The 72,089-nt window shown below is 37.8% G+C and overlaps 2 pseudogenes; both read left to right on the top strand.

Moving 5' to 3' along the window:
- Positions 1–35,352: 35,352 nt before the first annotated feature.
- LOC126066882 (olfactory receptor 2AK2-like) lies at positions 35,353–36,316 on the top strand (annotated as a pseudogene).
- A 26,617-nt stretch (positions 36,317–62,933) lies between these two features.
- On the top strand, positions 62,934–63,863 carry LOC126066881 (olfactory receptor 2T33-like; annotated as a pseudogene).
- The last annotated feature ends 8,226 nt before the right edge of the window (positions 63,864–72,089 follow it).

Here is a 72,089-nt window from a genome sequence, read left to right as displayed (position 1 = left end):
AGGGGATATGTGAGTGTGGGAGTCACCATTTGTCACTGGCAGCAGTGTCACAAGTCACTAGACTTCCAGGTACCAGCTGACCTAGGCTGCCTTCTGCCCCAGGCAAGGTCCCGAATCCTTTAGCCCAGATGCTGACACCTGGGCACTGGCGGACATTCATTTTGATCAACACAGAGGTCTGAGTGAGGGTCAGCAGGCCAGCTAGGTGAAGTGAAGGCCGGGTGGGCGGGACCAAGGCTCCTTTGCCATCACCATGGAGACAGTCCCACCACCGGAAGAGTGGGCGGAGCTCATGATGGGCCTGATGACAAGACCCGCCAGGCAGATGACACAGGGCCCTCCATTATGACCTATGACACCTAGTGGCCACAGGATTTGAGCACACCCTGGGAAAGCCTACGCAGGCACAGGGGAGCCCCTGGTGCGGACTGCTTCAGGGCATTGGCAGAGCAGGCCAGGTACCTCTTTCCCACTTTCCTGAGGACATCAGTACGCAAGGCATCCCCACTCAGCATCTCTTGCCTCTCTCTGTCTCTCTCTGGACGTGTTCGTTCTCTGAAATCTCTTCCCTCTCCCCCTGAGTCACTTCGCACCTTGGAGTGCCTGACAGAGCGCCCAGAGACGAAAGAGCAAAGGGGGAAGCCCTCTGGCTCTACTGGTTGCCCACGGGCAGACAAGATCTGGTAGTCTATCTGGAAGGTCTAGAGAGTAGTGATTGATTGGGGAGCTACCTCACGGGCGGACCCTGGCCAGGTGAAGCTTGCTGACATGTGGCAGCCTCTCCGGAGACTACTAATTCCGCTGGTAACATTCTATGCAAATACCCGGCTGAGTGCGAAGGGCAGAAAACATTGACACATACCTGCCAGAGGCCTATTCTGGGTCTGAAGAGTCCACCCTGGTCTCCAGCGACTCATCATCTCAGCACACACTTTGCCTGCACACACGGAATCCGCCTCTCTCCACGAATGCCTTCTCCTGCTAGGAAACACAGGATGTCACTCAGCCAAAGGAGAGCACAGGCAAAGTCAACTGAAGCCCGCGTTTTCAAGATTTTGCCCTCTGCTGGTCCACAGCCTCCGGTGGCACACTGCATGTGCGTCACTTCTCCGAAGACAAGGCCGAAATCCGGGCATCCAGGGCCCTAGCAGTCCAGAGTCTGCGGATGGCGGCACGTGGATCACCTCTTTGCCACGTACAGGAGGGAGGCCTGGGCCCTAGACTGGCTCCGCTAGAGCTCCACGACCTCAGCTATTTTCCCTGACCTTTGGCCCGTGCCCTCGTGAGTGTGTGATCTCTAGTTACACTTCAGCTCCGACCACTCTGAGTCGGCCACCTGCGGATACCTGAGCGTGGACATCAACATCTATCACTGTCTGCAGTGTCACAGGTCACTAGGAGTCTAGGCTCAGGCTGACCTTGGCTGTCTTCTGCCCAGGCAAGGAGCCTAATCCTTCAGAGGAAATGAGGACACGTGGTCACTGGCCGACATCCTTTCTTTCATCTACACAGCGGTCTAGACGAGGGGAAAGAGGCCAGGTAGGCCAGGTGAAGGCTGAGTGCGGGGCCTAAGGCTTCTTTCTCAATCACCATGGAGACAGCCACCGGAAGGCTGGGCGGAACTTCTGACGAGGACGGGTCACAAACTCTGAGCCAATAGGAGAGGTCCAGCCTAACAGGCCAGTTCCGCACAGGCCTCCATTTTACCCATGGACACACAACGGCCCCTTCTGTCCTTGGCCACAAAATCGAGGGCACCCAGGGAATAACTTCACAGTAGGCAACCCCTGATGTGGACAGGTTCGACATACTGAGACAGCAGGCAGGTACCTCTTTTCCACTTACGCTAGGATATCAGTAGGCAAGGCGCCCTCCCTCAGCATCTATGGCCCCTCCTTGTACGTGTTCATTCAGAGAAATCCCTCCGGTCTACCCCTGAGACACCTCACAACTACGAGGGGCCTGAGAGAGAGCCTGGAGATGAAACAGGGGAGGCTTCCGACTCTACCGCGTCCCCGTGGGTAGAGAATAGCAGTTAGTCTCTCTGGAAGGTCTTAGCTTCTGTTGACTGACATGGGCAATACGGTAGGGGCGGACCCTGGCCAGGGGGAGCTTGTGGGCAGATGCAACGTCTGGGGGAAGAATAATTCAGCTGCTGCTTTGTATGCTGGAAACCTCCCCACGCCAGGTGGGATGGGCAGAGAACATTGACCCACACCTGCCAGGGGCCTTTCCTGGGACTGAAGATCCCAACCTGCTCTCAACCTTGTCACCTTCTCAGCACATACTTTGCTGCACACGTAATCCTGCCTTTCTCCGTCACTGCCTGATCCTACTAGGAAAAAAGCATGCCGCTCAAAGAGGCCGATGTCAGGGAAATCGAGGAGACACTGCCGTTCTCCAAACTTTTGCTGTCTACATATCCCCGCCTCCGGTGGAAGGCTGCGTATGTGGCCGGGCTGCGAAGGCAAGGCCGAAATCCTGGCATCCTGGGCCCCAGCAATCCAATGGTTTATGGACGTGGGGACCCGGATGACATGTTTCCCACATACAGGAGGAATCCTTGGGCCCTTCACTGGCTCGCCATTCAGCTCCACGACGTCCGCTACTGGCCCTGGCCTTTGGCCGGTGCCCCATTGCACGTGTGCTCCGGAGCGATGTTTCTGCACCCATCACCATCATTCTGCCACCAGGGGATATGTGAGTGTGGGAGTCACCATTTGTCACTGGCAGCAGTGTCACAAGTCACTAGACTTCCAGGTACCAGCTGACCTAGGCTGACTTCTGCCCCAGGCAAGGTCCCGAATCCTTTATCCCAGATGCTGACACCTGGGCACTGGCGGACATTCATTTTGATCAACACAGAGGTCTGAGTGAGGGTCAGCAGGCCAGCTAGGTGAAGTGAAGGCCGGGTGGGCGGGACCAAGGCTCCTTTGTCATCACCATGGAGACAGTCCCACCACCGGAAGAGTGGGCGGAGCTCATGATGGGCCTGATGAAAAGACCCACCAGGCAGATGACACAGGGCCCTCCATTATGACCTATGACACCTAGTGGCCACAGGATTTGAGCACACCCTGGGAAAGCCTACGCAGGCACAGGGGAGCCCCTGGTGCGGACTGCTTCAGGGCATTGGCAGAGGAGGCCAGGTACCTCTTTCCCACTTTCCTGAGGACATCAGTACGCAAGGCATCCCCACTCAGCATCTCTTGCCTCTCTCTGTCTCTCTCTGGACATGTTCGTTCTCTGAAATCTCTTCCCTCTCCCCCTGAGTCACTTCGCACCTTGGAGCGCCTGACAGAGTGCCCAGAGACGAAAGAGCAAAGGGGGAAGGCCTCTGGCTCTACTGGTTGCCCACGGGCAGACAAGATCTGGTAGTCTATCTGGAAGGTCTAGAGAGTAGTGATTGATTGGGGAGCTACCTCACGGGCGGACCCTGGCCAGGTGAAGCTTGCTGACATGTGGCAGCCTCTCCGGAGACTACTAATTCCCCTGGTAACATTCTATGCAAATACCCGGCTGAGTGCGAAGGGCAGAAAACATTGACACATACCTGCCAGAGGCCTATTCTGGGTCTGAAGAGTCCACCCTGGTCTCCAGCGACTCATCATCTCAGCACACACTTTGCCTGCACACACGGAATCCGCCTCTCTCCACGAATGCCTTCTCCTGCTAGGAAACACAGGATGTCACTCAGCCAAAGGAGAGCACAGGCAAAGTCAACTGAAGCCCGCGTCTTCAAGATTCTGCCCTCTGCTGGTCCACAGCCTCCGGTGGCACACTGCATGTGCGTCACTTCTCCGAAGACAAGGCCGAAATCCGGGCATCTGGGGCCCCAGCAGTCCAGAGTATGCGGATGGCGGCACGTGGATCACCTCTTTGCCACGTACAGGAGGGAGGCCTGGGCCCTAGACTGGCTCCGCTAGAGCTCCACGACCTCAGCTATTTTCCCTGACCTTTGGCCCGTGCCCTCGTGAGTGTGTGATCTCTAGTTACACTTCAGCTCCGACCACTCTGAGTCGGCCACCTGCGGATACCTGAGCGTGGACATCAACATCTATCACTGTCTGCAGTGTCACAGGTCACTAGGAGTCTAGGCTCAGGCTGACCTTGGCTGTCTTCTGCCCAGGCAAGGAGCCTAATCCTTCAGAGGAAATGAGGACACGTGGTCACTGGCCGACATCCTTTCTTTCATCTACACAGCGGTCTAGACGAGGGGAAAGAGGCCAGGTAGGCCAGGTGAAGGCTGAGTGCGGGGCCTAAGGCTTCTTTCTCAATCACCATGGAGACAGCCACCGGAAGGCTGGGCGGAACTTCTGACGAGGACGGGTCACGAACTCTGAGCCAATAGGAGAGGTCCAGCCTAACAGGCCAGTTCCGCACAGGCCTCCATTTTACCCATGGACACACAACGGCCCCTTCTGTCCTTGGCCACAAAATCGAGGGCACCCAGGGAATAACTTCACAGTAGGCAACCCCTGATGTGGACAGCTTCGACACACTGGGACAGCAGGCAGGTACCTCTTTTCCACTTACGCTAGGATATCAGTAGGCAAGGCGCCCTCCCTCAGCATCTACGGCCCCTCCTTGTACGTGTTCATTCAGAGAAATCCCTCCGGTCTACCCCTGAGACACCTCACAACTACGAGGGGCCTGAGAGAGAGCCTGGAGATGAAACAGGGGAGGCTTCCGACTCTACCGCGTCCCCGTGGGTAGAGAATAGCAGTTAGTCTCTCTGGAAGGTCTTAGCTTCTGTTGACTGACATGGGCAATACGGTAGGGGCGGACCCTGGCCATGGGGAGCTTGTGGGCAGATGCAACCTCTGGGGGAAGAATAATTCCGCTGCTGCTTTGTATGCTGGAAACCTCCCCACGCCAGGTGGGATGGGCAGAGAACATTGACCCACACCTGCCAGGGGCCTTTCCTGGGACTGAAGATCCCAACCTGCTCTCAACCTTGTCACCTCCTCAGCACATACTTTCCTGCACACGTAATCCTGCCTTTCTCCGTCACTGCCTGATCCTACTAGGAAAAAAGCATGCCGCTCAAAGAGGCCGATGTCAGGGAAATCGAGGAGACACTGCCGTTCTCCAAACTTTTGCTGTCTACATATCCCCGCCTCCGGTGGAAGGCTGCGTATGTGGCCGGGCTGCGAAGGCAAGGCAGCATCCTGGGCCCCAGCTATCCAATGGTTTATGGACGTGGGGACCCGGATGACATGTTTCCCACATACAGGAGGAATCCTTGGGCCCTTCACTGGCTCGCCATTCAGCTCCACGACGTCCGCTACTGGCCCTGGCCTTTGGCCGGTGCCCCATTGCACGTGTGCTCCGGAGCGATGTTTCTGCACCCATCACCATCATTCTGCCACCAGGGGATATGTGAGTGTGGGAGTCACCATTTGTCACTGGCAGCAGTGTCACAAGTCACTAGACTTCCAGGTACCAGCTGACCTAGGCTGCCTTCTGCCCCAGGCAAGGTCCCGAATCCTTTAGCCCAGATGCTGACACCTGGGCACTGGCGGACATTCATTTTGATCAACACAGAGGTCTGAGTGAGGGTCAGCAGGCCAGCTAGGTGAAGTGAAGGCCAGGTGGGCGGGACCAAGGCTCCTTTGCCATCACCATGGAGACAGTCCCACCACCGGAAGAGTGGGCGGAGCTCATGATGGGCCTGATGACAAGACCCGCCAGGCAGATGACACAGGGCCCTCCATTATGACCTATGACACCTAGTGGCCACAGGATTTGAGCACACCCTGGGAAAGCCTACGCAGGCACAGGGGAGCCCCTGGTGCGGACTGCTTCAGGGCATTGGCAGAGCAGGCCAGGTACCTCTTTTCCACTTTCCTGAGGATATCAGTACGCAAGGCATCCCCACTCAGCATCTCTTGCCTCTCTCTGTCTCTCTCTGGACGTGTTCGTTCTCTGAAATCTCTTCCCTCTCCCCCTGAGTCACTTCGCACCTTGGAGTGCCTGACAGAGCGCCCAGAGACGAAAGAGCAAAGGGGGAAGGCCTCTGGCTCTACTGGTTGCCCACGGGCAGACAAGATCTGGTAGTCTATCTGGAAGGTCTAGAGAGTAGTGATTGATTGGGGAGCTACCTCACGGGCGGACCCTGGCCAGGTGAAGCTTGCTGACATGTGGCAGCCTCTCCGGAGACTACTAATTCTGCTGGTAACATTCTATGCAAATACCCGGCTGAGTGCGAAGGGCAGAAAACATTGACACATACCTGCCAGAGGCCTATTCTGGGTCTGAAGAGTCCACCCTGGTCTCCAGCGACTCATCATCTCAGCACACACTTTGCCTGCACACATGGAATCCGCCTCTCTCCACGAATGCCTTCTCCTGCTAGGAAACACAGGATGTCACTCAGCCAAAGGAGAGCACAGGCAAAGTCAACTGAAGCCCGCGTCTTCAAGATTTTGCCCTCTGCTGGTCCACAGCCTCCGGTGGCACACTGCATGTGCGTCACTTCTCCGAAGACAAGGCCGAAATCCGGGCATCCGGGGCCCCAGCAGTCCAGAGTATGCGGATGGCGGCACGTGGATCACCTCTTTGCCACGTACAGGAGGGAGGCCTGGGCCCTAGACTGGCTCCGCTAGAGCTCCACGACCTCAGCTATTTTCCCTGACCTTTGGCCCGTGCCCTCGTGAGTGTGTGATCTCTAGTTACACTTCAGCTCCGACCACTCTGAGTCGGCCACCTGCGGATACCTGAGCGTGGACATCAACATCTATCACTGTCTGCAGTGTCACAGGTCACTAGGAGTCTAGGCTCAGGCTGACCTTGGCTGTCTTCTGCCCAGGCAAGGAGCCTAATCCTTCAGAGGAAATGAGGACACGTGGTCACTGGCCGACATCCTTTCTTTCATCTACACAGCGGTCTAGACGAGGGGAAAGAGGCCAGGTAGGCCAGGTGAAGGCTGAGTGCGGGGCCTAAGGCTTCTTTCTCAATCACCATGGAGACAGCCACCGGAAGGCTGGGCGGAACTTCTGACGAGGACGGGTCACGAACTCTGAGCCAATAGGAGAGGTCCAGCCTAACAGGCCAGTTCCGCACAGGCCTCCATTTTACCCATGGACACACAACGGCCCCTTCTGTCCTTGGCCACAAAATCGAGGGCACCCAGGGAATAACTTCACAGTAGGCAACCCCTGATGTGGACAGCTTCGACATACTGGGACAGCAGGCAGGTACCTCTTTTCCACTTACGCTAGGATATCAGTAGGCAAGGCGCCCTCCCTCAGCATCTATGGCCCCTCCTTGTACGTGTTCATTCAGAGAAATCCCTCCGGTCTACCCCTGAGACACCTCACAACTACGAGGGGCCTGAGAGAGAGCCTGGAGATGAAACAGGGGAGGCTTCCGACTCTACCGCGTCCCCGTGGGTAGAGAATAGCAGTTAGTCTCTCTGGAAGGTCTTAGCTTCTGTTGACTGACATGGGCAATACGGTAGGGGCGGACCCTGGCCAGGGGGAGCTTGTGGGCAGATGCAACCTCTGGGGGAAGAATAATTCCGCTGCTGCTTTGTATGCTGGAAACCTCCCCACGCCAGGTGGGATGGGCAGAGAACATTGACCCACACCTGCCCGGGGCCTTTCCTGGGACTATAGATCCCAACCTGGTCTGAACGTCGTCACCCTCTCAGCACACAGCGTTCCTGCACACGTAATCCTGTCTTTCTCCGTCACTGCTTTATCCTACTAGGGAAAAAGCATTCCGCTCAAAAAGGCCGATGCCAGGGAAATCGAGAAGACCCTGCCATTTTCCAAAATTTTGCTGTCTATATTTCTCCGCCTCCACTGGAAGGCTGCGTGTGTGGCCGGGCTCCGAAAGCAAGGCTCAAATCCTGGATGCCAGGGTCTCAGCAGTCCAATGGTTCATGGACGTGGGGACACGGATGACCTGTTTGCCACATACAGGAGGGATCCTTGGGCCCATCACGGGTTCGTCATTCAGCTCCATGACGTCCACCTCTGGCCCTGGCCTTTGGCCGGTGCCACATTGAACGTGTGCTCCTCAGCGATTTTTCTCCACCCATCACTATCACTCTGCCACCAGGGCTTATGTGAGTGTGGGAGTCACCATTAGTCAGTGGTAGTAGCGTCACAAGTCACTATACTTCCATGTACCAGCTGACTTAGGCTGCCTTCTGCCCCGGGCAAGGTCCCAAACACTTTATCCCAGATGCTGACGCCTGGCCACTGGCCGACATTAATTTTTATCAACACAGAGGTCTGAGTGAGGGTCAGCAGGCCAGGTATGTGAAGTGAAGGCCAGGTGGGCGGGGCTAAGGCTGCTTTGCCATCACCATGGAGACAGTCCCACCACCGGAAGAGGGGGCGGAGCTTATGATGGGCCTGTTCACAAGATTGAGCCAATGGCAGAGATCCAGCTGGCCAGCCAAATCACACAGGGCCCTCCATTGTGACCTATGACACCTAGTGGCCACAGGATTTGAGCACACCCTGGGAAAGGCTACGCAGCCACAAGGGAGCCCCTGGTGCCGACTGGTTCATGGTACTGGCAGAGCAGGCCAGGTACCTCCTTCCCACTTTCCTGAGGATATCAGTAGGCAAGGCATCCCCACTCGGCATCTCTTGCCTCTCTCTGTCTCTCTCTGGATGTGTTCATTCTCTGAAATCTCTTCCTTCTCCCCCTGAGTCACTTCACACCTTGGAGTGCCTGACAGAGTGCCTAGAGACGAAAGAGCCAAGAAGGAGGGCCTCTAGCTGTACTGGTTGCCCACGGGCAGGGAAGATCTGGCAGTCTATTTGGAAGGTCTACAGAGTAGAGATTGATTGGGGAGCTACATCACGGGCGGACCCTGGCCAGGTGAAGCTTGTTCACATGTCACAGCCTCCCCAGAGACTACTAATTCCGCTGATAACGTTGTATGGAAGTACCCAGGTGAGTGCGATTGGCAGAAAACTTCGACATATACCTGCCAGAGGCCTACCCTGGGTCTGAGGAGTCCACACTGGTCTCCAGCGACTCATCATCTCAGCACACACTTTGCCTGCACACATGGAATCCGCCGCTCTCCACGAATGCCTTCTCCTGCTAGGAAACACAGGATGTCACTCAGCCAAAGGAGAGCACAGGCAAAGTCAACTGATGCCCCCATTTTCAAGATTTTGCCCTCTGCTTGTACACAGCCTCCGGTGGCACACTGTATGTGCGTCGCTTCTCTGAAAAGAACACCGAAATTCAGGCGTCCAGGGCCCCAGCAGTCCAGATTCTGTGGATGGCGGCCTATGGTTCACGACTTTTCCACGTACAAGATGTAGGCCGTGGCCCTAGGCTGGCTCTGCTAGAGCTCCACGACCTAAGGTATTTTCCCCGACCTTTGACCCATGCCCTCGTCAGTGTGTGATCTCTACTTATACTTTTCCTCTGACCACTGTGAATCCGCCACCTGAGGATACGTGAGCGTGGACATCAACATCTATCACTGGTTGCAGTGTCACAGGTCACTAGGTGTCTAGGCTCAGGCTGACCTTGGCTGTCTTCTGCTCCGCCAGGAGCCTAATCCTTCAAAGGCAGTGAGGACACTTGGTCACTGGCCGACATCCATTCTTTCATCCACACAGTGGTCTCGATGAGGGTAAAGAGGCCAGGTAGGCCAGGTGAAGGCTGAGTGCGGGGCATAAGGTTTTTCTCCTAATCAGCTTGGAGACAGCCACCGGAAGGCTGGCCGCAACTTCTGACGGGGACGGGTTACAAACACTGAGCCCATAGGAGAGGTCCAGCCTAACCCGCCGGTTCCGCAGAGCCCTCCATTTTACCCATGGATACACAACGGCCCCTTCTGTCTTTGACCACAAAATCAAGGGCACCCAGGGAATATCTTCACAGTAGGTAACCGTTGATGTGGACAGGTTCGACACACTGGGATAGCAGGGAAGTATCTCTGTTCCACTTATGCTAGAATATCAGTATTCATGGCGCCCTTCCTCAGCATCTATGGCCCCTCTCTGTATGTGATCATTCAGAGAAATCTCTTCATTCTACCTCTGAGACACATCACAAGTACGAGGGGCCTGAGAGAGAGCCTGGAGATGAAACGGAGGAGGCTTCTGGCTGTACCACTTTCCCATGGGCAGACAATAGCAGGTAGTCTCTCTGCAATGTCTTAGCTGTTGTTGATTGACATGAGGAATAAAGTAGGGTGGACCCTGGCCAGTTTGTAGCTTGTGGGCAGATGCAAGTTCTCAGGCGAGGAATAATTCCTCTGCTGCTTTGTATGGTGAAACCACCGCCCCCCCCCCCCGCAACGGGAAGGGCAGAGAACATTTACCCACACCTGCCAGGGGACTTTCCTGGGACTGAAGATCCCAACCTGGTCTCTACGTCGTCACCCTCTCAGCACACACCTTTCCTGCACACATAATCCTGCCTTTTCCGTCAGTGCCTCATCCTACTAGGAAAAAAAGCATTCCGCTCAAAAAGACAATGCCAGGAAAATCGAGGAGACACTGCCATTTTCCAAATTTTTGCTTTCTACCCATCCCCGCCTCCGGTCAAAAGCTGCGTATGCGGCCAGGCTCCGAAGGCAAGGCCGAAATCCCGGCAGCCTGGGCCCCAGCAGTCCAGTGGTTTATGGACGTGGGGACATGGATGACCTGTTTGCCACATAGAGAAAATGAACATTCAATATGGAACACATAGTATGGAATAGAGAATACAGGAAATATAGAATATAGAAGAATATAGAATATTGAACATAGAGTATATAATGTAGAATAAAAAACATAGATTAAGAAATAAAGTATAAATGACGCAGAACATAAAATATATTTTATAGAATATAGAAGACAATAGAATATAGATTGTAAAGTACAGAATTCACAATATAGAGGAAAACAGAATATAGAAGAATATAGAATATAGGACAAATGTAGAATATGGAATACAGAAATATATAGTATATAAAAAGATAGAATATGGAAGAACATAGACTATACAATAGAGAATATAAATGAATTTAAAATATAGAATGTAGAATATATAATATGTAATACAAAATATGCAATATAGAATATAGAACAATATTGTATGAAGAAAAATATAGAATATAGAACATCGAATATAGAATACAGAGTATGGAATATAGAATGTACAAAAATACAGAATGTAGAAAAACATCCAGGAACACAGATCATAGAATACAGAGACTTTAAAATATAGAGTATGATACATAGAACACTGAGTATACAATACAGAATATAAAAGAACTTTGAAAATAGAAGGATATAGTGTATAGAGGATTTGGAATAAAGAAGAGTATAGAATACACGTTATAGAAGAACATAGCATAAAGAATACAGAATATAGAAGAAAACAGAATATAAATTCAGAATATAGAATACAGAAGAATATAAAATGTACAATGTAGAATAGCGATTATAGAATGCAAACTATAGAATGAAGAATATAGGAGAATATAAATTACAGAATCTAGACTATAAATTATACAATATACATGATTATGGAAAATACAATGTAGAATGTAAAAGGTAGAATATAGGAGAAAATGGAATACAGAATATACAAGAATATGGAATGTTGAATATAGTATCAAGAATATGGAATATAGAATACACAAAAATATAGTATATGTAAAATATAGAAAATAGAAGATTGAATATAGAACATAGAATATAGAAAAATCTAGAATACAGAATCTAGAAGAATATAGAATGTAGAATTTAGAATACAGAATGTAGAATATGGAAGATTTTAGAATATAGAACATAGAATATACAGTATAGAATACAGAATATGGAATATACAACCTAGACTATAGAAAAATATAGAAATAAAATATAAAAGAATATAGAACACAGAAGAATGTAGAATAGAGAATACGGAATAGACTATACAAGAGAATATTAGATTATAGAAGAATATAGAGATTAGAAAGCATAATGTACAATAAAAATATAAAAGAAGAATTCAGAAAAATTTAGAACATAAAATGTAGGATATACAAGAAAATAGAATATAAAATTTAGAATGGAGAACATGGAATATGGAATAGAGTATAGAGAAGAATAAAGAATATTGAAAAATTTAAAATACAGAATGCAGACTGTAGAATATTGAATATAGAATTTAGAATGTACAATATAGAATATAGCAGATAGAAGAATATAGATTATAAGTGAAGAATATAGAAGAGTATAGAATGCAGAACATAGAAGAATATAGAATGCAGAATGTAGAATATAGAATAAGGAATATAGAATGTAGAATACAGAAGAATATAGTATATAAAAATATAGAATATAGAACATTGAATATGGAATATAAAATACAGAGCATGAAATAGAGAAATAGAAAAAACATAGAATAGAGATAATAGAATAGAGTATGTACAAAGTAGAATTCAGAATATAAAATATAGAACATAGAATATAAAGGAATATAGATTATAGAATATAGAAGATTCTGGAATATAGAATGTAGAATTAAATATAGAATATGCGAGATGGAATATAAGAGAATATAGAATGCAGAATATAGTATACAGAATATGCAATATGGAATATAGAATACAGAAAATTATAAAATATATAGACTATAGAAAAAAATTGAATATAGAATACAGACAATGGAATATAGAAAAATATAGAATATAAAACAGAATAAAAATATACATAATGTACAGAATAAACATTACAGAATATAGAAGATTACGGAATGTAGAACGTAGAATGTAAAATACAGAATACACAATATAGAAGAATATATGATACAGACTATGGAAGAATATAGAATACAGAAAATTATATAGAAAAGTATAGAATACAGAAAAAGAATACTGAATATGCAACACAGAGTATGGAATATAGAATATAGAAGAATATAGAATGTAGAATACAAAATATAGAATATGAAATAAAGCATAAAGAACACAGAATATAGAAGAATATAGATTAGAGAATATAGAAGATAATGGAATATAGAATATAAAATGCAGAATATACAATATAGAAGAATATAGAGTACAGAATATAGACGAATATAGAAGGAAGAATGAAGAATATGGAATATAGAATACAGAAAAATATAGTATGTAGAAAAATATAGAACATAGAAGAATATGGAAGAATATAGAACATAGAATATGGAAGAATTTAAAATATACAATGCAGAAAGTAGAATATGGAATATGAAATGTGCAATATAGAACATAGAGGAATAGTGTATGTAGAAAAATATAGAATATAGAACATCGAATAGAGTATGGAATACAGAATATAGGAAAATATAGAATACAGAAGAACATAGATTATAGAATGTAAAGAATTTCAAATATAGAATATGGAACATAGAACACTGAAGATAGAATACAGAATATAAAAGAACTTTGAAAATAGAAGAATATAGTGTATAGAGGATTTGGAATAAATAAGGATATAGAATATACATTATAGAAGAATATAGCATAGATAACAGAATATAGAAGAACACAGAATATATGTTTAGAATATAGAATACAGAAGAATATAAAATGTACAATGTGGAATACAGATTACAGAATGCAAAGTATAGAATGAAGAATATAGGAGAATATAGATTATAGAATACAAAAGATTGTAAATTATACAATACAGAAGATTATGGAATATAGAATGTACAGTGTAAAATATAGAATGTAGGAGAATATGGAATATAGAAGAACATAGAATGTTGACTATAGTATCAAGAATATGGAATACAGAATACACAAAAACATAGTATATGTAAAAATATAGAAAATGGAAGATTGAATATAGAACATAGAATATAGAAGAATATAGAATACAGAATGTAGAATATAGAAGATTTTAGAATGTAGAATATACAATATGGGATATAGAATACAGAAGAATATAGTATAGAGAAAAATACAGAATATACAACATAAAACATCAAATATAGAATACAGAGTATGGAATATAGGATATAGGAAAATATAGAATATAGAAGAACATAGAATTTAGAATGTGGAATATGGAATATAGAAGAATTTGGAATATAAAATATGGAATATACAATACAGGGTATTAATAGAGAATATAGAAAAGTATAGAATAGAGATAAATATAGAATATAGAATAGAGTATGTACAAAGTACAATACAGAATATAAAATATAGAATAAAGAACATAGAATATAGAAAAATATACATTACAGAATATAGAAGATTCTGGAATACAGAATAAAAAAATTTTTTTAATAGAAGATGGAATATAAGAGAATATAGAATGTAGAATATAGTTTACAGAATATACAATATGGAATATAGAATACTGAAAATTATAAAAAAATATAGACTATAGGAAAAAACATTGAATATAGAATACAGACAATGGAATATAGAAAAATATAGAATTTAGAATATAGAATGTAGAATACAGAATATAAAATATAGAATAAAAAATACATAATATACAGAATATACATTCTACAATATAGAAGATTATGGAATATAGAATGTAAAATACAGAATATACAATATAGAACAACATATGGTACAGACTATAGAAGAATATAGAATGTAGAATATAGAATACAGAAAATTATACAGAAAAATATAGAATATAGAAAAAGAACATTGAATACAGAACACAGAGTATGGAACATAGAATATAGAAGAATATACAATGTAGAATACAAAATATAGAATATGAAATAAAGCATAAAGAACACAGAATATAGAAGAATATAGATTAGAGAATATAGAAATAATGGAATATAGAATGTAAAATACAGAATCTACAATATAGAAGAATATAGAATTCAGAATATAGAATAATATAGAATATAGAAGGAAGAATGTAGAATATGGAATGTAGAATACAGAAAATTATAGTATATAGAAAAATATAGAATATGGAAGGAAAAGAATTTAGAATGTAGAATACAGAACATAGAATATTGAAGAATTTAAAATATACAATGTAGAATACAGAATATAGAAGAATATTGTATGTAGAAAAATATAGAATATAGAATACAGAGTATGGGATATAGAATATACAAAAATATAGTATATAGAAGAACATAGATTATAGAATATAGAGAATTTAAAATATAGAATATGGAACACAGAACACTGAAGATAGAATACAGAATACAAAAGAACTTTGAAAATAGAAGAATATAGTGTATTCTATATTTTACATTCTACATTCCATAATTTTCTATATTTTATAATCTGTATTCTATAGTCTTTATTCTATATTTTATATTCTGTTTTCTGTATTCTACTTTCTATATTCTAAATTCTGTATTACATGTTCTTGTATAATCTATATTCTGTATTGTATAGTCTTCTACTGTGTATATTCTTCTATAATGTATATTCTATACTCTTCTGTATTCTATATTCTAATTCTATATTCTCTATTCTTCCATATTGTGTATTCTACATTCTACTATATTCTTTTTCTTGTATTTTCTATAGCCTTCTCTATTCTATATTCTTCTATATTCTAAATTTATATTCAATATTCTTCTATATTCTGTATTCTATATTCTTCCGTAATGTATATTCTATAATCTATATTCTTGTTTATATTCTTCTGTATTCCATATTCTTGTATATTCTATATTCTACTATTTTCTATATTCTTTTACATTCTGTATTCTAGCTTCTGTGTTCTGTGTTCTATGTTCAGTTTTCTTCTATGTACTACTTCCTTCTATATTCCATATTCTATATTCTAAATTCTTCTATATTCTATATTCCACATTCTAAATTCTATATTCTAAATTCTTCTATATTCTATATTCCACATTCTAAATTCTATGTTCTTCTATATTCTATATTTTCCTATATCCTATATACCATACTCTCTATTCTATATTTGATGTTCTATATTTCTCCATACTATATTCTTCTGTATTCTATATTCCATATTGTATAGTCTACATTTTAAAATCTTCTATATTCTACATTCTATATTAAACATTTGACATTTTTCTATATTCTATATTTTTTTATACTCAATCTTCTATTTTCTATATATTTACATATACTATATTTTTGTGTATTCTATATTCCATATTCTTTATACTGTATTCAACATTCTATATTCTTGCCTGCGGGACCCTGTTCAGGCCTATTCTTGCCTACAGGGCTCCTCTATTCTGGCCTCTTCTTGCCTGTGGGATTCTCCGTTCGGGCCTGTTCTCCCCTGCGGGACTCTGCCTTAGGGCCTATTCTTGCCTGCGGGGCTCCTCTATTCGGGCCTATTCTTGCCTTCCTGACTCTGTTCGGGCCTATTCTTGGCTACAGAAATCACCGTTCTGGGCTATTCTTTCCTGCAGCACTCTCCGTTCAGGTCTATTTTTGCCTGCGGGACCCTGTTCAGGCCTATTCTTGCTTACAGGGCTCCTCTAACCTGGCCTGTGGGAATCTCGGTTCGGGCCCATTCTTACCTGCAGAACTCTCTCTTCGGGCCTCATCTTGCCTGCGGGAGCATCCTTTCGTTCCTCCTCTTGCCTGCGGGGCTCTTCTATTCGGGCCTGTTCGTGCCTACGGAGCTCCGTTATTCAGGCCTGTTTGAGCCTGCGGGCCTCCGTTATTCGGGCGTGTACGTGCCTGCGGAGCTCCGGTATTTGTGCGTGATCCTGTGTGGCGGGTTCCGCTATTCGGGTGTTCGTACGTGCGGGCCTCCTCTATTAGGGCATGTTCTTGCCTTCCGGATTCTGCTGGGGCCTATTCTTGGCTACAGGAATCTCCGTTCTGGCCTGTTCTTGCCTGCGGCACTCTCCGTTTGGGCCTATTCTTTCCTGCGGGACTCTCCGTTAGGGTCTATTTTTGCCTTCGGGACCCTGTTCAGGCCTATTCTTGCCTACAGGGCTCCTCTGTTCTGGCCTGTGGGAATCTCTGTTCCGGCCTTTTCTCGGCTGCGGGACTCTCCTTTCGGGCCTGTTCTCGCCTGCGGGACTCTCCGTTCAGGCCTGTTCTCGCCTCCAGGCTTCCCTATTCGGGCCTATTCTTGCCTGTGGAACTCTGTCCGGGCCTATTCTTGCCTGCGGGGCTCCTCTCTTCAGGCCTATTCTTGCCCGCGGGACTGTGTAAAGGCCTATTCTTGCCTGCGTGAGTCCCACTTCGGGACTATTCTTGCCTGCGGGACTCTCCTTTCAGGCTTCCCCTTGTCTGCAGGGCTCCTCTATTCAGGCCTCTTAGTGCCTGTGGAGCTCCGTTATTCAGGCCTTTTCCGGCGTGCGGGGCTCCGCTATTTGGGCCTGTTCTTGCCTGTGGGGCTTCTCTATTAGGGGATATTCTTGCCTGCGGGACTCTCCATTAGGGCCTATTCTTGCCTGCAGGACTCTCCATTTGGGCGTATACTTGCCTGCAGAACTCTCCGTTCCAGCCTATCCCCGCCTTACCTGCGGGGCTTCGCCATACCTGCGGGGCTCCGCTATTCGGGCCTGTTGGTGCATGCGGGCTACCCTACAGGACTATACGATACAGAATATAGATTATAGGAGAACATAGAATACAGAATTTGGAATATAGAAAATAGAATGTAGAATACAGACTATAAAATGAAGAGTATTGGTTATGAATTATAGAATATAGAAAATTATGAAATGTAGAATGTAAAATATAGAAGAATATAGAATGCATACTATAGAAGAATACAGAATGTAGAATATAGAATATGGAACATAGGATATACCATACAGAAAAACAGTATATAGAAAGATAAACAATATAGAACGTAGAACTTTAAATATACAATATAAAATACAGAGAATGGAATATAGAACCTAGATTATGGAAGAATATAGAAATAGAATATAAAAGAATTTAGAATGTAGAGTATAAAATATAGAATATAGAAGAATTTAGAACGTAGAATATAGAATACGGATTATAGAATATAGAGGAATATAGTATATAGAAGAACACAGAAGATACAATACAGAACATAAAAGAAAAAATATAGAAAAATATAGAGTATAGAAGAATAAGGAATATGGAAAATAGAATGTAGAATATAATTATAGAAGAATGTAGAATATTGAAAAATATAGAATACAGAATATAGGAAAACAGAGCATAAATTTAGAAGATATACAGAATGCAGAATATAGAAGAATAAAGAATATAGATGACAGACTACAGAATATAGAAGATAGAATGTAGAAGAAAATAGAATATTGACAAATGGAATATAGGGTATAGGATATACAGTATTGAAGAATAGAGAATAAAGTAGAAAAATACAGATGACAAAATATAGAAGAATATAGAATGTAGAATAGAGAATACAAGAGAATAGATTACAGAAGAATATAGAATATAGAGATTAGAAGGTAGAATATACATAAAAATATAGAATTCAGAAAAAAATTAGAATATAAAATGTAGAATATAGAATATAGAAGAAAATGGAATGGAGAATGGAGAACATAGAATATGGGATAGGGAATAGAGAAGAATAAAGCATATTGAAAAATTTAGAATATAGAGTGTAGACTAGAATATTGAATATAGAATTTAGAATGTACAATATGGAATATAGCAGGTAGAATATAGATTACAACAGAAGAATATAGAATAAGAATGTAGAAGAGTATAGAATACAGAAGAATATAAAATGCAGAATGTAGAATATAGCATATGGAATATAGAATGTAGAATACAGAAGAATATAGGATATAAAAAATATAGAATATAGAACATCGAATATGGAATATAGAATACAGAGTATGGAATATAGAATATAGAATAGACAAATATAGAATGTAGAATAGAGTACATACAAAGTAGAATTAAAGAACATAGAAAACAATATAGAATATAGAATATTCTCGAATATAGAATTAAATATAGAATATAGAAGATGGAATATAAGAAAATATAGAATGTAGAATATAGTTTACAGAATATGCAATATGGAATATAGAATACAGAAAATTATAAAAAATATAGAATATAGAAAACAACATTGAATATAGAATATAGACAATGGAATATAGAAAAATATAGAATTTAGAATACGGAATGTAGAATACAGAATATAAAATATAGAAAAAAACACATAATATAGAGAATATACATTATACAATATAGAAGATTATGGAATATAGAATGTAGAATGTAAAATACAGAATTTACAATATAGAAAAATATATGATACAGACTATAGAAGAATATAGAGTAAAGAATGAAGAACATAGAATACAGAAAATTGTATAGAAAAATATAGAAAAAGAACATTGAATATAGAACACAGAGTATGGAATATGTAATATAGAAAATATAGAGTATAGAAAAATATAGAATGTAGAATACAGAATATAAAACAAAGGGTAAAGAACACAGACTATAGAAGAATATAGATTATAGAATATAGAAGATAATGGAATATAGAATATAGAATTTAAAATACAGAATATACAATATAGAAGAATATAGAATACAGAACATAGTAGAATATAGAATATAGAAGGAAGAATATAGAATATGGAATAGAGAATACAGAAAAATATAGTATATAGAAAAATATAGACTAGAAGTATATGGAAGAATATAGAATTTAGAATGTAGAATATAGAACACAGAGCATAGAATATGGAAGAATTTAAAATATACAATGCGGAATGTAGAATATGGAATATGAAATATAGAATATAGAAGAATAGTGTATGTGGCAAAACAGAATATAGAACATCAAATATAGAATACAGAGTATGGAATATAGAATATACAAAAATATAGAATATAGAAGAACATAGATTGCAGAATATAGAGAATTTAAAATATAGAATATGGAACATAGAACACTGAAGATAGAATACAGAATATAAAAGAACTTTGTAAACAGAACAATATAGTGTATAGAGGATTTGGAATAAGAATATAGAATATACATTATAGAAGAATATAGCATAAAGAATACAGGATATAAAAGAAAATAGAATATAAATTTAGAATATAGAATGCAGAAGAATATAAAATGTACAATGTAGAATACAGATTATACAATGCAAAGTATACAATGAAGAATACAGGAAAGTATAGAATATAGAAGATTATAAATCATACAATATAGAAAATAATGGAATATAGAATGTACAATGTAAAATATAGAATATAGGAGAACATAGAATACGGAATATAGAAGAATATAGAATATACAAGGGTATGGAAAATACAAGAAAAAGAATATAGTAGAATGTAGAATACAGAATATTAAAGAATACAGAATATGGAATAGAGAATATAGAAGAATTAGGATATAGAATACAGAATATACATTATAGAAGAATGTACACAGTAGAAGACTATACAAGAGAGAATATAGATTACTGAAGAACATAGAATACAGAATATAGAATGTAGACTACAGAATATAAAATATAGAATAAAGACTATAGAATATAGAATACAGATTGTAGAATACAGAGAATTATGGAATGTAGAATGTAAAATATAAAAGAATACAGAATTTAAAAGAATATAGAATGTAGAATATGGAACATAGAATACACCACACAGAAAAATATAGTATATATAAAAATAAAGAATATAGAACATAGAACTTTGAATATACAATATAGAATACAGAGTATGGAATATAGAACCTAGAATATGTAAAAATATAGAAAGAGAATATAAAAGAATATAGAACATAGGAGAATATAGAATATAAAATACAGAATATAGAATGTAGAAGAATTTAGAACGTAGAACATAGAATATAGAGGAATATAGTATATAGAAGAACATAGGACATAGAAAATACAATGCAGAATATAAAAGAATATAGAGTATAGAAGAATATGGAATATGGACAATAGAAGAATGTAGAGTATAGTTATAGAAGAATATAGAAAACTGAAAAACAGAATATGGAATATAGGAAAATATAGAGCAAAAATTTAGAATATAGAAGATATAGGATATAGAATGCAGAATATAGAAGAATACAGAATATAGATGACAGACTACAGAAAATAGAAGATAGAACGTAGAAGAAAATAGAATATGGACAAATATGGAGTATAAGGTATCGGATATACACTATTGAAGAATATAGAATAAAGAAAGTAGAAGAATATAGATTACAGACTATAGAAGAATATAGAATGTAGAATAGAGAATATGGAATAGAGAATACAAGAGAATATTAGATTACAGAAGAATATAGAATATAGAGATTAGAAGGTAGAATAAACACTAAAAAATATAGAATATAGAAGAATATAGAACTCAGAAAAATTTAGAATAGAACATGTAGAATATAGAAGAAAATGGAATATAGAATGTAGTATAGAGAACATAGAATGTGGAATAGAGTATAGAGAAGAATAAAGAATATTACAAAATTTAGAATATAGAATGTAGACTGTAGAATATTTAATATGCGATTTAGAATGCACAATATAGAATATAGCAGAAGAATATAGATTATAAGAGAAGAATATAGAATGTAGAATAAGAATGTAGAAGAGTGTAGAATACAGAACATAGAAGACTATAGAATATAGAATGCAGAATGTAGAATATAGCATATGGAATATAGAATATAGAATACAGAAGAATATAGTATATAAAAAATATTGAATATAGAACATAGAATATAGAACACAGAATATAGAATATGTGATATAGAATACAGGGTATGGAATAGAGAATATAGAAAAATATAAAATAGAGATAAATATAGAATAGAGTATGTACAAAGTAGAATACAAAATATAGAATATAAAATATAGAATAAAGAACATAGAATATAGAAGAATATAGATTATAGAATATTGAAGATTTTGGAATATAAAAAAATAAAAAATATTTTTTTTGTAGAATTAAATATAGAAGATAGAATATAAGAGAATATAGAATGTAGAATAGAGTATACATAATATGCAATATGGAATATAGAATACAGAAAATTATTAAAAATACAGACTATAGAGAAAAATGAATATAGAATACAATCAATGGAATATAGAAAATACAGAATTTAGAAAATAGAATGTAGAATACAGAATATAAAATATAGAATAAAAATACATAATATAGAGAATATACATTCTAGAATATAGAAGATTATGGAATATAGAATGTAGAATGCAAAATACAGAATATACAATATAGAACAATATATGATACAGACTATAGAAGAATATAGAATGTAGAATATAGAATACAGAAAATTATAGAATATAGAAAAAGAACATTGAATACAGAACACAGGATGGAATATAGAATATAGAAAATATAGAATACAGAAGAATATAGAATGTAGAATACAAAATATAGAATATAAATAAAGCATAAAGAACACAGAATATAGAAGAATATAGATAATAGAAGATAATGGAATAAGAATATAGAATGTAAAACAAAATATACACTGTAGAAGATATAGAATACAGAATATAGAAGAATGTAGAATATAGAAGGAAGAATGTAGACTATGGAATATAGAATACAGAAAAATAAAGTATATAGAATATAGAAGAATATGGAAGAACATAGAAGAAAGAATTTAGAATGTAGAATACAGAATATAGAGCATAGAATATGGAAGAATTTAAAATATATAATGTAGAATATGGAATATGAAATATGGAACATAGAAGAACATTGTATGTAGAAAAATATAGAATGTAGAACATCAAATATAGAATGCAGAGTATGGAATATAGAATATACAAAAATATAAAATATAGAAGAACATAGATTATAGAAAATAGAGAATTTGAAACATAGAATATGGAACATAGAACACTGAAGATAGAATACAGAATATAAAAGAACTTTGAAAATAGAATATAGTGTATTCTTCTATATTTTACATTCTACAGTCCATAATTTTCTATATTTTATAATCTGTATTCTATAGTCTTTATTCTACATTTTATATTGTGTATTCTACATTCTACTTTCTATATTCTAAATTCTGTATCATATGCTCTTGTATAATCTATATTCTGTATTGTATAGTCTAGTGTGTATATTCTTCTATAATGTATATTGTATATTCTTCTGTATTCTATATTCTAATTCTAAACATCCCCACATAACCCTGCTCACCTGGAACCATTGATGAGAGTTTCCAGACAACTCATCTGGGGACCAACAACCCAGATACCCCAAACCCAACCACCCTGCTATCAGCAGAGCACACACACAGCACCCAACCCCAAAACTAGGAAGATCATCCACTGCTCCCACAGCCAGGGTCCAGCTGGACAGACAAACACACCACCTCAACAGAAACACCACCTATATCCTCAACAGCCCCACGAGAGACCCACACTCACACATGCAGTCATTCCTCCACCAACCCTGAGAAAGGTAGTGAGAGCATCTAAATGGCAAAATTAGAGACCAGAGCAAAGCACAGGCCCAGCCTACTTGGATATATCAAAACAAAACAAAATTTCAGGGTTCAACAAACACACAGTAAATAAATACATATAATAATTTCTTGATGCTTCGGAAACAACAGACAATATCAAATCACAAAAAGAAGCAGGACAGGATGGAGTCAGCAAGTGACTGAAATAAAGAACAAAAAACCTGCCGGGGGTAAGAAACAGCCTGTGAAAACACAGGCAAAACCAAGAAAAATATAGACAAAATCAAGGAAGGCACTGACAAAATGAAAGAAAGCAACAAACAAACAAAAAACCCATTGTTGTCAAGTTGTTTACAACTCATAAAAAAAGCGATAAAGAATTCAGGAAAACAATATAAAAACGAAACAACTAGAAACCATACAAAAACATCAACTAGAAAGCCAAAAGATTAAGAATAAAATTTCAGAAACAGACAACTCAAAAGAAAGATATAGGACCAGAATTGAAGCAATGGAAGACAGATTAGTGAAATTAAAGAAAAGTCCCTTGATATCAATTTGTTTGAGGAAAAATCAGAAAAAAGAATGAAGAAATCCTAATAATTATGTGGGACACTATCAAGAGGAAAAACTTGCATATGATAAGAGATCCAATGGATGGGGCTGGGTGCAATGCAAAACACAGAGACAATTGTCAAAGTAATCCTGGCAGAAAACTTCGCTATCTATCATCATGAAAGACAAGAAGATACTCATCCAAGAAGTGCAATGAACGCTATACAGGATACAGCCCAAAGAAAGTCACCAAGACTTATAAACAAATGTGCAAAAAAAAAAAAGGACCAAAGACAAACAAAGAATCCTGAGATCAGCTAAGGAAAAATAAAGTCACCACTGTTTTTATTATAAAATCTCAAGACTTTAGTGTTCAACTTAGGTGAAATAGCTAGTTGAGTATAAAATTTGGAAAATTATCCTTTGTCCCAGAAAGTTATATGCACTTTATTGGAAACCCAGTCTAATGAATAAGTGGCAACCTGGATTGTAGTAAAGCTAATGTGTTAACAGATTGGCAAGTATAAAAAGCATGACCTGCTTAACTCCCAGAGCAATTGCAGAAGAACTGTACTAGATGGTTGTTTGATAGTTGACAGTAGTGCCTGTGGTTGTGTGCTGTCAAGTTTGTTATGACTCATAAAAAAAAAAAATCTATAACCCAGTGCCGTCGAGTTGATTCCGACTCATAGCGACCCAAAGGACAGAGTAGCTACAAAGGGGAACCAATAAAACTAATCTCCAACTATGTAGCTAAAACCACGTAGGCAAGAAGACAGTGGGAAGACCTATATAAAAGGTCGAAAGTAAAAAAAAAAAAAAAAAAACTCAGCAATTCTATATTAAGTAAAAATGTCTCTCAAATACAATGGCAACATTAGAATATTTCCAGATAAGCAGAAATTAAGGGAACTTGTAAAAACCGGACCAAACTTACAAGAAATATTAAAGAGAGTCCTTCGAATAGAGAACCAAAAACATTAAACAATAATCTGATATTTGGACGCAGGACAGACCACCCAGATACCAACCCAAATAAGGAATTTTAAAAATAAAACAAAGCTAAAAGGCTAAAAACAGGGAACCAAAGACATCCATATGTAAACGATGACATCAAAACAAAAAAGACGGAATGAATGGTGTAGTTATAGAACTTTCATATGGAGAGGAAGCCAAAGTGATATCAATAAATAAAAGACTGTTTTAAACTTAGGAAGATAACAGTAAATTTCAAGGTAACGACATAGAGGAGGACTGGTGGTGCATTGGTTAAGTGCTCAGCTGCTAACCAAAATGTCATTGCACTGAAAGTCTTACCTAAAGAAATATGGAAAAAGAAAGAAACAAAGGACCTCCAGATTGGAAGGAAGAAGCAAAATTTTCCCTATACACAGATGAAATGAACCTATACGTAGAAAACTCCAAGGATTCCACAAAAAAACTACTGGAACTAATAGAAGGATTCAGCAAAGTAGCAGGGTACAATATCAACATATAAAAAATCAGTTGGATTCCTCTACATCAACAAAGAGAACTTCAAAAAGTAAATCACAAAAAGAATGCCATTTATAATAGCCCCCCAAATGATAAAATACTTGGGAATAAATCTAACCAAGGATATAAAAGACCTATACAAAGAAAATTACAAAATGCTACTGCAAGAAACCAAGAGACCTATATAATTGGAAGAAAAAAAAATGCTCATGGATAGGAAGACTCAACACCATAAAAAAGTCAATACTACCTGAAGTGATCTACAAATATAATGCAATACCGATGCAAATTGCAACAGCATTCTTTAATGAGATGGAAACACTAATCACCAATCCAATGCGAAAAGGAAAGAGGCCTTGGATAAGTTAAGTGCTACTAAAGAAGAACAAGGTAGAAAGAAGGCCTCGCACTACTGAATCTTAGAACCTACTATTCAGGCATGGCAATCAAAACAGACTGGTATTTGTACAATGACAAACACACAGACCGATGGAAGAGAATTTAGAACACAGATGTAAATCCATCCAGCTATGGGCCGCTGATTTTTGACAAAGGGCCGAATTTTGTTAAATTGGGAAAAGACAGTCTCTAACAAATGGCACTGGCAAAACTGAATGTCCATCTGTAGAAAAAATGAATCAGGACCCATACTTCACATCATAAACAAAAACTAACTCAAAATCGATCAAAGACCTAAATATAAAACCTAAAACAATAAGGATTTCATTTTACTTGTTTCAGCAATCAACATCCATGGAAGCAGCAGTGGGCAAATCTGCTACAAAAGACCTCCTTAAAGTGTTAAAAAGCAAGGATGTCACCTTGAAGACTAAGGTGCCCCTGACCCAAGCAATGAAAGCTGGATGATGAGTAAGGAAGACTGAAGAAAAATTGGCATCTGTTGGTGAAGAATATTGAATATATCATGATATGCCAAAATAAGGACCAAATCTGCCTTGGAAGAAGTACAGCCAGAATGCTCCTTAGAAGCAAGGATGGTGAGACTTCATCTCATATACTTTGGGCATGTTGTCAGGAAGGATCAGTCTCTGGAGAAGGACATCATCCTTGGGAAAGAATAGGGTCAGTGAAAAAGAGGAAGGCCCTCAACAAGATGGACTGACATGGTGGCTGCAACAACGGGCTCATGTATAGCAATGAACGTGAGGATGGCACAGGATCGGGCAGGGTTTCCTTTTGTTGTGCATAGGGTGGCTATGAGTCAGAAATGACTCGAGCGCACCTAGCAAAAACAACAACAACAATAAGGAGATAGAAATTATAACGAAGTACCGAATACAAATTAACATTAATCTTTCCCAAACTCTTGCAAAAGAAAATAGTAGGGAACACTTTGTAACTGATTCTATGATGACATAATCACCCTGATACCAAAGCCAAAAAACCCCACAATATCCCTTATGAATATGAATGCAAATCTCCAACAGAGTACTAACAAACCAAATCCAGCAGCAAAATACTAGCAAACCAAACATAGCAGCATATTGAAAAGACTATAAACCACGTCCCAGTGGAACTTATCCCACAAATGCAAGAGTTGTTAAGCATAAATATCAATTAATTAAGAAAATGAAGGAAAAATGATTTGATTAATGAATGCAGAAACATCATTTGACAAAATCCAAGACCCTTTCATAATAAAATCATTCAACAAACTAGAAATGTAAGGAAACTACATGTATCTGATTAAGGACACTTATGAAACACCCACAGCTAACATCACACGCATTGGTGAAAGACTACAAGTTTTCCCCTAACATCAGGAACAAGACAAGGATGCCTGATTTCATAACTCTTATTCTACATTTTTCTGGAAATACTAGACAGAAAAGTTAGGCTAAAATTTTTTTTTTAAAGGCATTTGAATTTGGAAAGAAGTAAAATTTTTCCTATTCAAGATGACAAGATCTTATACATAGAATATCCTAAGGAATTCTCTCTCTTTCTCTCTCTCTCTCACATACACACACCCACAAATATACAATACAAATAAAAAATAAAAAGAAGCTATTAGATTTAATATACAAATTCAACAGAATGGTAGGATATCAGATCAACACACAAAAATACAGTTCTGGAAAGCCAAATTGTTATTATTTATCTGTTTATCTATTTATCCATCTATTTAGTGATTTGTTGATATAGCTATCTCTTTAACTACTTATTCATCTATTCATTCATTCATATGTCAGTCTTTCTGTATGCCTGTCCATCCATCCATCCATCCATCCATCCATCCATCCATCCATCCATCCATCCATCCATCCATCCATCCATCCATCCATCCATCCATCCATCCATCCATCCATCCATCCATCCATCCATCCATCCATCCATCCATCCATCCATCCATCCATCCATCCATCCATCCATCCATCCAGCCACCCAGCCACCCATCCACCCACCCATCCACCCATCCATCCATCCATGCATGTGTTCATTCATTTATTTATCTCTCTCTCTCTGTTTACTTATTACCCTTTGAGCTTCACATTTCTTCAACACCAAACTTCAAATTGACCTGAATTTTAAGGGAAAAAAGATATCAATGACTTCTTAATTATGCCTATGGGAAAAACTGATTCACTTGATTAGTTTTCTTCATGACACGTTTGCTTTAAATCTGCTTTAAATTACTTCTCATTAAGCTTGATCCAAAAAAATTGGATGATCTTTTCTTTCTTTTTTTTCCTTATTTGTATGAATTTAAAGAGCTTAAATTTGGAGGAAAAGAGACTTAATGATTCTCTCTTGGTTCACTATTTGGGCCCAAGCACCCATGTGTATAGACTCAGTGCTTCTCAGGTGGTGGCAAAAACATTCATTTGCCCTGTGTTGGCTATTAGGTAGGAAGGCTGCCCCTGGCTGGAAGGAGGTCAGCCCTCAACAGTGATCATGTTGTTGGGAGAGTCTTTGAACCTGAGCAGAGAGAGCAACTATATAGAGAGTTTATTTAAGTAATTCTCAGTGCAGAGAGTTTGTTCTATTTTTGTTTGTTGAGTTTTTAGTAGAACCATGTAACACAGGGGTGTAGAAAGCTGTTAAAAGGATTTGTGCCTGTGTTTGAGAAAAGCAGTGCAGGCAATGCTTCCATCCCTGAATCTTAGTTTATGTAAAATAATAATCAAAAAAGCAGTAAAAACAGCAGCATCAATAATAATCATCATTAAAGCTGTTTGTTGAGTGCAGCATGCTGGACAATGTTGTAAGTTGTTTGCAAGTGTTAACTAATTTACTTTTTAATAAACAATACTAGTGGTGGGTGCTATTACCAGTAACACTTGAAAGTTAACAATTAATACCTGAATCAAGAGAGCAAATACCTTCTTACCTGTCCAGGACCCTTCCAAGATCATATTGATTTTATATTTGCATTTTTGTTTTCTGGTTCTAAAATCAAGTGCCAAAAACTGTACAAGTTTCACATTATTCAAAATTTATCAATGTCACCTTGATATTGTAGGTATATTTCCAGCAGTAAACAAAAGTGAGGCAAGTGTTGACCATTCATAGGACTCAATTCTTCAGTTAAACTCTGAGATTGGTTTCCAGAATGCTTATGTTTTATCCTGTGACTGACTCAATGATTGACAACTGGAGTTTTTTTGTAAGGTGTTTTAGAGAATAAGATAAAATATTTCAAATTAAGGAATAATTGTTATAATTATTATAAATTATAATTTATAAATTATAAAATAACATAATTGATGAAAAATGAAGATAAGAGCTTACTGATGTGACAATCTGTCTGTGTGTGATAGAGTTAACCTATGTATTTTCTCTCTAAACTCTGACCTACATCACCTTTCTTCTTAAGTTATTGCACATTTCTTTTTCCGACTTGAGCACAGCAGCTGTCTTATGTCATCCCATGGAATTAGGTAAGAGAATTGGCTGGTTAAAATCCCACTTCGCTTTAATTTTTCCAGATTAAATGTATCTCATTCAAATAGAACAAATTTAAGTGGGCATCATGCCAAAATCTAAATTCCTGTCTATGAACTTGGAGACATTTAAACCTTAGGGGCTGAAACTTTTATGTTGGATCTGTGGACTTCCAGAAAGCTGAGTCTCTTACTTCTGTGGCCAAGCCAACTTGTTTATTTTGAGAATAAAATTATTGCAGTATTTAACATAATATCTCCTACATTATATAATTCGCAGTATTGCATGCATATTTTGTACAGAAAAAAATCAAAGTAAATATTAGTTGATTACTAATTACGTGGAGTCTAAATCTACACGCATATTTTAAAGGTAAAATAGAGTTAACTGGTTTTTCTTTTTTTAACATTCAGTTAAGATCAGTTATTTGATTTGTTTTTCACTTGAACAAATATATTTTGAGCCTTGACCCTTTGTTCTTTTTTTTTTTCTCCCAGGAGTGTAGACACCAGGCCTCATAAAATATCACCTACAATTTCTACAATGTGCTTAATTGTGGCCTAGAGACCTAGTTTCCCCAGAAGGCCTCTGAGAAACAAAATATGAATTCCACCATGATTAGGCAGTCAGCCCATTTCTATCAAGAGGTTGAAAGCCTCATATAAGGATGAGAAAATGAGTTTGAACATTTCTTTTTTTAATAAAATTTTTCATGGTAAATGATTGAAGGCTTATTGTCTGAAGCAAACAAACAAACAAACAAAGGCAATCTTGCATACTCGTAGTGTGGTAACAGTTCCTGAAATGTGTTTCAGATTAGAGGTTTCTACAGTTTTGGATTCCTTTTCAAATCTATTTCTCTGCCACCCCGTAGAGGTGCCAAATAAAGTAGCTTGATTATTCATAATATATGCAGTTTGTCTCTGTGACTCTTTGATATATATAACCAACAAACAATATAATTTAACTTAAAACTTTGTGAAAGACGGACTTGCTGTGAGTATGTAACACTATCCCCAAGTGGGGTGACAGGGAAATCTATTTAATTTTGCAGACCCCTTCCCCAGCGTCTTACCTAATGTTTTATTTCAAATAAAATTTCCTGGGAAAATGAAACATATCTCTATATGAGACACTATATATCTCAACTGAAATAAGTTTTAAAATTAATTACTTTATATCTGGGAAAGAATGTGGATGTCTACACATCTAATGAAGAAGAATGTGCTTTTCAACGCAGTAGCTTATTCTTCAGTTTTAAAAACATGACCCGCTGGATGTGAGCAGTCTCCTTCATAACAACAACCATTCAAATCTCAAACAGCTGTTTTAGGCCACTAATTACTCTGAATTTAACCTAAAATATTACAATACCTTGGAGACTTTACTACAATTCATATCAAAAAGATCAATATACAACTAATCTCAGGGACACTATTTAAAGGAATGTGTTTTATTTGATAAATTATGTAGAGTGGATTGTGTTGGTTTTTTTTTTTTTGCACACTCATTTCCTGGATTTGCATGATTTCTGGGCTGCCCAAATTATTCAGATTACATTTGAATGATTTCTGCAAAAATGAGTATCAAGGTAAGCTATGTGAGATTGATTTGACCATACATTGAATTGAAATTTTCTTGGGGCGGCAATCACAAAGCAGCAAGGGGAGAGACATTTCTTGGGAAGGTGAGATAAGGGTTAGGGTTTGAAGGTCCGGTGCAACCCCTACTGGGCAGCAAGGCCCTGCAGCTATCACTCATAGTCTTGATTGGGGTAGAAAAAACATTTCTTTCTTATTTTTGCCTTACCACTTTGCATTATGCTTAGGACATAGCCATGTTCAGGAATATTATTAGAAAGGTGAAAGGTTGTAAACTATGTAAAGTATTTCAAGCAATACAAACACCTGTTGAGAAACTTATGCAGTGGTATTAAAATATTTTGTAAATTGTTTTATTTTTAGTGAAATATATATGCTTATATGCATATGTATATATGTGTATATATAATGTATAACTGTCTAGTTTTCATAACCGATTTTGAATACATGCACATTATCTCAACAAGTTGATGTTTTTAGTTCCTTTCTCCATTTTCGTCATGTGCCCTTCATTTCAAATTTCTCCTGTATGTTTAGTGTATTTCTATAAATTACACAAGAAAAATTCCTAATATGAAACTGTTAGTTAAAAAAAAAAAAGCGGTTTCCATCAAGTCTATTCTGACTCAAAGCCACCCTGTAGGACAGAGTAGAACTGCCCAGTATGGTTTCCAAGGAGCCGCTGGTGGAATCGAGCTGCAAACCTTTTGGTAAGCAGCCCTAACTCAACGACTGCGACAGGTATGAAAATGATCAAAGGTCGTGAGAAATGATTAGCAAGTTTTGAAAAGATCTACCGTGTTTTACCAAAACTATGCTACTGCATATCTGATAACGTTGCTCACAACATTTTTGGCCTAATAATTTAGTAAAGTTGTTTTGTTTAACTAGGTTTTAATATTTTTGGATTATTTCTTTATTTTAAGCCTCTATTTCATTTTCGATGTATCACTTATTTGTATATTTTTTTCTGCTTAGTCAGCTCTTTTCATTTTTATTATTAATTTTTGGTAAATTGGATTTTATTTGTGATATTAAAATTTTTTATTTGTTCTAAGAATTTAATTTGGGTTCTTGTTTAGATTTACAATTCTTTACATGAAATTTTTGGGGGTAAAAACTACAAAATCAAAATAACGGCCCCCACCTGGTGAAATGAGCATTCCAATAGATTGGAAATTGTTGCCAGTTTTCCCATTTTCTTTTTTTTTAATAAATTTTTCCTTCCATATATATGTTTATATTACTTTGTCATTCAAAAATTTATACACAATTTTTTTCATGGCATTGGCTGCAATCCCTATTGTGTCAGCACTCTCCCGCTTTCCACGCCACATTCCCACATTCCATTTGTCCAATTTTCCTGTCCCTTCCTGCCTTCTCTTCTCTGTTTTTTGGCAGGTGTAGCCCATTTGATGTCATATACTGTTTGTTTTACAGGCCTGTCTTACCTTTGGCTGAAAGGTAAACTTCAGGGGTGGCTTCAGTTCTGAGTTAGAAGGATCTCCAGGGGCCATAGTCTCCAGGGTTCTGCTCTGACTGGGATTACAACAGAAAGTCCTGGACAGAGTGGGAGAAAATGTAGAACAGATGATCAAATTCACAAAAAGAACAGACTTCCCTACATATTTTATTGAAGGAGCCCTGGCTGTACAGTTGTTAAAAAGCAGTAAACCTTTACAGGAGCAGACTGCCACATTTTTCTCCCTCAAAGCACCTAGTAGGATCACACCACCAACTCTTCTGTTATCAGCCAAACACATAACCACAGCACAAACAGGGCTCCTTCTGTACTGATTGTAGCTTTAGAAATCCTATGGTGCAGTTCTGTTCTGCCTGGGGGTCACTATGAATTGGAATTGACTCCAAGGCAATGGGCAGAGTATATAATTTATTGACGATATATAGTCGCAGAGTATATAATTTATTGACGATATATAGTCATATAATAATTACATAACTTCTATAAACCCACTGCCATGGAGTCAATTGCAACTCATAGTGACCTTATGGAACAGAGTAGAACTGCCCCACAGGGTTTCCAAGGCTGTAAATCTTTACAGGAGCAGACTGGCACATCTTTCTCCTCCTGTTCAGCAGCTGGTGGGTTCCAACTACCGCCTGCCTTTCAGTTACCAGCTCAGTGCTATAATCACTACACCAGGATCAAGACTCCTGATAACTTCTACAGCTATTGTATTCTTACTTTCCTGTTTTTCTATCACGCCCAGTTATCATGCTATTTTATCACGTTTATATCCATAAAATTTTACATGTTGTATTTCCTCCTCTTTATTCTCTTATCGACATTTTTTTTAATTTTTATTTTTAACTTGATCATTTTCTTTCAGATTTTTATTAAAAAATTGCTTCATGGTCTGAAATATATAACCTATCTTGAAATTTAGATTGTATTTACATCAATTGGTTTACAGTGAACTAGCTTGCAATGACATTTATTTTGTCCTTTCAGTTACGTGTGTTTGCATTTGATATTTTTAAAACATAAACCAGTTTTTTCGATAACCATATTTAAATAATATTTTATTATCATTGAGTATTGTTATTACTAAGGTGAAAAATTTTAAGAATATTAAAAATATAATGTATTAGAATGTTGTTAACTATAAATTATAATTTATACAATTTATCGAACACTTTTAGCAAGTTAAGTGTTTTTCATTTATTAGGTTTTCAAAAACAGTAAAGCTTTTAAATAGAAAAAATTTTTTTTTCTTTTTTGTGTTGTTATTTTTGTCATATTCTATTTCATGGGTTAGAACATTCAAAAAAATCATAACGTTGTTAGAATAAGTCTTAGTTTTTTTCTGAATTATACAAACATCCATCATTATTTTATATCACCGTGTTTGCTGTTTTAGAGGAAAGCACTGTTCTTTGAGAAAGGCCTATAGTGAAGAATGACGGTTCAATAGGATCAGAGCTTTTTAGAATATATGAAATGTGTGTAGTATCTTTCCTATATAACTTAGTGATATGATTATTTATAGTCAAATGTGCCTCAGTTTATACCAACTTGGCTGACTATAGATAATGTTAAAAACAAAATTTCTACAAGATTAGATTTGTATATGAACCCATAAGTTTAACTTGCAATTTATGAACGGGAAGTTTCAGGCAAGAGCTTTCTAATTCATGAATAGCAACTACAGGTTATGAGTTCTTATACAAATTTAATTTTGTAAAATTTTGTTTTTAACAGTTCTGGTGATGGGGATGGGATTAATGGAACGTTTTGAACTTGGTTAAGCTCAGCAGGCAAGTCTTAATTGGTTAACTCACATTTTGGCTTCTGGGAAGGTCAGGCATTTGTAGGAACTAGACTCAGGTTTGGTTTGCTTATGTGGGGCTTAGCATAAGTGACTGCACCTTGGACCAAGTATAGTCAGGTCAACAATAAATATAACTTTATGACAGATCATTGAATTCTATATGCTAGAATTGTATTTATATTTGCATGTATGTGTAATCAACAGTTGGCATTGTCAATTAATTTTCTTATTTGTCACACTTTATATTAAAGCTCACTAGTTTTTACTGAAAATAATTTTAATTTCTCAACTTTGTTGAGCAATCTTTGTAATAACAATTATCTAAAACTTTCAAATTTTAATGGGGCATCAATACTTTTTGACTCCATATCTCAACTGAGGAGCAAGTAATAACATTTTACTAACTGACATTTCGTCCAAGTGCAGTTTAAATGTAAATTTCCCCTATTAATATAAAAGGACCAAGTCAAATTCAAAATGCCATTCTTGACATATTCCTTGAGTTAAACTTAGATTAATAATTGCTAACGTAACATTTTAGTGTTTCTTTCTCCAGCCCTTCTTAAAGGTCTTGCATATTTGTTTTTTGCCTGGGCAACAAATTTCCACATGCAATTACAGATATTATAGAAATAACCACCAATTCTTTTATAAGAGTTGTAGTATTCCTGACATACAAATGGTAATATAACATTTATTACAATTTTTTATAGCCAATATAATTTCAAAACTGAGAAATGGAGAAAGAAATTCTTTTTGTAAGAATATTATACCGTGTTTGAACATCACTGTCCTGTTTAATTATTTAAATGAATGGAGTGAAAGATTTTTTTTCTCATACCAAGTAAGCACATCTCCAATCTCTCATCTTGAAGATATTTAAAAGGGGAGAAAAGACTCATGTTGGCAAATCATCTAAATGTTTATTTCCAGATAATATTTTTATTCTGTAAGAAATAAAAAAAAAAAAAAGATAATTTTTTTTTTTTTTTTCGAATTGGCCATTGCTCAACAGACACAGATTCAGTGTATAGAAACGGGGAGAAATAGTCACCTAAAGTGATTCAAGGAAATTCTACTGCATTTAATAATCATTTTGTTTTCTTCTGAAGGACATTCAATGTTGTTTACATTGAATTTTCAGATATTGTCTGCTTTATTTTTATCTAAGCCATGAAGACAGAAAATCAAACTTTTGGAGCAGAATTTATACTTCTTGGCTTTTTCCAATATGGCCAAATGAACACCGTCCTCTTTGTTACCATTGCGGGCCTCTTCTCAGTGACTTTGATGGGGAATATCATGCTGATCCACCTCATCCGACTGGACACTCCGCTCCACACTCCCATGTACTTCCTCCTCAGTCAGCTCTCCTTCATTGACATGATGTACATCTCCACCACGGTACCCAAGATGGCAGCAAACTTTCTGTCAAATGATAAGACTATTACTTCTTTAGACTGTAAGATTCATACCTTTGTGGTTTTGACCCTTGGTGGAACTGAAGCTCTTCTTCTTGGTTTCATGTCTTATGATAGATATGTAGCGATCTGTCACCCTTTACATTATCCTGTGCTCATGAGCAAGACGATCTGTTTGTCCATGGTCACATGTGCATGGGCCAGTAGTTCTATCAATGCTTTAATACATACATTGCATGTATTTCAACTTCCATTCTGTACATCTCGGATCATTAACCACTTTTTCTGTGAAGTTCCATCTCTAATGCCTTTGGTGTGTGAGGACACCTCCCAGTATGAGTATACTGTCCTCTTTAGTGGCCTTATCGTTCTGCTACTACCATTCATGGCCATTCTGGCCTCCTATGCCTGAGTGCTTATTGTGGTTTACCAGATGAGCTCAGGTAAAGGGCAGACAAAAGCCATCTCCACGTGTTCCTCTCATCTGATTGTGGCAAGCCTATTCTATGGGGCTACTCTCTCCACCTATACAAGGCCACATTCCTTGCATTACCCTGAGGAAGATAAAGTGGTGGCAGTATTTTACAGTATCATTACACCTCTTCTGAACCCATTTATCTACAGTCTGAGGAATAAGGAGGTCATGGGGGCTAGGAAAAGAGTTTTGGGAAAATAGATATTTGTACAGAAAATATGACTTTAGGAACCCTTTATAGTTTGAGACTGAACAACATGATTTGATTAGCCTACTGTCTAGAGAGATGTAAGCTCAAAGAAATGTTTACAAAATAAATAAATGTAACAATACCTTAGTTTCTACACTTCTCAGAAATAACTAAAGCTTTGTTATTGGAACTGGGTGGACTTGCCGTGTAAAAGCAAGAGAATGGTTGCCATTTTCAACTTTATCTTCTAAAGCAATAGATTTAATCCCTGTCAACACAATGCTCCCATGTCATAACAAATTTTTAGTACCTTTTTAATATTCTGAAATAAAATGCACATGAAATATAATTTACCATATAATACATAATATCAGGAAAATACGTATGATGACCAAACTATAATATAGAGCAAAATGTATACATCCACTTATTTATTTATTTATTCATTCATTGAGCAAGGGCTTTAATGCTTTAACTCTGTATGTGACACTGTTATAGGCACTGGTGAAATGGGATTAAACAAGAAAAAACTGACATAAGTCTCTGCTCTCATGAAGTTTACATTTTATCGTGGGGAGAAAGACAGTATATAAAATTAACTGGTAAAGCGACCTTATATGAGTCGGAATCAACTCGACAGCACTGGGTTTGGGTAAATTTCAGAGTATACCAAAAAGTATTAATCACCATGAAGAAGAACTAGGTGGAAAATTGGAATCAGGAAAACAGAGGATATTTGCAATATTAAGTCAAATAGTCAGAGAAGGGAGAATCAAGAATATGACTTTTGTCAAAAACTAAAAGGAGTCGAGGAAGAGAGACAAGTGGATATTTGTGGATAAATGTTCTGGGAAGAGCAAAGAACAAGTGAGAACTCCCTGAGGTGGGGACATGCCCAGCTTAGTCACAAAAGATCAAGGAGTAAATTGGTGAGACACAGGAAATAGGTATATGTTTTGGGGCCGGGTATTACAGTGTAAATTAGATCAACGTGAGGATTGTGGCTTTGAACCTAAAACAATGGGCTACCATTGCAGAGTTGTGGTAGAGAACTGATGTGGGCAGGAGAAAGCCATTGCAGTAGTCCAGCTGTGACAAGATATTACCTTGGACCAAGGTGATATTAGTGGAGAGGCAAAAACTAGCCAGATTCAGGAGACTGGGAGAAAGCAGACATTTGAGTTTTGTGGACACATGGAATGTGAAATTCTATGAAATAAGAAGCTTTCAGAATTGGGCTAAAACTTGAAATAAACAACTGGAAGTATGGAACTGTCATCGTTACAGCTTGAGGGAAACCACAGGTGGAGCATTTCATCATTCATCATCTCTTATGCTCCTTTCATGTTAATGCCTTGGGCCCACAATTACAATCATTATTCTGGCTTCTATCGCCATTAAATAGAAGCTCTTACTTCTCATCACCATTGAGTAGAAACTTTTAAATCAGCAAATAAGTTCTCTTTGATGTCTGGTTTCTTTTCCTAAACATATTTAAAAGGTTTAACCATATTTTTGAGTGTTTCCATCATTTTTATTACAAAGCTGAATTCCATCATATGGCTTAGAATAATTATTTCCATTCTGATGTCAGAAACGTTTGGCTATAATGAATAAAACTACCATAAAGCTTCCTGTACAAGTGTTTTTTGAGAACACGTGAACTCAATTCTCTTGTATATATACCTAAATTGAAATTGCTTGGTCATAAATTAGGCACATGTTTAGCTCTAACAGCGTTATCCAAATTGGATTTAATCATTTATTTTCCAATCAGTAATATATGAAAACTTCTTAGAGTCTGAGTGTTGATAATAAATAATGCAGTGGGTTGCTAAACTACTTGGTGCTAAATATAAAGTGGGATATAAACCATGAGAACAAAATACAACCAGTGTGCCATCAGTGCATGAACAATGGTATTGGAAGAAAGTGTATATTTCTGTGAAGTATTTTAGAGATTCACTGACAAGTTTTTTTGGATCCATTGTCAATAATTTTAATAATAATTATATGTAATGGCCTTTAGGAACACTCATTTTTGGTTCAAGACAAAATGTGTTTATTGGTCTATGAATGCCTTACTTCGGTCAGTTTGTTTATAATGTATACCTGTAAGTTCATCACCCAACCCAACAACTAAAATAGTAAATTTGTTTATCTTTAGTGCTCCTCCAACTCATGGCGACCCCATGTGTGTCAGAGTAGAACTGTTCTTGGTAGAGTTTTCAACGGCTTATTTTTCTAATGTAGATCACCAATCCATTCTTCTGAGGTGCCTCTGGGTAGACTCGAACCACCAAGCTTTCAGTTAGCAGTGACTATGTTAACTGTTCGCACCATGCAGGGACTCCTCATATCCTCCTATACCTCCACCATTATTCTGAATTTTTAGTTTTTTAATTCTCTTGCTATAATTATAATATAGAATTCATAGGGTATTAGAAAATATTTTTAGATGCTGTAGAACTTAATAAAGGGGTCTTAAGTTGTAGATAATCTTTCTGAAAATTGATTGTTTTTTCAGTTGACATTACTAACTCTCCAGGTTGAATGAAATGACAGCCCATTCTATTTTATTATTGAATGGCATTCTATTTTAAGACTATACTACACATTTATCCATTTTTTGTTGTTGGTGTTGTTGCTGATAGATGCTTGTTTTATTTCTAGTTGTCTACTATTATGTACAATGCACTTATAAACATTGTTGCATTTGCCTCCTGTTTCCCATAACAAGAGTTTGTATTTTGTATATATCTATGAATGGAATTGGTGGTGAAATTACTTAAGTGTGTAAACCGTTTGTGTTTTACATAAAGTTTGAAATTCTAATTTACACTTACTATCAAACATGAAAATAACAAATCTATATTTTAATAAATGTACATTCAAATTAAATGAATTTTAACATATCGAAATATTTTTCACACAGACAGATTGCATGAAAGTTCACATCTGTAGACCACATCAGTCGCTGAAGTATATGGTTGCATGTCCAGTTGCTAGCTTCAAGTTTCAGGTAATCTCCACCCCCAGCTTCTTGATCTTGGCCTTAGAGTTTTATACATCCTTGATCTTTTATTATTGTAATTAATTTTTGTAGTATTTTTGACGATTTTCATGCTTTTGAGTTCCAATAGAGCCTAAACCTGACTAAACACGATGCCTAAACTTCAATAGCTATAGCTAACAAACTTTTTTTAAGTAAATAGCAATTTGAAGGATGATTTGTGTAAGTTATATAGAATAAAAAAATCCATATACAGTACCTTCACAACTAATCAGCTGGATTATCACAAATTGAACAAACCTATATGAAAGTAGTAACATATTATTAGCACTTGAGAAGATTCCTCATGCCTCCCCCTAGCTGCTGCCCATACTTACTTGTAATGAAACCATTATATTTAAGTGCATTATCCATGAATTATACTGAACAATGAAAAAATAAATCATTTCAATTATTACATAAATTCAATATAATCCCCATTAGAATCCCATCAGTGTGTGCATGTGTGTGTTTAATTTACAAGTTGGCTATAGAATTTATACAAAATGATGCAAAAAACAGTAATAGCTCAAAAGGAGTTTTAAAAATAATTAAATGAGATGCATCACTCTACGTGATATCAAAAATTTATATCGATATAGTTATAGACCAATGGAAGAGAATATATAATCCAGATGCACACATACGTGTACAATGATGAGTCACATATGTCAGGTGCTTGTATGGGGAGTGATAAAAGGATACACATTCCAGTGAAAGTTGTTGAATCAATTGTATATCCGTGTATATTTTTAAAAAATGAGATGTGGATAATGTCAGTGAAAATGACCAAGTTGATAGCCTCAGATACCTTCTGTGGAGGGCCTGTTCCTGCACAGAAACAACAACAAAGCAAAAAGTGTTAGAATCAACTTTTTTAGAAATTTAGAAAGTTTTAAAATATTTACAGCAACCAAGCAAATACTGAAATAAGAGAAAACCAGAAAACCAAACCCACTCCCATCAAGTCGATTGCGACTCATAGCGACCCTATAGGACAGAGTAGAGCTGCACCATAGAGTTTCCGAGGAGCGTCTGGTGGATTCGAACTGCTGACCTCTTGGTTAGCAGCCATAGCACTTAACCACTACACCACCAGTGTTTCTGAAATAAGAGAAAGGCCACTTAAAAACATCAGGAGAGGGGATGTTACAGAAAACAGTGTGTTAAGAAGGTATAGGATTCATTCCCTCCACTGAAGCAATGAAAAAAACCAAAAACCAAACCCAATGCCATCGAGTCGACTCCCACTCATAGTGACCCTATAGAACAGAGTAGAACTGCCCCATAGAGTTTCCAAGGAGCACCTGGAGGCTTCGAACTGCCGACCCTTTGGTTAGCAGCCGAAGCACTTAACCACTAGGCCACCAGGGTTTCCCTGAAGCAATGAATAAGTGGAAAAAAAAAACTGACAGAATAAACATTAAGTGCTTCATGAGAAAAGATGCTGTTGAATTTTGATGAAAAATGGTGGCATTTTTGTTTATTCACCTACTATCCCCCATTCTCCACTTGACAGCTGCCATGAAGACAGCAGCCCACATTCCTGGTGTGGCTTGCTGGTGCCAGGGTGTGGAGAAGACAGATCTTTTTTCTAAAAATGTTGTTGTTGTTGTTTATTTTGACCAATCTGGTAGTTCCAGAGATACCTGCTCTGAGATAGGCCTTGGCTTTACTCCTCTCAGACATGAGTGGCTACCAGGTGGTATCTGTCTGTCAAAAGCCTTAAAGACATATAATGCCATAACCAGCTTAGGTAAGGAATGGAGAACAGGGAAAGAAGCAAACAAACCTGATAGCCTGGAAAAGAAGAGGCTGACGAGGCTAATGCATGGGAGAATAAACTGTTTGTAGAGATACTGAATGTACTGAAGGATCAGAGATCCAATGTACATACCCAGGTTGAATGCGTGCTCAAACAAGACCTGAGAGGACCCTAGGTTTGAGCCTCTGGCAGATCTTTGGGCTCTGCACAAACGGAGGTGTAGACTAAGGCCCAATTGTAGGTGGCCTGGCTAAGCATTGAAAGAGTACCTAATTCAGAGTCAATCTTCAATGACCAGGAAAGGGTTTTTAGTTTTCTTTTTCTTCTCTTTTTGACTCCAAAAAAGGTCTTTATCAGGTCACTGGTTGACCACTAAAATAACTGAAGATAGACTTCAGTGACCACACATGGCAAAGAATACAGTCTATGCAAAATAATAAATACATACAAACAAATAAATAGTTTGGAAATGTCACTAAACAGATGACCGCAGCCCTCAACAATAACAGCAAGCACTAGGTAGGCTGGAGAATCTGCTTTTCAGAGTTAACACATAAAATTCACAAAGCCCAGTGTTTGGTAAAAATACTAGGCATGCCAAGAAACAGGAAGTACAACCAATTCACAGGAAAAAAAAAAAAAAAAATTGGCGAAAGCAGTCCCTGAAGAACCAATGACATAGAATTGCTAGGCAAATCGTTTAAATCTACTGTGTTAAACATGGTCAAAGACCTAAAGGAAAACAGGAGAATGTCTCAAAGAATAGAGAATATCAATAATGACAAAGAAATTATAAAGAAGGCATCAAATAGAAATTAACATCAATCTTTCTCAAACTTTTCCAAAAACTAAAAGGAAGGAATAATTTGTAACTCAATCCATGATGCTATCAGCATCCTGATATTTAGCCAGACAAAGCCATCAGAAAAAAATATTGCATAGAAATATCTATGGAAATCCTCAACAAAATAGTAAAACTCCAATCCAGCAGCATATTAAAAGGACAATATGCCATAACCCTGTGTGCTTTGTCCCACAAGTGCAGCATATATAAAAGTCAATCAGTGTAATGCAACACATTAATAGAATGTAGGGAGGGGGGATGATCTATCAACTGATGCAGGAAAAAGCGTTTAACAAAAAAACACTCAAAAATCAGGAATAAAAGGGAACTTCCTATTGTGTGAGAGTCAAAAATGGCCTCTGTGTATTAGCCCCAAGTTATTTACTTCTTCAAGTAAGCTGAGGCGTATTATATGGAAAAAAAAAAAAAAAACTGGCATGAAACTCAAACTTGTACATGTCCAACTGATTTAAAAATAGCCCAAATAAGCAGATTTTTAGCCACTTAGGACCTGCCTGTTTTACATACCCTGCAAAACTGGACTCAACTTCTGCTAGTCCTAAAAAAAAAAAAGATAAATTCGTGTAGTTATAAAGACCCTAAGATGCTGCTGCTTTTAGGGCTCTCTGACCCAGAGACTTATCACCTGGCTGCAGGAGGATATCTCTTCTCTCCCCTGGGAGCTTTCTTGCTCTCTTCTCCTTCTGATGCTACCTGTGACTCTAGGCTCTGGAAGAACTTCTGCTACAGGGACCACCCCCTTGCATGTGACTTTCAATGTGTTGGCCCCATTAAATAGCTTGTTGTGCAATACTGTCATATAGCTCTGAATTTCCTTCACCTCAGTACCCTTCCTTAAAATGATAAAGGACAGTTGTGAAAAACCAACAATTAACATTATACTCAATGGTGAAAGACTGAAAGATTTTGCCATAAAATCAGGAACACGGCAAGGGTGTCTCTTTTCCCTACTTCTATTCAACACTGTGGTCTTTTTGTTCGCCTCTGTGAATGTGAAAACTGGACAATGAAAAAAGAAGGCAGAAGAAGTACTGATGCGTGGAAGTGTGGTGTTGGTGAAGAATATTGAATGTACCATGGATTAACAAAAGAACAAAAAAATCAGTCTTACAATAAAACAATGAAATGTTCCTTAGGAATGAGGATGGCAAGACTTCATCTTACTTACTTTGGACACATTATCTGCAAAGACCGATCCCTAAGAAAAGAAGTCCTGTTAGGTGAAGTAGAAGCTCACAAAAATAAAGGAAACCCTCAGAAAGATGGATTGACGCAATAACCACAACAATGGACTCAAACATACCAACAATCATTAGGATGGCACGGGACCAGGGAAAATTTCTTTGTCTTATATATTAGGTTACTTTGAGTAGAAGCCAACTAAATAGCAACTGCTCTCAACAGCAACATTCGGCGCAAGACATCAACAACAACATAGCTACAGCTTATCTTCATATCAAACAAAACCCCACCAGTTGCAGTAGAATCAAACGCAACTCACAGTGACCCGCTGGGTGTCGGAGTGGAACTGGGCTCCGTCAGTAGGCTGCACTGTGTGTCTGCACCATAATTTGTTTCCCATTCGTCTGTTGGTGAGCATTTAGGTTGTTTACGTCTTTGTGCTGTTGTGAATAGTGCTCCAATGGACATGGTATGCATATGGCTATTCCTGCGACTGCTCTTACTTCTCTTGGGTATATTCCTATGAGTGGGATTGCTGGATCTTATGGAATTTCTACTTCTAGCTTTTTAAGGAAGCACCAGATTGTTTTCCAAAGTGATTGTATCATTTTACATTCTCACCAGCAGTGCATGAGAGTCCAATCTCTCCACAACCTCTCCAACATTTTTATTTTGTGTTTTATGGATTAACCAAACCCATCGCCATCGAGTCGTTTCTGACTCATAGCGACCCTATAGGACAGAGTAGAACTGCCCCGTAGAGTTTCCAAGGAGCATCTGGTGGATTCAAACTGCCGACCTTTTGGTTAGCAGCCGTAGCAATTAACCACTACGCCACCAGGGTTTCAGCTGCTCATAGGTGGATGGATTTACGTCTGGGTTCTCAATTTTGTTATATTGGTCTATGTGTCTGTTGTACCAGTACCAGGCTGTTTTGACTATCATGGTGGTATAATAGGTTCTAACATCAGGTAGTGTGAGGCCTCCCACTTTGTTCTTCTTCTTCAGTAATTCTTTACTTATTTGGGGCTTCTTCCTTTTCCATATGAAGTTTGTGATTTGTTTCTCCAACATGCTAAAAGTTGTCATTGGAATTTGGATTGAGATTGCATTATATCTGTAGATCACTTTGGGAAGAATTGACATTTTCATAGTGTTGAGTCTTCCTGTCTATCAGCATGGTATGTTTTTCCACTTATGTAGGTCTCTTTTGATTTCTTGCAATAGTGTCTTGCAGTTTTCTTTATGTAGGTTTTTTACATCTCTGTTTAAATTTATTCCTAAATACTTTATCTTCTTGGGGGCTTTTATAATGGTATTGATTTGGTGATTTCCTTTTGGAAGTTCTCTCTGTTGGTGTAGAGGAATCTGACTGACTTATGTGTGTTTATCTTATATCCTGATATTTTGCCAAAATCTGCTATTAGCTGTAGTAGTTTTCTTGTGGATTCTTTGGGGTTTTCCATGTATAAGACCATATCATCTGCAAGGATACTTTTACTTCTTCCTTACCAATTTGGATGCACTTTATTTCTTTTTCTTGCCTTATTCATCTGGCTAGGGCCTCCAGTACAATGTTGAATATGAGTGGTGACAAAGGGCATCCATGTCTGGTTCCCCTTCTCAAGGGGAATGCTTTAAGACTCTTCATTTAGGATGATGTTGGTTGTTGGCTTTGTATAAATGGCCTTTATTATGTCCAGGAATTTTCATTCTATTCCCATTTCGCTGAGAGTTTTTATCAAGAATGGGTTTTGGACTTTTTAAAATACCTTTTCTGCATCAGTTGATAAGATCATGTGGTTCTTGTCTTTTGTTTTATTTATGTGATGGATTACATTGATTGTTTTTCTAATGTTGAACCATCCCTGCATACCTGGTATGAATCCCACGTGGTCATGGTGAATTATTTTTTGATATGTTGTTGAATTCTATTGGCGAGAATTTTGTTGGGGATTTTTGCACCTAAGTTCATGAGGGATATAGGTCTGTAATTTTCTTTTTTTGTGGATCTTTACCTGACTTTTCTATCATGGTTATGCTGGCTTCATAGAATGAGTTTGCGAGTATTCCATCCTTTTCTATGCCTGAAATGCCTTTGGCAGTAATGGTGTTAACTCTTCCCTGAAAGTTTGGTAGAATTCTCCAGTGAAGCCGTCTGGGCCAGGGCTTTTTTGCTGTTGTTGGTTTTTATTTTTTTAATTATCTCTTCAATCTCTTCTTTTGTTGTGGGTTTATTTAATTTTTCTACCTCAATTTTTGTTAGTTTAGGTAAGTATTGTGTTCCTAGAAATTTGTCCATTTCTTCTAGATTTTCAAATTTGTTAGAGTACAATTTTTCATAGTATTCTGTTATGATCCCTTTTATTTCCATTGGGTCTGTTGTGATATCACCCATTTCATTTCTTATGTAGGTTATTTGCTTCCTCTCCTGTTTTTTCTTTTGTCAATTTGACCAATGGTTTATTCATTCTGTTGATCTTTTCAAAGAACCATCTTTTAGTGTTGTCTACTCTTTCAATTGTTTTCCTGTTCTCTATCTCATTCATTTCTGCTCTAACCTTTATTATTTCCTTTCTTCTGGTGCCTGAGGGCTACTTTTGTTTCTCTCTATTTGTTCAAGTTGTAGGGTTAATGTTTTGATTTTGGCACTTTGTTCTTTTTGAATGTGTGCATTTATTGTTATAAATTGACCTCTAAGCACTGCTTTTGCTGTTTCCCAAAGGTTCTGGTGAGACATGTTTTCATTCTCATTTAATTCTATGAATTTATTTTTTCCATCCTTGATTTCTTCTATAATCAAGTAGTTTTTAAGCAAGGTGGTGTTCCGTTTCCATGCATTTGATTTTTTTTCCTTGCTGTTTCTGTTATTGATTTCTAATTTTACGTCATTATAATCAGAAAAGATGCCGTGTAAAATTTCAGTGTTTTGAATTCTGTTAAGGTTTGCTTTGCAGCCCCATATGCAGTTTATTCTGAAGGATGTTCCATGTGAGTTGGAAAAGAATGTATACTTGGCTGCTGCTGGATAGATTTCTGTATATGTCTATGATCTTCTGTATCTTTATTTTCTTTCTACATGTTCTGTCCTTCATTGAACGTGGTGTGTTGAAGTCTACTATTATGATGAATTATCTATTTCTCTTTCCAATACTATTAGGGTTTGTTTTGTGTGGCTTGGAGCCGTCTCATTAGGTGCTTATGTATTTATTATAGTTATGTCCTCCTGGTGTATTGACCCTTTAAACATTAAGCTGTGTCCTTTCTTATCCTTTGTGGTGAATTTTGCTTTAAATCTGTTTTGTCAGAGATTAATATTGTCTCTTCTGCTCTTTTTTTGTGGTTGTTCACTTGATATTTTTTTTCCATCATTTTAGTTTTAGTTTGTTTGTGTCTTTGAGTCTAAGTTGTCTCTGTTAGAGGCAGCATATAGACCAATTGCGTTTTTTTAATCAATTTTGCCACTACTCATCTCTTTATTAGCACATTTAGTCCATTTACATTCAGTGTAATTATTGATTGGTACGAGTTCAGTGCTGTCATTTTGTTGTTGTTGCTTGTTTTTGTTTTTTTTTTTTGGTGGTGCTGGCGGTTTCTTTGTTCCACTTAATTTTCTGTGCTGTTGAGTGGTTTTTCTTATGTATTCTCTTTTCATATTTTTTCATTATTATTTATTTTGTTTTTGCTAAGTCCTCATGTTTTTCTTTTTATTTTGATGGGTAGGTTTGTTAGCTTCCTTTGTGGTTACCTTAAAATTTACCTTTATTTTTCTAAATTTAAACCAACATTTTATTTCTTAATATTGCCTTTAACTTCCTCTCCATATGTTCTGGTGTGGCACAGGTGTCCAGGTTTTCAGTCACCAAATGTGTGGTGCAGACTCTCACCTACAGTCCCAGACTGTCAGGGCTGCATATTGGTGTTTGAAGCAGGAACAGGTATCCGGCTGCTGTAGGGGGTATGTGTGGAACAAGGCAGGGGGCTGATGGCTGCCCCTGGATGCCTTGGTGAGGGTGTGTCCCTTTTTCCCTAGAGCATGTGGTGAGGGGTATTGCAGCCGGTCCTTGGGCACACAGTCCTTTTGACTGTAGGGAATGGGAGGCACCGCTTACTCTCAGACCCCTGTTATATGAGTGGCTAGATGGAGTGAGGAAACCCTGGTGGTGTAATGGTTAAGTGCTACGGCTGCTAACCAAAGGGTCAGCAATTCGAATCCACCAGGCGCTCCTTGGAAACTTTATGGGACAGTTCTACTCTGTCCAAAGGGTCACTATGAGTTGGAATCAACTCAACAGCACTGGGTTTGGTTTTTTTTTTTTATTTATTTAGATGGAGTGAATGGTACCACCAGCCCTCAGGCCTCTGGGGTAGGTGGCTGAGGTTCTGTGCTTAAGAGGCAGGGCCACGTCAAATGTCATGAGTCTGCAGCTCCCCCTTGGCTGCTGAAGTTGAAAATGGGCTTCAAGTGTATGCCCTGCTGTTATGATAACGATGGCATGTGATGTTGAATCAGCCCACACAGGCCTAAACCCACTGACCCAGTGCACACAGGTCTAGGCAGGAGTAAAGGATTCTGCAAGTCTGCGGACCCCTCATGCCACTGACTCACCCCGAGTTCCTGGCTTAGGGGGAGTGACAGTTCTTGAATACCGCCAGACTGGTTTCAGAGCAGAGCAGGGTGGGGGTAGGTGAGGGAAAGTAACCAGTTCTCCACTGTGAAACTCTGGGAGTAGAATTTATTTTGCCTCCCAGTGGTAGGTTAGATGTTTGCACTTAACTTTTGCACGTCCAGCACTGCTTCCACCTAGCTACAGAGGTGAGTGCAGACTCGCTGCTGCGCAGCCTCACCCAACATGGTGAGGTACATCTCAAACACTACTGCTCACCTCAGCCTGCAGGCATAGGATGACCTAGTCAGCAGGGCACTGGCAACCTTACAACTGGCACTTCTTTGCTGTTTTTGAATTATCCCTCCTTCTTCCTGCCACTCAGTCCAACTCTTCAGCTTTGTCTTTTATGATCAGGGCTTCTAGATTGTCATATATAATCAATTCACTTGTTTTTTCAGGTCTTTGTTGTAAGAGGGACAACAGGAAGAGTCTGACTATCCCACCATCTTGGCCACACCTCTTAGTTTCCTATTTCTGCTGTATCAAATTACCACTCATTTAATGGCTTAAACAAAACAAAATTTATTATCTTAGAGTTCTGAAAGTAAGAATTCTGAGATTGTTCTCACTGGGCTAAAATCTAGGTGTTCATAAGGTTCTGTTTCCTCTGGAGGCTCTGTAAAAGAGCTGTTTCCATGCCTTTCCACCTTTTAGAGGCTAACCACATTCCTTCACTCATGATCCACGTCTTGGTCATCTAGTCTGCTATAACAGAAATACCACAAGTGGATGGCTTCAACAAAGAGAAGCTTATTTTCTCACAGTCCAGTAGGCTAGAAGTCCAAATTAAGGATGCCGGCTCCAGGGGAAGGTTTTCTCTCTCTATTAGTTCTGAAGGAAGGCCCTTGTGATTCATTGGTCTTCCCTTGGTCTGGGAGCATCTCAGCACAGGAACCTCAGGTCCAAAGGACACCGTTTGCTCCCAGCACTGCTTTCTTGGTGGTATAAGGCTCCCCTATCTCTCTGCTCACCTCTCTCTTTCATATCTCAAAGAGATTGGCTTAAGACACTATCCAAACTTGTATATCTCATCAGTATAACTGCCACTAATCCATCTCATTTCATCATAGCGATAGGATTTACATCACAGGGAATCACATAAAATGATGGACAATCACACAACACTGGGACTCATGGCCCAGCTAAGCTGACAGACATTTTTGGGGAACAAAATTCAATCCATGACAATCCACTTCCTCTTTTTTCAAAACCAACAATTTTGAGCTGAGTCCTTCTCACACTGCTATCTTTCTGATTCTCTCTTCCTCTTCCCTCTTCCACTTTTAAGGCCCTTGGGATTACAATGAACCCACCTGGATCATTTCCTAGTCTAATCTTTTTAAGGTTTTTACCTTGGGCAGTAACTTAACTTTACTAAGATCCATTTTCATCAAAAGTCAGTGGGAGCTAAAAATAATATTATCTTCATGAATCTGCTTTGATGAAATCATGCAGATAGACTGTTAGGAACGATATAGCTCACTCAGTAATTTCTCAATAAATTTTTTTTTTATAATTTTTATTGTGCTTTAAGTGAAAGTTTACAAATCAAATCAGTCTCTCACACAAAAACTTATATACACCTTGCTACATACTCCCAATTGCTATCCCCCTAATGAGACAGCCCGCTTTCTCCCTCCACTCTGTCTTTTCATGTCCATTTTGCCAGCTTCTAACCCCCTCCACCCTCTCATCTCCCATCCAGGCAGGAGATGCCAACATAGTCTCAAGTGTCCAAGAAGCTCACTCCTCACTAGCGTCCCTCTCCAATCTATTCTCCAGTCCAATCCATGTCTGAAGAGTTGGTTTCAGGAAAGGTTCCTGTCCTGGGCCAACAGAAGGTCTGGGGGCCATGACCACCAGGGTCCTTCTAATCTCAGTCAGACCATTAAGTCTGGTCTTTCTATGAGAATTTGGGGTCTGCATCCCACTGCTCTCCTGCTCCCTTAGGGGTTCTCTGTTGTGTTCCCTGTCAGGGCAGTCATTGGTTGTAGCCGAGCAACATCTAGTTCTTCTGGTCTCCGGATGATGTAGTCACTGGTTCATGTGGCCCTTTCTGTCTCTTGGGCTCGTAATCACCTTGTGTCCTTGGTGTTCTTCATTCTCCTTAGATCCAGGTGGGTCGAGACCAATTGATGCATCTTAGATGGCTGCTTGCTAGCGTTCAAGACCCCAGACGCCACTCTTCAAAGTGGGATGCAGAATGATTTCTTAATAGATTTTATTATGCCAATTGACTTAGATGTCCCCTGAAACCATGGTCTGCAAACCCCTGCCACTGCTACGCTGGCCTTTGAAGCATTCAGTTTATTCAGGAAACAGCCTTTGGTTTAGTCCAATCGTGCTGACCTCCCCTGTATTGTGTGCTGTCTTTCCCTTCACCTAAAATAGTTCTTATCTACTATCTAAACCCCTTTCCCGCCCTCCCTCCCTCCCCCTCTCATAATGACAAAAGAATGTTTTCTTCTCAGTTTAAACTATTTCTCAAGTTCTTGTAATAGCGGTCTTATACAATATTTGTCCTTTTGCAACTGACTAATTTCACTCAGCATAATGCCTTCCAGGTTCCTCCATGTTATGAAATGTTTCACAGATTCCTCGCTGTTCTTTAACGATGCATAGTATTCTATTGTGTGAATATACCATAATTTATTTATGTATTCATCCGTTGACGACACCTTGGTTGCTTCCATGTTTTTGCTATTGTAAACAGTGCTGCATAAACATGGGTGTGCATATATCTGTTTCTGTAAAGGTTCTTATTTCTCTGGGATATATTCCAAGGAGTTGGATTGCTGGATCCTATGGTAGTTCTATTTCTAGATTTTTAAGGAAGACCCAAATTGATTTCCAAAGTGCTTGTACCATTTTACATTCCCACCAGCAGTGTATAAGTGTTGCAATCTCTCCACAGCCTCTCCAACATTTACTATTTTGTGTTTTTTGGATTAACGCCAGCCTTGTTGGAATGAGATGAAGTCTCATTGTAGTTTTGATCTGCATTTCTTTAATGGCTGATAATCGTGAACATTTCCTCATGTATCTGTTAGCTACCTGAATGTCTTCTTTAGTGAAGTGTCTATTTATATCTTTTGCCCATTTTTAAATTGGGTTATTTCTCTTTTTGCAGTTGAGTTTTTGCAGTACCATGTAGATTTTAGAGATCAGGCGCTGATCGGAAGTGTCACAGTTGAAAACTTTTTCCCAGTCTGTAGGTAGTCTTTTTAGTCTTTTGGTGAAGTCTTTGGATGAGCATAGGTGTTTGATTTTTAGGAGCTCCCAGTTATCTAGTTTTTGTTTTGCATTTTTAATAATGTTTTGTATACTATTTATGCCATGTATTAGGGCTCCGAACAGTGTCCCTATTTTTTCTCCCATGATCTTTACCTTTTTAGATTTTATATTTAGGTGTTTGATACATTTTGAGCTCATTTTTTTGCATGGAGTCAGGTATGGGTCTTGTTTCGCTTTTTACAGATGGATATCCAGTTATGCCAGCACCATTTGTTAAAAAGACTGTCTTCTCCCCATTTAACTGTTTTGGGGCCTTTGTCAAAACTTAACTGCTCATATGTGGATGGATTTATATCTGGATTCTCAATTCTGTTCCACTGGTCTATGAATCTGTTGTTGTACCAGTACCAGGCTGTTTTGACTACTGTGGTGGTATAATAGGTTCTAAAATCAGGGAAAGTAAGGCCTCCCACTTTGTTTTTCTTTTTCAGTAATACCTTATTTATCCGGGGCTTCTTTCCCTTCCATATGAAGTTGGTCATTTGTTTCTCCATCTCATCAAAGAATGCGGTTGGGATTTGGATCGGAATTGCATTAAATGTATAGACCCCTTTTGGTAGAATAGACATTTTTATAATGTTAAGTCTTCCTATCCATGAGCAAGGTATGTTTTTCCACTTATGTAAGTCTCTTTTGGTTTCTTGCAGAAGTGTTTTGCAGTTTTCTTTGTATATGTCTTTTACATCTTTGGTAAGATTTATTCCGAATTATTTTATCTTCTTGGGGGCTACTGTAAATGGCATTGATTTGGTGATTTCCTCTTCAATGTTCTTTTTGTTGGTGTAGAGGAATCCAACTGATTTTTGTATGCTTATCTTGTATCCTGATACTCTGCTGAACTTTTCTGTTAGCTTCAGTAGTTTTCTGAAGGATTCCTTAGGGTTTTCTGTGTATAAGATCATGTCACCTGCAAATGGAGATACTTTTACTTCTTCCTTGCCAATCTGGATGCCCTTTATTCCTTTATCTAGCCTAATTTCTCTGGCTAGGACCCCCAACACAATGTTGAGTAAGAGCGGTGATAAAGGGCAGCCTTGTCTGGTTCCCATTCTCAGTGGGAATGCTTTCAGACTCTCTCCATTTAGGGTGATGTTTGCTGTTGGCTTTATATAAATGCCCTTTATTATGTTGAGAAATTTTCCTTCTATTCCTGTTTTGCTCGAGTTTTTATCATGAATAAGTGTTGGACTTTGTCAAATGCCTTTTCTGCATCAATTGATAAAATCATTGGATTCTTGTCTTTTGTTTTATTTATGTCATGGATTACATTAATTGTTTTTCTAATGTTGAACTATCCCTGCACACCTGGTATGAATCCCACTTGGTTATGGTGAATTTTTTTTTTTTTTTTTGATATGTTGTTGAATTCTGTTGGCGAGAATTTTGTTGAGGATTTTTGCATATAAGTTCATGAGGGATATAGGTCTGTAATTTCTTTTCTTGTGGTGTCTTTACCTGGTTTTGGTATGAGGGATATGGTAGCTTCATAGAATGAGTTTGGTAGTATTCTGTCCTTTTCTATGCTTTGAAGTACCTTTAGTAGTAGTGGTGTTAACTCTTCTCTGAAAGTTTGGTAGAACTCTGCAGTGAAGCTGTCCGGACCAGGGCTTTTTTGGGGTGGGGCGGGGGGGGGAAGTTGATTGCCTTTTCCAACTCTTCTTTTGTTATGGTTCTATTTAGTTGTTCTACCTCTTTTTGTGTTACTTTAGGTAGGCACTGTGTTTCTAGGAATTCACCCATTTCTTCTAGGTTTTCAAATTTGTTAGAGTACAATTTTTCCCAGAAATCTGATATGATTCTTTTAATTTCTGTTGGGTCTGTTGTAATATCTCCCATTTCATTTCTTATTCCGGTTATTTGGTTCCTCTCCTGTTTTTCTTTTGTCAGTTTGGCTAGTGGTTTATCAATTTTGTTAATTTTTTCAAAAAAAACCCAGCTTTTGGTCTTGTTAATTCTTTTGATTGTTTTTTTGTTTTCTATTTCTTTTAGTTCAGCTCTAATTTTTAGTATTTGTTCTTTTTTTTCTGGTGCTTGTGAGTTTCTTTTGTTGCTCTCTTTCTATTTGTTCAAGTTGTGGGGATAATTCTTTGATTTTGGCCCTTTCTTCTTTTTGTATGTGTGCATTTATTGATATAAATTGACCTCTGAGCATTGCTTTCACTGTGTCTCAGCGTTTTTACAGGAAGTGTTTTCATTCTCATTGGATTTTCTTTATTCCATCCTTAATGCCTTCTAGAATCCAGTCTTTTGTTTTGTTCAGTTTCCAACTGTCTGATTTCTTTTCCCTGCTTTTCCTGTTACTGATTTCCACCTTTATGCCCTTATGGTCAGAGAAGATGCTTTGTAATATTTGAATGTTTTGGATTCTGCTAAGGCTTGCTTTATGACCTAATATGTGGTCTATTCTAGAGAATGTTCCATGTGTACTAGAAAAGAAAGTATACTTGGCTGCTGTCAGGCGGAGTGTTCTGTATATGTCTATGAGGTCAAGTTGGTTGATTGTGGCATTTAGGTCTTCCGTGTCTTTATTGAGCTTCTTTCTGGATGTCCTGTCCTTCACCAAAAGCGGTATGTTGAAGTTCCGTACTATTATTGTTTTGTCAGAAATTAATAACTCAATAAATATTAACTGTCCTGATTTTTGTTGTTGATATTAATGTTATTATTTTCTCTTTTAATTAATTTATTCAGGGTTAACAGAATTTGACATATATTTCTACTTACATCTTCTCTTTTCTCATATTATTGACTATATCCATAGGTATATGCCTGTTTGAAAATAAAATTCAAATATCCCTTCATAGATTGGTTTGACAATCCTAGTATAATTATATAATATAATTGTGTGGTTTGTCTATCTAACCACATTGCACATGCAAACAGGATGTGCCTTAAACTACCAGACAACTAGGAATGAGGCATGTACAACCACTGGCATCAACCATTCCATAAGTGCTATGGCCATCTGTAGTCAAGACATTTACACAATATTGGCAAAGTGAAAGCCATTATTATTATTTCTGGAAAGCAAACAGTAAACAGTAAAACAAATTCTCAAAGCAGATCTGCTTATTCTTCTCCAAACTACTCACATTCTTTGTAATATCACTGTACTGGCACATTGTGTTTCTGGTCAAATGTTGTCTTCATGTCACCACTGCCTCTGGCTACCACTATGCTACCCGGGACACCTGCATGACTTCCGAGGCTTCTGCTCTGCCCCTGGGCCTCGCTGGGCCTTGCTTCACTAATGGAAAAACCCCTGCACAGGATCTCGTGAGCCTCTGCCACTGGGCCCTTCTTGACCTACGCTGCTGCCTCCTACCATGCTACCCAGGCCAGAGTGGTTCTCTGTCTTGCTGCCATGATACCAAGGCCTACCCTGCATGAGGGAATGTATTGTTCCCACCACGATGCCCAAAGGGGGAAGGAAGCAAATTACACCAGCCACACTCAGGTCTCTGTCCTGCATGTACAAGTGTTGCAGTACTTTAGTAGGAGGCACACCCCTGCACAAACACACTCAGTTCTCTCTCTATGGACCAGCAAGCCCACCATCCCTGTCTTCACTGTTACAACTTTCTCTTCTTGATATAGGGAGTTCTCAGTGCAGGGACCCTGGGACCAAAGGATGCACTCCACTCTACACTCTTTTTGATAGTAGTGAGGGGCCCCAGAACCTCTGTGGATTTGGCCCTTATATAAGCCTAATAGAATAGAAACAGCGACCAATCTCCTAGTTGGACCACAAAGGGCACAATCCCATTAAGTGAATTTTCAATCCACTAGTTTTGTAGTAAATATACTAATACCTTGCAAAATTTTGGCCCAGACAATCATTTTGTGAAATTACAAGACCAGGGCTAGAAAAGCCATATAAAAGTGATTCATTGCACTGCAATAATTCAGCCCATTTTCTTAACCCTTAACCAGTTCATAAGCAGAGCTGTAACAAATCAATCAGTTAATGCTTATAGTTTGATCATATAGCACAACATCATATAACCTCCCATATTGGAGCTCCTGAGTGGTGTTAACAGTTATACTGTATAATCTCCTGGAGTGGAGTCCCTGGGTGGTACAGTTAACATGTTCAGATGCTAACTGAGAAGATGGAGGTTCAAGTCCACCCAAAGGCACCTTGGAAGAAAGGCCTAGTGATCTACTTCTGAAAAATCACCCATTAAAACTCTATAGAGCACAGCTCCACTCTGACACACACAGGGTTGCCATGAGTCAGAGGTAACTCAATGGTAACTGAGTTTTACTGTTGCAAGATAAAGACATTAAAAAAAAAAATTCTCTCATTACTATACATCAGTCCATAAGTCAACATATCCTGCTAAAGCAGAGAAGAAAGGAGATAATGAAATTACACTTATTTGAGAGATCTGGTGCTTTATATTTATTCCATACCCAAAACCAAAACCAAACCCATTGTCATCAAGTCTGTTTCAACTCATAGCGACCCAGTAGGACAGAGTAGAACTGTCCCATGGAGTTTCCAAGGAGCTTCTGGTGAATTTGAACTGTTGGCGTTTTGGTCAGCAGCTGAGCTCTTAATGACTGCACTACCAGGGATCCTTATTCTATACAGTAACCCCTAAAAATAATCCTATGGAAGAGGCATTATGATGCCCCTTTTACAGATGATTAAACTGAGGCTCAGAGAGGTTATATAACAGGCCCAAAATATATAGCTAGAAAGTTTCAAGACTGGAAAAGTTCAATTCAGTCATGGCCTTTTGTTGGGTAAGACATGTCTAAAAGTACACTCTATTCCCCACATCATTACCAGCTCTTTCTTGACACATTAGTTATTGTGAAAGTTTAGATTAACAGGATTGTGGACTAGGTGTATTTTCCAGGCATGAGTTAAGTGCTTTATGCATCGTAACTCATTTAGTACTAATAATATTATAAGGCAAGCATCATATTCAAAATAATTGCATCCTGACTTTAGCATGTTGATAAAACAGGCCATTTTCTTCAGGGATCAAATATCCTGAGATTTTAAAATAATCCTGTATGGAGGTGATAAATGAGGAGAGTATGTGGTCATCTGTATTCTTCCGAATGCTTTCCTAAGAGCATGTCTGCAGCCTGAAGCTCAGGAATCCCTAAGGCTTTAGCCAGGTGCCTTGTATTTTATACCGGCAACAGAGGCAGTGGTGGGGATCCGAACGGTGATCTGGGAACCAGAGGCTTAGAGTATTCCACACCTCCTGCACGGTGGCTCCTCTGATGCAGGTTAGTGCTACGACTCCTAGACTGAGTGCTTACAACCGGGGATGGTGTGTGCTAATGCTTTCATTGTGGCCCACTTAATTTCTGTAATTTAAAAAACTATATCACAATCATACTATTTGGAAAGCACAGAAATTAAAGCACCTGCATTGCACTTGATAACATCATAACTATTCCTTTTATATTCTTCCATAGACATTTTTTACAATTTGAAAAATATTGTTTATATGATTAGCATGATATCTAAGATTGTTCCAGCTGTTATATTGTGTTCCATGGGAAATTTATTAGTTCTATAATAGTTCAGGATGCACATTGTGAAAAACCTTGCAAAAGAAGCCCTTTGTGTTTACAGGGTCTCCTCCCATCCCTTCTCTTTTAGTCATATTTTAGAATGATATCCACAACATATGGCAATGCTTCAAGGGACAAGACTAGCTCTCTGGCTCTCACTCCATATTGCCAAATTGGCTAATAAAGGATTTTCACTTTTACCCTGAGATTAATCTTCATTGCATTCCTACCGGTAATGCATATCATAAAGAAACATTGAGTGTATAACGTTTGAATGCATAGAAATTATAAGAATTTGGTTTAAACTATGTATTAATTTCCAGTGAGAAAGAACATCCTTTCATACTTATATTGCACTAATATATTTTTATCAAATTGTAATTATGAAAATAATATTACAGGTATTTCCCAGTGTAAGACAGGGTTCCATTCTGAAGACTCTGTCATAAGTCAGCTCTGATATAAGTAGAAGATCTAATTTTTTTTTTAAAAATTCATTATTTTTGTCTCCTATTAACAATATCTTTATAAATCCAATCTTTATTTGTCTTTGGGATTGGTAAGAGAATGATAACATCAACAAATTACGTGCTACGTTATATGTAGTACATATTACTAATAATAAGATGTACAAAGATAAAAAAAAGGATAGTCATAGGGCAGTTCGTTGTAACTCAAATATGTCTTAAGTCGGGGACGATCTGGGAACTAAGCTTTTTGGGAAAGTTGAGTCTTAGTTAACACTCTGACTGTAAGGTAAATGGATGCATATATCTGATTCTATTAAATTCTCTATTCATGAATTTCTCTTTGGGAAAAAGTTTGTGTAGAGATAAAATTTATGTTTGATAACATACTAAATATAAATAATTTAACTGAACATTCTACATGCACTATCTTTTTTCATTTTTAAAAAGTAAGACAGTTACCCATTTTAAATACACTAACCTGAGACACACAGTTTATAAGAGAGGTGCCTAACTTCACAGAACTCACAGTTGCTCCAGTGAGCTCCAGCAGATTTTCCAGACTGAGGTGCACTAGGAAGAAAAGGCTAGCGATCTACTTCTGAAAAGTCAGCCAAAGTGAACCTGATGGATGGCAATAGTCCGATCAACACCCGATTATGGGAATGGCGCAGGACTGGGCAGCATTTTGCCCAGGGTAGCCGTGTGTTAGGTGACTTAATGGCATCTAACAACAACGATGTTTTTGAGGGTCCATTCTTTATTTATGTTGTTTGTTTTATTCAAAAAGTTTTGTCATTATTAAGATAATAATTGGAACAAAAAACTGGCTGGCAAGCCCAAAATAACTGTGGGGAGTTTACTTTCATGACCAGGATTTTGGACCCATGCTTCGTACTTTTGAGACCAGGGAAAAATTAATTAATCTAACCCTCCAGTCCTTCATCTGCAAATCTGAAACAGTAACAGTTTACCTCATTTAATTGTTGTGACATTGCATGAGGCAATGCACATCAAGGGTTAACATAGTACTTGGGACATTGTTTGCTACAGTTATAAAAATCCTTGTTATGTCTGAGTTACTCCATCTATAACATGCAGATGTGAAATAAGAGTCATTTTGGCTTGGAATTGTTTTGGACTGAACTGAAGAAATGAACATACTAGTGCCAGGCCAGAATATTGGAAAGATGGGTATGTAACATAGAGTGTACCTTTGAGAAAGGGGAAGCTTTGCGAATTCTGGGAACACCACATTGAGGTAGAGAGAAAAATGTGACAATGGACCTAAAAGTACTCTGAGCTTTCTGCAATTACCCACTTTATACAACTAGAAAATAAATGGGAACACGTTTTTATCCTGTTTTAAATTGTACAGAAATATTATAGACAACTAGAAATTTATCTGACCTGCATATCCCTCTTCTACTTTGGTAGTGTGGAATTACACAGAATTGAACTCACTTGGGAACAACTGCCTTTTTGATGTGAAATACAGATAATATTTTTTCTTTTTACCTGCTATTTTTAAAAATTTTGATTGAATTTTGAGACATTATTGAATTTGTGACAAGTTTCTTGATATCTATTACAATTCTTAAACACATTGAATATTAAAGGCATGAGAACACATTGCAAAATTAATAATCAAATAACCTAATAGCCTTGGAATAATTAAATTTACCATGGTCATGAGTGTTTCCTCTATGTTTAAAATAAATTCATAGAAGGTAGACAGACAGAGGACAGACAGAAAAATCTAAAGGAACACAGAAAACATGTCACTTATGCTGAAAAATGAAGACTGATACGTAATGATATTTTTGTTCTTTGATGTGAAATAAGTAACATTACATTACATGTGAGTTATGGGAAAATACTAGTTTTAAACTTTCAAAATATTTTGGTAGGAAACATCTATGGATGACCAATAACAATATAATAATGATAATAATCAATAACTTTATAGAGCTATCTTCTTGTGCATGCATTCTCCAATGTACTTACATACATTTTATTTTGTAGTTATCAAATAATCCCATAGTAAAATTTTGCACATAATGAAACTGAGGTTTAAGCATATTGCTCAGATTTATCCAACCACTAAACAGTGGCATAGGTATTCAAACTCTAGAAACCTGGCCATTAAATATGTACTTTTACGTTTAGACAACCTTCAGATGAATGCAGCTACCAGTTTAAATGTTTATTATTAGATCAGTCATGTAACTTTTCTGAACTTCGTAATTCATGCCGACTAAATGTGAAATATACATTTATTTCACATTATATGAACTGTTTGTCCAGTGAATAGAATGCCTGATATGATAACATTTTCAAATACTGTTAGTTTAAAATAATTGCATCTTAAATTTAAATCTACAGAAGACTTTCAAAATCATATTCATTGAATCTTGGCATCTGAGAAACATTGGAAAGCTGCCCTTAAGCTCAGGGCCTTAGCAGGTGGTTATCAAATGGCCAAAGCAGAGAATGAGCCCCGCTGGAAACAAATGAAACCAGTGCTCCAGCACAGCTGTCTACCAAAGTCTGCGAATTTTCCCAGTCTAGAAACAAGGAGAGTGGCTCATAGCAAAGTAAGTGACCTTCCCCAAATATCACACGGATTTGTGAACAAAATATGGACAGGTCTTTAGAGTTCTGACTCCTATTCTTCGTGTTATTTAAGCAAGTCGTAACTCGTATGTCTATACCCAGTGTGCCCTGACCCAGGGCAGGCTTAAGTGAATGAACTTTGCATGTCATGACCTCCAGTTCAGTGGCAGCCAGAGACACAGACCTGTCCATCCACCCAATGCAGTGAGAAACGCTAACAAAGAAAATAGATTAGGAAAGGAAAATGTTTCCTTAAAAATAGAAAGTCATGTGAATTTAAAAAGTAATAGGAAAACACAACTTACCTGAAACTAATAGGAAAGTGAATACATTATTTAAAAAAAAAAAAATCTACAGACACAGACTACTTTACACCTATGTTTAATGGCCTTTAAGGGCACTGATTATCCCCATTTTGTTTAAAAAAAAAAATCAGAGACTACAAATTAAAAGATGAACTATAGCAATACATTTTGTGAGTTTAATATGTTTAATATTCATGCATGCAAAGACAGTACAATGTAATATTAAATCAACAATGATCATAGATTCAAACAACTTATATACCAAAAACAAGTTGTTTGATCCAAATAACATTGAAATTGTTTAAAATGGTAGCCTATTAATGAAACGCAGAACATTAATATTAAGTTATTAATATCATATAAGTATCCCAAATATATGTAATATAAAATGCAAAACTTCTGTCCAAAATAACAAAAATGTCAAATATATAAAATCAACTGGAGAAGATATTCACAATGCATATAAATAACAAGTTATAAAGATATGTAAATTATATATACAATTATATATATAAATTACAAAATACAAGGGAAATTCTTTAAATTATTAAGAAAAAGCCAAACTAGAAACCATGAATAAGAGATATTCACAGTTTGCAGAAGAAATCCAAGAGGTCGATGAATAGATTAAAAGAGTTTCTGCCATGTAACTTAAGTGACATGCAATTTAAATTTATTTTCACACTTATATGATTGCTGTTAATTATCGCATCTAACAGTAAAATATGTGGAGGAATTATCACACAAATTGACAGTTGACTGGAGTGTAAAAGGTGGAGATGCAATTATCTTAAATCCAAAATATTCTAGTAAAACATTTACTTATATTAACAAAAGATTGGAAAGAAGCTAAGTATTCTTAAATAAACATTATATGCATATACATGTATATTTATATACATAAATTGCATATATATGATGTAATAAAAATTGGCAGTAGTTAATATATTAAACTGAATATATATATTTCACTCAAAATATATATATTTGAGGGAACAAAGCATAAAAGAATGATATGCTCACTATTATAGCATATTTATATCAATTTTGAAAAATGGAACATCTACATATTTTAATAATATGAAAGTCATTGTTGGTATATACTAAGAATCAAAAAATTTTAATATGTATTAAAGGTGTGAAGATCATAGACCATTCACAAAATTTGCAATGTTTTCCAAATAAGTTACAGAAAAACTAAAAAAGGATTTACTACACCACAGATTATGAATGAAGTCCAAACATAATACTGTTGGTAATCCTGAATTCACAGCTCTCTTTGACAATTTGAATTTGTGAGCAAAAGACACCACCTACCTAAGTATAATAGGTGAATCCATTTACATGTGCATCCATTTCTACCACCAAAAATACTTAGACGTAAAAGAAATGGAAGTTATAGATTCTAGTGAAAAGAGGAGCTATTCTGAAAGTGAATGAGTACCTGTATATTTTACCTGTGGGAGATGTTGGACCTCAGGTTCATTATATGAGACTATCATTTGGATAAGTCATAATTAATGGATTAGTTTTTGTCTTCTACTTTTAAAAGTATAAGATTATTGATGTCCAAATTTATATGAAAATTGCATGCAATACAAATTATGTTCATTTCTGAAATTATTAACTTTTTTTTGAATGGATAAAACCAAAACACCTGTGCTGTCAAGTCAATTCTGACCCTATAGGACAGAGTAGACCTGCCCCATTGAGTTTCCAAGGAGTGGGTGGTGAGTTTGAACTGCCAACCTTTTGGTTAGCTGCGGAAAGCTTAACCACTGTGCCACCAGGGCTCCCTTAGAATGGATATATAAATTAAAACCAGCAGCATTGTTTAAGAACATAATACATAAAAGTTTAAACATTGAGGGGGTTCTAAACTTAGCGAGATGTAGGCACCATGATCCGGAATGCAAGTCATGATAATATAAATGATGTGGTGATGGGTACAGTAGTATCTGTGGTGGCTGAAAGCCTAGTATGTTTACAGCACAGGCTGCATGTAAGTGTGGAATAGAGAATTTTTGCTTTTGTTTTTTCCCCATCAAACTTAGTTTTATTGGTTGTAATTTTTTTTTGAAACTTTTGAAATTTTAATTTGTCTTGATATTGAAGAAAATCATGTGAGAATACATTAAGCAAATATCTAAAACACATGCAAAAGTAATAACTATAGGCATATCACCTCAATACCTACTAAAGTGCATAAATCTGAATTTCCTTCAATATAGAAATACCAAAAGGGTAAAGAACTCGGATTGCATAAGTAATATTTCTTAACACCATGAGTAAATTACGTGTGGCATACTGACAAATTATTAAAAAACAACAGAGGTGTAATTTGTACTACTGTATATGTATGTGGAAGGTAAAAAAGGGAAAAAGGGAGGGGAAAAAGGCAAGGCAAAAGGACAAAAAGGCAAAAAGCTAAGGGAAACAGAAAAAAGGTAAAGTGGCAAAAAGTCAAAAGACAAGGCAAAAGGGTAAAATGTAACAAAAAGGGAAAAGGGAAAAATGCAAGACAAAAAGGAAAAAAAGGCAAGGCAATACGGTAAAAGGCAAAAAGAGAAGTCAAACCGGTACACAGGCAAAAAGGCAAATCATAAAGGCAAAAAGGCAAGGTAAAATGGGGAAAAGTGAAGGCAAAAAGGCAAGACAAAAGGCAAAAAGATGTATGTGTTATCTAATTTTGTGTGAATAAAAAATAATGTATAGTAACAGCAGAGATGGATAGTAGTATGCTATGGCAAAAATCTTGTTTGTAAGTAAAAGATTAAAGTGGTAATTAGCCCTCCAAGTCTGAGATTTCCCAAGTCATTTGATCAAGTTTTCATAAAGATATGTACAAGCTTCCTTTTAAACAAATCTCACTTCTGCATCATTCTTACATCTTTCAGGCACCAGTAGGGCCATGGTCAATGCAAACGGCACCACAGGAATCAACTTCATTCTTCTAGGGCTCTTTAACCACACACAGATCCACCTATTCCTGTTTGCCATGGTGCTTATGATCTTCATCACCTCACTGATGGGCAACACCCTTATGATCATTCTCATTCATGTGGACCCTCAACTCCACATGTCCATGTACTTCCTGCTTAGCCAGCTTTCTTTCATGGACACGATGCTGGTCTCCACCATCGTTCCCAAAATGGCAGCTAACTACCTGATGGACACTAGGTCTATCTCTCCCACTGGCTATGGAGTCCAGATCTTCCTGCTTCTCACTCTGGGAGGGAGTGAATGCTTCCTCTTAACGGCCATGTCCTATGACCGCTATGTGGCCATATGTCACCCACTGCGCTACCCCATTCTCATGAGTCAGAAGCTCTGTTTACTCATGACATCAGGTTCCTGGCTCCTGGGAGGGATCGATGGGCTGATGCAGGCTGGTGCCACTTTGAGCTTCCCTTACTGTCACTCACGGGAAATCAATCACTTTTTTTGTGAAGCACTATCACTGGTACGCCTTGCCTGTGCTGACACTACAATTTTTGAGTTTTTCATGTATGTCTGCTGCATTCTGATGCTCTTGATCCCTTTGTCTCTAATTTTGGCCTCATACAGCCTTATCCTGGCTGCAGTGCTCCGCATGCGGTCAGCTGGAGCCCGGAAAAAAAGCCTTTAAGACCTGCTCCTCTCACCTGGCGGTTGTGGGACTCTTCTACGGCACCATCATGTTCATCTACATGAGGCCCAAATCTAACGGTTCAGAGGACCATGATAAGGTGGTCTCAGCTTTTTATACCATCTTCACACCTGTCTTGAACCCCCTTATATTCAGTGTAATAAAGAAGTTAAGGGGGCCTTGAGGAGGTGGCTGGAAAAACATTTTATGTGATATTAATCCTGAGCATAATTTGCCAAAATGGCAGCAACCAAACTTGATACGGGTAACGTTTCTAAAATATTGTTTCGCTATTTTGTTCATCCCATTTAAATTCTTCTTTTGTGTTGTATCAAGTTATTTTGCTCTTACTTTGCCAATCTGGCTGCATTGTTCCTATATGATTATTTTTATATATGGTAAATTAATTAAAAATTATATTTGTCCTCCTGTCATAACTTGCAGTGGTGTTTTTACTCTGAAATTAGGGCTCTGGCAATAAGTATGAGTGATTGAGTTTCTAAACAGCATATGATATGTGTATAATTTGTATTTTTTGATAAATAATGGAAATCATTAATTTTGATGGGGATAATACCTTTTGAAAACAAAACATATATCCTAAATCACATAATGTAGATAAAATAAATTCAAATGAAATAAGGACCCAATGTGACCATCAAACATAAAATACGTAAGAAAATATCAAGAAATATTTGCAAAATGTTGCTGTGGGAAGATTTGTTAAAGAAACTTCCAGACAGAATATAAAAATGCTAATTGGCTTTTCATGACCTTTGTTAAAATGTAAGAGTAGAGAGATGAGCTGAAGAAAAAAATATATTGTGTACAAAGGAGTCAGTACACAGTGGATTCAAAAATAAAACTTTCAGCAAAGAAGTCTCTAATTAAGAAAGGGCCTCAGGCCAAAGGTCCAACACAAGTTGTGACTCTAAAATCATTTATTAAGGCTTCAGGACGAGTTAAGACACAGTACCTTAAATAAACATCCAAACAGACAAAAGACCTGCTATAAATCTTGAGAGTCTTGTAGATTCTCTTTAATTAAAAATAAATAGGACTACTGAAATGTTTTAGGGCACTGTAGTGCAGCAGAGTCGTAGGAAGCTCAAGGTTGGTAGTTGTGGGTTTTGTCTAATGGAGTAAACTCCAGTAAGATTCATGGAAAACTCGCAATGTTTGCAAGCATGTTTTTCTGACAGAAATATCACTAGTTTGGTCTAAGGAGTAAGCTGATTGAGGTGACTACTCAGTTTTCTCATGGTAGAGCAAGGGTGACTCAGAAAGCAGAGGCAAAAATCATGTAGAATAATTCCCAGAGAATCACACTGAATCTTAATTAAGGAGCTGGCAACAATTTCTACCAGAATTGCAGAATTGCAAGTGACTATATGCTGCCCCATTCCCTATTTTAAGAAGTGTCTGAAGAGTAATTGTGTTGGTGCAATTATAGAATCCCCATGCTGTGACAAAGAGAGAAACCAAGACTTCTAGTGCACATCTCCAGGTGAGAGCCCAGCCAAATTCAAAGCCATTTTTTTCAGTCATTGGTGGCGCATCATGCAAGTGTATCTTTCAGCTCCCAGGTGAGCCACTTCCACTGATGTTGCATGGAGTAGAGATAAGCTGTCCCTGATGAAACCTGCTGAAATTGCAAATTCATTTGCAAAATAAACAATTGTTGTTTTAAACTGCTGTGCTTTGTGGATACACACACACACACACACACACACTGGAGTAGTGCTTAGGTGAATATATGTGTTACCTAAAACCCATAATAAAGATATCAACTACATTTGAATAAAAGGGGTTATAATTCTCTTTCCCTACTTCGTATAATCTGGAACCATTGTTCTGAAAACAATATTATTATCTGTTTAGAATTATTTTATATTACAGAGAAGTCTTACCACTTTGGCTTTGATTAAAGTTTTAAGATGTTCTAGAAGTGAAAAATCAAAAACAATGTGGTTGAGGAAAAACCACTTAGATTTTTCTGTGAGAAGGCCGGGGTTGCCGTCTGGGATCAGTCAACTAAGAACAGGTACCTTGGGTAAGTTAGCTTCTCTGATATACAGCTATTCTGTCTGTAAAAACAGCATTCCTAAAATTAAAAATATATATATAATCAAGATTAAATTTAAGTTAGTAATGTGAAAATAACATGACAGAGACTTCAGTGCCTGGAAACATGGCAGATGAGGTATCATAACCAACACACAGAGCTAGTTGAACAGATAGATAGACAGACTTGGAAACAGATTACAGGCATGTGGATCTAAGTTTTTCTTTCATGCATTAAAGAACTGCATATATATACCACAGACACACACATACACAAATAAAAACAGTAATTAGAAAAATAAGGCAGAAGGAAGTAGCTTCTTTACCAGAATATTAGTCAAAGGAAATAAAAAAACAATGCTGTATCAACTTTCATGGCTCTGTGTTTCATGGACAACAGGAGATAAACTACAAGGCCCCTAAAGGTGAGGATTCAGAAGAACTCTGAATAAACCAGGGAATGTAAGGGACAACACAATTCTGTCTGAGTTAGCTAGAAATTAACCTCCCAGCTCCTCAAGTAGGTCCAGGAAATCTGCAGAAAATTCTTTCTCAGTGAATGGCACCAAGTAGAGTGGCTGAGAACTCAGTCAAGAACTTGTAGGTCACATAAAAAGCCCATAATTGTCTGCTGGAGAGAGAGGTCCCATGGAGCAGCATTGCGGCACTAGACATGGGAGTGAAGAAGTATTCTTGGACATCCAGCCCAATAGGCTTTCAGATGACTCCAGCCAGTATCTGCTTGCAACTTCAAAATAGACATTCCAGCAGAGAACCAACCCACTCAACCCAGAATCCTGGGGAGATAATAACTTATTGTTTTAAACCGCCAAGTTTCGTAGTGGTTTGTTAGACAGCAATAGCTGTGAAGATATGAGTTAAAATATATAATACCTTTTATTGTTTGAGTAGATGAAGTTGTAATAAAATTAGTTTTTGATTAATTAAGTGTATGGTACATTGTCCTAGATTATCACTAAACATAAAGAAGTGAAGTGCATATTGTCTTAAATGATACAAAGAAATTGTGAAATGCAAAAAATAATCAATCCAAAGAAGACAAGAATGAGATGAAGGGGGGACACGGAGAAGATAAGTAACTAAAAATCACTACATTGAATATCATTAAGTTTTTTTTTAATTTAAAATAAAAACACTAATTAGCTGAAAAACATAAGTTTTTCAGCAAACATAAATAGACTAAATGTTCCAAGCAAAGAATCTAGACTGGAGAAAACCTTTTAGTATTTTAAATTGTTGTTGTTAGGTTCCTTCATGTCGGTTCCTACTCAGAGCGACCCTATGTGCATCATGATGAAACACTGCCCCATTTCACCCCAACCTATCATTTCTCTGTTTGAGCCCATTATTGCGGCCACTGTGTTAATCCATCATTTTTGCTGACCCTCTACTTCACCAAGCATGATGTCCTTCTCCAGGGACTGGTTCCTCCTTATAATATGTCCAAATTACATGGGACGAAATATTGCCATCCTCGCTTCTAAGGAGCATTCTTGCTGTACTTCTTCTAAGACAAATTTGATCATTCTTTTGACAGTCCATTTTATATTCAATATTTTCCACCAACACCGTGATTCTAAGGCATCGATTCTTCTTTGGTCTTCCTTACTCATTGTCCATCTTTCACATGCATAAGAGGCAACTGAAAATACAATGGCTTGGGTCAGGTTCACCTTAGTCCTCAAAGTGACATTTTTGCTTTTTAACACTTTAAAGAGGGCTTTTGCAGCCAATTTGCCAAATGCAATACATCCTTTGATTTTTTGACTGCTGCTTCCATTGGAGTTAATTGTAGATCAAAGTAAAATTAAATCCTTGACAACGTCAGTATTTTCTCCGTTTATCACGATGTTGGTTACCGGTCCAGTTGTGAGGATTTTTGTTCTCTTTATTTTGAGGTGTAATTCATACTGAAGGCTGTAGTCTTTAGTGCTTCAAGTCCTCTACACTTTCAACAGGCAAGGCTGTGTGTTCTGCATATTGCAGGTTGTTAACGAGTTTTTCTCTAATCCTGATGCTACCTTCTTCATATGGTCCATCTCAGATCATTTGCTTGGCATACAGATTGAATAAGTATGGTGAAAGGATACAATCCTGACACACATCTTTTCTGATTTCAAACTAAGCAGTGTCCCATTGTTGTGTTCCAATTACTGCCTCTTGGTATATGTAGAGAATCCGCATGAGCAAAATTAAGTGTCCTGGAATTCCCACTCTTGGCAATGTTATCCAAAATTTCTTATGATCTACTCAGTCAAACGCCTTTGAATAGTCAGTAATTAACAAAGATAAAAATCTTTCTGTTCCACAGTCAGCCCCTGGCCTTGTTCTGACTGATGATATTGAGCTTTTCCTTCGTCTTTTTCCGTAGATGTAGTCGTTTTGATTACTGTGTATTCCATCTGGCGAGGTTCATGTGCATAGTAGCCGTTTATGTTGGTGAAAAAAAGTATTTGCAATGAAGAAGTCATTGGTCTCACAAAACTCTATCATTCAATCTCCGGCATTGTTTCTATCACCAAGGCCATATTTTCCAACTACCAATTGTTCTTCTTCGTTTCCAACTTTCACATTCCAATCACCAGTAATTATCAATGCATCCTGATTGCACATTCAGTCAATTTCAGACTACGGAAACTGAAAAAAATCTTCAATTTCTTCAACTTTGTTCTTAGTGGTTACTGCCTAAATTTGAATGATAGTCGTATTAACTGGTCTTCTTTATAAAAAAAAAATGGATATTATTCTATCACTGTCAGCACTGTACTTCAGGATAGACCTTGAATTGTTCTTTTTGACGATAAATGTAACACCATTCCTCTTCAAGTTGTCATTTCTGGCATAGTAGGCTATGTGTTGTCCAATTCAAAACGGCCAATACCAGTCCATTTCAGTTCACTAATGCCTAGGATATCAATGCTTATGTGTTCCGTTTCATTTCTGAAGATTTCCAATTTTCCTAGATTCATACTTCGTATATTTCAGGTTCCAAGCATTAGTGGTATTTTCAATTGCCTCATATGCATGTGAAAGATGGACAATGAATAAGGAAAACTGAAGAAGAATTGATGCCTTTGAGTTGTGGTGTTAGCAAAGAATATTTAGTATACCAAAAGAACAAACAAATCTGTCTTGGAAGTAGTACAGCCCGAATGCTCCTTAGAAGCCAGGATAGTGATACTGCATCTTACATACTTTGGCCGTGTTGTCAGAAGAGATCAGTCCCTGGAGAAGGACATCATGCCTGGTAAAGTACAGGGTCAGCTTAAAAGAGGAAGACCCTCAATGAGATGGATTGACACAGTGTCTGCAACAACGGGCTCAAGCATAACAATGATTGTAAGTATGGCACGGGACCGGACAGTGTTTCTTTCTGTGGTACATAGGATGGCTATGAGTCAGAAGCGACTCCACTGCACCTAATAACAACAACAATAAACATCTTTCTGCTATTCTCAGCTTTTAGCCAAGATCCACCGGACATCAGCAATTATATCCCTCCTTCCATGTCATTTTCTTTTAAATCAGGATTTTTTTATTTTGATATTTATTTAACCACAACTTCTTTAAAAAAAAAGAAAAGAAAGGGAACATATATCTTTGTACCCAAAGCCTAGTACACAGAGCACATATTTCTTGTAGAGCAGAGTCATTATACATGGTTGTCTGCCCAATGGATCAGAATCAAGTCATACAGAAATACAGCTGTATATGGCTTTAGTATGTCATATCTTCTTTGACAAGACAAGTGATGGAACTTACCATTGTGTCAGTTGGGTAGTGCTCACATAGTTCATCTGAAGAGTTAGTGTTTCTTACTCTTTGGTCTGCCATCCTAATAATCCAGATCTTTCTTCATTATAATATCCTGATTCAATTATCCTTTGAAATCCTTCCATAGGCTATATACTTACATATTCAAATTTATCTCTCTGGGTTTATAGTCTCAGTCTTCCTCAATACATATAATCAACTAATATACAAAAACAGAACCACCGTGGCCAGAAGTAGAACTGAAGTTAATGTAACAGTGGTTAAGAGTTTCAACCTAGGTTTACATTCCTACCCATTACTATCCACAGGACTCTGGATGTGATAATAGCACCTACTTCATGGGGTTAATACAGGCATGGAATGAACAATGTATATGAAAAGTACTTGGTACCGTTCCTGACAGTGCACAATAAACGTTGTAATTATAATTAACAATGCACAGACAGGTCTTTGTTATTATGTGATAGCAATGACGGAAATAATAGTAATTCCCAAATGCTATCAGGTGGATATTTTGATTTTTCTCTCTCTTTTTTTAATTGTGCTTTAGATGAAGATTTACAGAGCAAATTAATATCTCATTGAGTAATAAATGCACATATTGTTTTGTGACATTGGTTGCCAACCCTACACCATGTCAACATTCTACCTTTGTCAACCTTGGGTTCCCCATTATCAGCTTTCCTGTTCCCTCCAGCCTTCTCATCCTTGCCCCTGGGTTGGTGTGCCCATTTAGTCTTGATTTGTTTTACGGGTCTGTCTAAACTTTGGCTGAAGGGTGAACCTCGGGAGTGACTTCAGTACTGATTTAAAAGGACACTTAGGGGCCATACTCTCAAGGTTTCTCCAGTCTCTGTCAGACCAGTAAGTATGGTCTTTTTTGTAAGTTATAGTTTTGTTCTGCATTTTTCTCCAGTTCTGTCCTGGACCCTCTATTGTGATCCTTGTCAGAACAGTCGGTGGTGGTAGCTGGGCACCATCTAGTTGTGCTGGACTCAGTCTGGTGGAGGCTGTGGTAGTTGCGGCCCATTAGTTTCCACATCCTTTTCTGAATCAGTTTGAATTTCTGGCAGTTTCCTGCTGATGTATTGCTGCAGCCATTTTTTAATTATCTTCAGCAAAATTTTACTTGAGTGAAATTTTAAGGAGGCATATTTAAATATAAAGACAAAGAATATATGAAATTTAAAAGGTCAAAAAGATAGATAAGACAAATATTAATTAAAAGGAGAGGTGGTTTAGCTATAAAATATTAAACAAAGCAGATTTTAAGAAAAAAAATCTCTAGATATGAAGATGCTCACACAGACCATATAAGACAGGCTCTATTTTTTGGATTATTAGCTTGGAGTCCTGGTGGTGCAGTGGTTAAAAGCTGACTCTTACCAAAAGGTTGGCAGTTCAAATCCACCAGCTACTCCTTGAAAACCCTACAAGGCAGTTCTACTTTGCCCTATAGGGTTGCTATGAGTTGTAATTGACTCAACATGATTGGTTTTTATTTTTTCATATTAGCCAGCATGTTTTGTAATGCTCCTTGGTTTTCAGATACTTTCACTGACTTTATTTGACTCTATACCAAGGAGAACTACATTTCCCAAGATCCTTTGCCAGCATATTTCTTGTAGGAAATCACAATGTAAGACTGTCAGAAGATTAGAAAGGCTATAGGACAGAAGTCAGCAAATTTTTCCTTCTTTCTTTCCCCACTTCAGCTATAGTTCCTGGAAGTAACCGTGGCTCGCCATGATTTCACTTTCAATAAGATAGCCACTCCCTTCATGGTTTCAAATATTGTCTGCTGGTCCTCACCTTGGTTCTGGGTTCTGCATGAGGGCCCCACCCGTGGGGTCCTGGAAGCCATCTTGTCCTGCTGTTTGACAGTTTTCTGGGTGTTGGAAGCAACATACTGATGGGAGTCTCTAGGTTGATTCAGCTTCCCTTGTTTGGTTCCTTGATTCCTTCATCTCCTATTGAAGTACTTATCTGAATTCTGTTCTCTCTTTTGAAATAGCTAGTGATCTCTCTCCTGATAACTGATTTTTAGATGAGGAAATTAGGCTTAGAAAACTTAAATAAGTTTTTGAAAGAGACAACCTACTGGAGACATTTTCTTCTCATGATGATGGAAGAAACAATAGAGAAATACGAAAATATAATATCACTGAAACTCTAGGCCTGGCAGTGGTATACAGACACTTTCAGCCACATGCTATTGAGCAAACTTTATCACATAACTAGGTTAATGCGTGATGGAGTGAAGAAGTGTGCTCCTCATGTGATCAGCAGAAGGCAGTAAATATTTGTCAAATGGTAGTCTCTTTATCACAGACTCCAATCACCATGGGCAGAAAGTTAGTTGAAAAAACTCTTTAGCAACCATAAGAGTATATTCCACAATTATCATGGTAGATAGGAAACTCTGGTGGCGTAGTGGTTGAGTGCTACGGCTGCTAACCAAAAGCTTGGCAGTTCGAGTCTACCAGGCGCTCCTTGGAAACTTTATGGGGCAGTTCTACTCTGTCCTATAGGGTGACTATGAGTCAGAATCGACTCAGTGGCAGCGGGTTTTTTGTTGCG

Source organism: Elephas maximus, chromosome 24 (assembly GCF_024166365.1).
Source record: "Elephas maximus indicus isolate mEleMax1 chromosome 24, mEleMax1 primary haplotype, whole genome shotgun sequence".
NCBI classification, from domain to species: Eukaryota; Metazoa; Chordata; class Mammalia; order Proboscidea; family Elephantidae; genus Elephas; species Elephas maximus.
The sequence above is the reverse complement of the archived record's forward strand: the minus strand, read 5'-3'. Positions and strand labels throughout refer to the sequence as shown.